We start from the raw sequence: 72,089 nt of genomic DNA on the forward strand, positions 1-72,089 counted from the left end.
CTCTCTTTTCTTTCTCTCTAAATGATAATTCAGAACATCACAGATTTGGCACTTGTAGCAGGTCTCGCGGAAAAATTAATTAATGCAAACTCCAAGTGCTATCAAAATTATACATTTGGAGCGAGTGCAGATACAGATACAGAGAGAGAGAGAGAGAGAGAGAGAGAGAGAGAGAGAGAGAGAGAGATGTGAGGATGTTCTGGTCTCATTAAGAGAGCAGGCAGAGTGGAATTAGTCTGAATATAATGACAGGCCACACTATCTCATGTAAAAACAGCCCTGTTTTCCTCTCTCATTCATTGGCACTAGTAATTAGTTTTGGCCCTAAAACTGTCACCCTTTACTCTAGAAAAGGCAGATGTGATTTGAGGTGCAATTTAATCTTGCTTTAATGAAGAACTAATGGACGCATTGCAAATTACTTTTTTTGCTCCAGCCCCCCCCCCCTCCCCAACCTACTGTGTGATTGAACAGGGGCTTGGGAAAAAAAATCTATTTCCTGCTTTTGAAAAGATCAAGAGTATCTTTGATAATGGTGAGAGCGTCACCGGCAGCTTCATTGCATCGAGCCAACAAGCTCTTTTACCCGAATCACAATTCAGTGGAGAGGAGGCCACAATTAGTGACAAAGCAGAGAAAGCGCTGCGGGGCCTGGGCGAGCAGAAAGCCTCTCGGTGCTCCAGGCTCCTTGTTAGAAACAGGCCCTGGAGGTGTCACACAGGAACAATGAAGCCTGATAAATTACCCCCTGAAAAAAAGAAAAAAAAACCCAGAAAAGATGTACTACTAATTTTCAATTACACCTATAATGCATTCCCGATTGGAGAGAGAAATTGGACATGTGTGGCGGAGAACAAACAGTCATAGGCTCAATAATGCACCCCTCTCTGTTTGTGAGCTCTCTAAGAGCCCATGATATCCACAGTGTATTAGCAATAAATTACATGGTGTTTAATATAGCAGCACACTGGTGATTTTTACTCCACAGAGATAGAAAATAGAAAGAAGGGGAATGAATATTGGTGCCAAATAATGTCTCCTCATTACATTTGATTTTTGTCAGAGGATAATCACAGACAAAAAGACAAAATTGCATTCTTATCTAATTTAGCCTAATTTGAAAAATAAAGATGTTTTTTTTTTTGGTTTGGAAAAAGGATATTTGTGCGTGTCTTTTTCAGAGATGCGAGTTTGAAGTGTGTGTGTGTTAGTGTGTGTGTGTGTGTGTGTGTGTGTGTAGGGTGGGGAGAACTGCCTGTCTGCAGCTCTCTAAACCACTTAAGGGACACTGTGTTTCAAACTGGCATCGCTAACGGATGATGTTGTAGAGAATATATCAAGGCCAAATAATAGTCCTTGAAGCGGGTGAAAGGGGATGTGAGAACTGAGGAGGGTCAGACATGTGGAACATGTGTATCTGTCTTCCTCTGTGTGTGTGTGTGCGTGTGTGTGTTAGTGTGTGTGTATTTGACTACAGCAGGAGCAAGGCAGAAAGCCTAATGGGAGTGGGCTTAACTCTTGCACACAGCCTCGCTACATATCTGATTACTGGGACCAGTAATTTTCTTTCCTTAAATAAGGAAGAAATTGGATAGGATGAATGAAATTTGGCTGTCATATTGCAATGATGGTGCAGCAGGGAGATTATGTGTTTCACATAATCGTTCATCATTTCCCAACCAGTGTTCGGGCTTAGCATAATGGAATTGGTAAACTGGTTTAAATCAGAACGTGAGAACAGACTATCAGGCAGACTGTGAGGGTCTGTGGTAATGTCTTCAGACCGAGCAGAATATTTTCACCACAGAGCTGCACGCACACACACACACACACACACACACACACTACACACAGTACAAACACCACAGGAACACGCTGTCTTCATCACATTGTCAGAAGACATCAAAAGATACCTTCAAGATATATATTTTTTTTATTTGTTCTTGCATAATCATCTTTATTTCACTGTGCAGCTGTTCTTTTACTGCCTGTTTTTAAGACTTAACATGTGTCGAATTTAATCATACTTAAATGATAAAAACAGGGATCTTCAGCCCCTGCTAGACAAATATACAGTTTTATATGTCAAAATATTATCAAAAATGTCCTTTCTGACATAAATAACAAAATTCTAAATCTACATGATTAAATGCTATACAGTGACAAAATGATTTTGTCTTTTACTTTTAGGTAGCTTCTGAGAGTGGTTGTTTACTCTGTGTGTCTTTATTTAGTTATTCATTTACTCATCACTTTCTCCTACATTGAATGCTATTTGCCCAGAGTTTGATTTCAGTTACAGTTACAGTTATTTCACTTTCTTTTGTTTTGGTACGTGTGAAACTGTGTAAAGCTCCTTACAGGGTCTTTGTTGAAAAAAACAAAAACATTTTCATGGATATTTTATTGTAAATGTTTGGCTCACATGTTTGACGTTAGGGATACCGCATATTTCCTTTGAAGCAAATCATTATTTTTGTTCTCATATTAACAAAAAGAACAAAATAGCGTAAGACGACACACTTATCTACTATTTTACCTGTTGAATGTAAGACATTCAGGGACTGAAGTTAACTTCCTGACAGACCCAGTCAGCAGTGTATAAATTGCATTACATTACTGTAGATTGTTTTACTATAGATGAAAAATATGTAGATTTTAAACTTGGTCATAACTGAAAATAAAGTATTTTATGGCTAAAACATTTTACAGCATCAGTAAGTGTAACTTATAATACACGGTCGGACATAAAGTTGGAATAATTTTTGTTTTCAGACACAATCCTCTGTTAATTGTGATTTAATTTTCATTGTAATATGTTTGGGAAAGATTGATTAATAAAGTTTTGAGAAGACATACACTTTATCTGTCCATAATAAATCACATTGTCACAATCATTTCATGAAAAGAGGTTAAAAAAAATCCAACTTTATGGGCAACTGTGTAGAATTAGTCCATTTATCTGTGTATTTATGTCTAATCTGGGAGTGTTACCTGCTTCCATTCAATTGTTTGGGGTTTTGGTGTTGAAAAATTCTCTCAGGTGTGTGATAATTCAGATTTTTTTTTTTTACTACACAGAGTGACTTTTCCCCAAAAAAGTATTTAAAAAGTAATGCCCAGGTCCAACATAACAAGTTACTTTAATGAGCCGAACACTGATCAAATCCAAAACCTGGTCCTAATCACAGTATATTTTCTGCATTTTCACTTGCTTTGACAATGATAGATCTCACTTAAGTTCATTTTACCATTGAGCCTCATAGTGTATCTCTGGTGCAGTCTCATGATGGAGCCACATGAGGATAAATATGTGCTGCGCAGTAGGAATAGTCCCCTGGAGGCTGTGTTGGCCACTAGGTGTCACAGTGGTTGTTTGTAAAAGAGTCTGCTCTCTGTTTCACTGACTGACTACTACACTCAATGTTATGTGTGTTTGTAATAAAGCAACACTGTCCAAGAATTTGTGAATGTGAATGAAAAATATACCTTTCCAAACAAACCTCCAACTATTCATGAGCTGCATTACTGAATGGAAGAATCCCTGAATGATGTTGGAATAACAAGGCATTAGCAGGAGACAGACATCACCTGCCCTCTGGGCGTAAAGGTATTTTATTGTCAAGTTTGTTCTTATTCTGGCAAATTTGAGTCTCTAAAATGGCTGATTTGTGTTTCAAAGCCATATTTTCTCTGTGCAGTACGAGTGAAGATCTGCTAAAATAGTAATAAATCAGAACTTTGTGCAGCATATCACATAGCCTGCACACTAAGAATCACCTGAAATGTTAAGACTTAGACTTAGAGAGACTTTGTTGTCATTCAGTTATACATAAACACATTGAATGGAATTTTGTTGCATTGGCTCACAGTGATTGTACTCTGGAATGTCAGATAAATAAAGTATAAATATGAATATAAAAAAAAAAACTGTAAAAAATATAAAATGTATATTGTACAGAAGTGTAGCAGCAGAACTGTTTTTGTACACAGAAAATAGACATAAATATAAAAATCAGTTCACAGTGCAGTGTAGTCATTTTATACAGTCTATAAGTGTAGCGCAAAAAGCACGAGGTGGTGGTGGGGGGGGGGGGGGTGTAAAGTCCAGGGGAGGTTGATTAAAAGAGTTTAAAAGTCAAGTACTTATCACTCTTCTGCAAAACAAAGAAAAAAATAGAAATACAGCTATTGTGAACTTCAGAAGACAATGTAAGTTGTGTGAATATGTGAAACATTTAATCTTCAGTTAGAAACGCAGATTTTAGGCTTGATGAAGTTTGGAAAATTTGATATGCTTTTTAAAACTTTCTGGAGGTTTATTATATACAAATGATGGATGAATGATGTAATGATCTGACTGCCAATAGGGCTGCTTTTTAATTGTATGATTGGTTGTAATATTATTTAATTTATGTATGTATTTTTATTTATAAATATATTCCCCTTATTCTCACCACTATAGTATGTGTAAAGACTTTGAAGGTAAACAACAGTTGTCAGGGCACAAAAAAGTAGCGAGTTAGCTTAGCCTCACGCACACACTGTAAACAGGCAGAACAGCTATCCTGGCTTTGTTCAAAGTTAACAAAAAAGGCTACATACCAGCAACTCTAAAGCTCATTGTTATACAGTAAGATGTAAATTAATTTACCAACATTAAAGGGATAGTTGGGTACTTGTTTAAGCTAGGGTAACCGCTAGCAGCTAGTTAGCTTAATTGCAATATCATAATGCAATTTTTACAATATGTTTCTTTTTCTTTCTTGTAAAAGACAATAAAGAGTTGTCTCAATAATAACACTAAAAAGAACCACATACTTTACTGGTTTTAACACACAACATTGTTATTTATTATTAGTGATTCATTACATGGTAGCCTATTAGTACATCCAGAGTTCTAGTCTGGATGCTACAAGTGTCTGAAACTGGACTGCAGAGATTTTATTTTGATTGTGGGAAAAATGCCCTGGTACTAGAAACATACAAAAAAGCATTTCAGTATTCTATATTTCTTAGTTGGTGCTTTCTTTTTTTGCTCAACAAAATGTGTATGTATGACATGTCTTCAGTTTTGTACCTGCAGATTTTAATGGGAAAATCTAAAAGGCAACCATAATCAAGATTGAACCCAATAATTCTTCATTATATTGCGTTAGTACGTCCAGATCTACAGTGGTGGAATGGAACTGAGTACATTGACTCAAGTGCTGTACTTAAGTACAATTTGGTGCTAAGTACAATACTTTACTTGAGTATTTTCATTTTATGTAACTCTATACTTCTATTGGACTACATTTTGAGGAGAATATTGTACTTTTTACTCCACTACATTTAGCTGCCAGCTTCAATTACTTTTTGGGTCAAGATTTAACATGAAACAAATGATAAATCTAATGTGATCAGACATTTGTTTTTAAATGACACCCCAGAACAGTATATTGGGAAGTTAAAATGCCCTGCCTTTACAAAATTAAAATGCTACTTACATAAATGCATCAATGCAAATAATGTAATATATTTAGAATATGTAAAACAATTTGAGTAGGTCCATTCTGCATTACGAGTACTTTTACTTTTGATACTTTAAGTACATTTTGATGCTGATACTTTTGTACTTTTACTTAAGTAAGTTTTGAAAGCAGGACTTTTACTCGTAGTGGAGTCATTTCACAGTGTGCCATTAGTACATTTACTTAAGTAGGGCTCTTTTCCACCACTGAGTATCTCAGTCACATAATAACAGAAACATTGAGAACAGCTCAGATATATCCTAGTGTAGTTCGGAAAACTGGACTGCATAGAAAACACAACTTGTTCTGATAAAGATTGTTGTCATGAAAAGTGCTTCAAAATATCTCATATTCACAAGAGTGAGCTCTTATCATGACAGAGCTGCTTCACCACTGGACAGATGTCATTACTGCATGAATTTGAACTGTTTATTTATTTATTTCCAGTGGCCATGCAGGGATTTACTGGATCTAATCCACAGCTGAGGACTCTTCACTGAGGTAAGATCTACAGGTGTGGTCCCTATTTTCTCTTAGGAAAACACAAAATGAAGATTGCTTCTTCAGAACAGGATGATTCCTTGAACTATTACCTGATTTTTCTCAGCTGCTCATTCTATTTTCTCTACCACATTACCTGCAAGGTGTCATTTTAAGAGGTAATGGGTGTAAGACTGGAGACAGACCACATAATCTGAATGTGATTCATCCAAATATGGCAAATTATTTAAACCAAATAAGTAATACACAATAGGTGGAGAAACCAAGGTTTTCTTGGGACAAAATGTGTTTTAAAATGGAACTAATAAAATTTTTGTTGTGACATTTTCTTATGGTCACCTTGTAGGATACGACATGTGATTTCAAGGAGTTCAAAACAAGTGGCAAAAAGGTAATCCTGCTATAGTCCACATAATATATACATATAATCAGTGGTAGAAAAGTATTCAGATCCTTACTTTAGTAAAAGTACCAATACAACACTGTGAAATTACTCCACTACAAGTAAAAGTCCTGCATTCAAAACTTAATGAAGTAAAAGTACAAAAGTATCAGCATCAAAATACTTAGTATCAAAAGTAAAAGTACTCTTATGCAGAATGGACACACACAGATTGTTATACATATTCTAAATACATTTTTTTCTTCCTGTAAGTGGCTTTTAAAGCGTCTGCTAAATGACTAAATATGAATGTAAATATATTATTAGATTATTTGTACTGATAAATGTATACATTTATGTAAGCAGCATTTTAATGAACAATGATCATTTAACTACTTAAAATACTGTTATGAGTTTTAATTAAAAAAATGTCTTAATACTTCAAATTGAAAAAAAGAAGAAGTATTTTTTATGTTAAATCTTGTCCTAATAAGTCACTAAAGCTGCCAGCTAAATGTAGTGGAGTACAAACTTACAATATTTACCTCAGAATATAGTGGTGTAGAAGTAACATAAAGTAGAAGTAAAGTTCAAGTCGCAAAAGTACTTGAGTAAATGTACTTTGTTAGATTACAGCACTGCAGATAAAATTTAACTCGGAGTGGAGGAGGTATTTCAGTCTTCATCCTAATACTACTACTGCAATACATACTGTAAAATCATTCCATCACAAGTACTTCATTGAAAATCTTACTAATTTAAACCATCAGTGAAAAGTACTTAAAGTATCACAAATATCAGTCATTATGCAGAGGAACTACCTCATGGTATATATTATGTAGTATGTTATTAGAACTTCGTTGTTGTTGCTGGTCCAGAGAGAACAGATTTTATTAACCGTTCTACATACTGTTGAATAGATTTAGATCATTACACTGTGCCTTTCAACCTCCTTCCTGTGTTTCTGAATGACAACCAGACTGATGCCATGGAATCATTTTGTTTTCAGACACAATCCTCTGTAATTGTGGTTTCATTTCCATTGTGATATGTTTGGAAGAGATTGATAAATAACATTTTGAGAAGATATACACTTTATATGTAAAGAATAAATCTCATTGTCACAATCATTCTATGGAAAGAGGTAAAAAATATTTGATTCCAACTTTATGGGCAACCGTGCATTTGTTTTTTGTTATTCATTTGATTACTTGCTTTTATTGCACAGTTTTTGTTTTCAATTCACATGTTTTATTTATCGATATTTGTAGTGTTTCTTACTGTATTGTGAAGTACTTTGAGCCAACAGCCTTTATTAGACTCTCTGAACCCTCTGAACCCCAAGCCGTTTCAGAGCGTATTTGCTCCTGTCACATTTTACTCACTGTGTCCTTGTATTTCTCTACAATATATAAGTCCTTCACCTTAGTGATATCAGCACAATCAAGGCTAGAAGTGGGAACAACTCAAAAATGTCTTTTGTTCAGTATAACACAGCTATAATGACAGAAATCCTAAAAAAGAGAAAGTGTCATAAGTGTCATGGATATTGGAAAAAAAACATTTGAGTCTCTACATATTATTCATATTGAACTGTTTGCATTGTTACAGCCTCTCCTGTCCTCTCCTCTCTGCTCTGTGTAAACAGCCTGATTTTCAGTGAATATTTGTCAAGTGAATGTTCATCTTAGAATAATCAATTATGACCTCCCAATTACAAGGAGGAGCTCAGAATTTAATGTTTTGTTTTTTTTACAGGATCTGGTTAGTCCGAATGGTGTATTATTGGAGACGTTTTGAATGAGACGTAGAATAAAGTAAATGTGACAGAAATATCACATTTTTAAGCTTCTTTTTAGTTACTTGAAACTTGATGATCCGATGATCTGTTTAAGGGCTGTCAGAAAGTATTGGCTGTTTTTACAGTTTCTTGTGTATTTTGGGCAATTTGTTAAAGAAAACATGCTTTCTAAGGAGTGGCGGTTCAGATGGTTAGAGGGCCATGATAACAAAAATACAACAGGGATATTACAAATCGTCGCACTGTTAAAATAATCGCCTAAGTCATTTTTTGTCAAAATTTTTTTTTTTGCCTAAATCATCTCCTCATGACGCCGGCCACCTATGGTAAAATCGCCTACCTACATCCTCAGTTGATCAGATCATGTGATTTTACCCCTTTAAGATAATGGCCTATGTCAAGTGTGTGACTTAAGTGGATTTATTATGCCTAAGTCAAAATAAAATGTGACTTAGGCAATTCTTTGAACATGCCTTTGTGACTTAAGCAAGATATGGTAACACTTTATTTTGAAGGTGTCTACATAAGAGTGACATGAGCGTGTCATAAACATGACATGGGATGTGTCATGAACATTAATGACACTTTGAAGTAACATTAATGCTCATTATACTTGTCATGTCATCTTTCTGACAGGCTTGTGTGTCTCTTATGTAGACACCTTCAAAATAAAGTGTTACCATATCTTGCTTAAAGGCATGTTAAAAAAAATGCCTAAGTCATTTATTTCTCTTAAGTTACATAATTTACACACAGTGTTATTACTATACCAATAGCCACCCTTTGTTACATCCTATTTGAGTGAAATGATAAATAAATGTCATATGTTACACATTTGGTGAAGTTTTTTTGTGTTTCCTGCAAAACTTGAAAAAATGAGTTGGGCGATTACTTTAACAGGGGGACGAAATGAGGCCTCAGTTTGTTGAATTATATTAGCTCAAGAAAACTCAAACAATCTTTTTCGGTGAGTTATATTTGTGAACATACCACACTAGCATGGAGCAGCTGGACCTCCAGCCTCCAAACTCCTGATGCTTCAAGGAGCACCTGTCGTCCCGGCATCCTTTGCGTGTCCAATATGGAAGAACTGGCGGTGGAGGTCCGTGGCTCCAACGGGGCTTATTACAAGGTAAATATTGGCTTATTAACTCAGTATCAAACACGATAGCCAGGTTACACGATACAATAATTAAGCTGAAGTCTCACGGACCACGGCAACAGTTTCAGACCTGCTCTGAAGCCACGATCTGCTTGCCATTAGCTTGACTAGCAAAGCTAGCCAACATTAGCTTGCTAAGCTAGCATCGCTCGCTGTTTTTCGCCAACTGTCACTTTTTTAGCTGCCTTTGTTTATACTTAGAGTGGACCAAACAAGATGTTATCCTTGACTGTTGGAGCCAATACATGTTATAATTATTATTGGTTGCATTTTAGTTGCAGCTTCCCCGAGCTAAAAGTGAGCTAACTTGCTAGTTTCCTAACTGTTGACGTCAAAAGATGTGGCTCAAGTAAATATGTTTAGACGCTGTGCTGTAAAATATGTGCTGACGATTGTAACTGTATATCATTTAATCGGTTTTAGAGCTGTTTAACTGTTTAAGCTGTTGATGGTGTGTTTTACTAAAATATGTTATGTTTACGAGGTACCGTGGCTTGTTATGACAGTGATTTTGTGCTCTCGTTGAACTGCATCTTCTCAGCGGCTTGTCTATTATTTGATACTTCATCACGCCGGAGCTATTTTTTGTTTGTGCATGTGTGAGCCAGCTGTTCCTTGTCAATCCTGACCAGCTGGCATGCCAGGAGAGGGGTCACTGATACCGTAGACTTAAAATCTATTTCTAGACCTGCTGTCTGCAACAGTCCCGTCTCCCTCTCTTCTTATTCTCTGTGTTTCCTCTCTCGTCTCCTCTGCTACACGGACTCCTTTCCTTTCTTTCATTTTCCTTTCTGGCCTCACCTCAATTCCTCACATGACTCCTACACTATTATTTGATACTATCCCCAGTGCCTTTCTCTGTGTGTACCCAGCCCTGGTTTCATGACTCATTTTGTCCACTTTCCTTGCTTGTCAGTTGTCCAAGCTGAATTGTGAACTTGAGTTTTATAGCTGTGATTAAATGCTTCCATAAAAATGTAATGTCATTGAAACTCCACATTCAAACGTTATAAGCAGATGACTTTTGTACATTTTTAGGCTGCTAAATACATTGATAATAACATTTTTTGTTGTGTGTTTATGGCCAGTCAATATGCTTCATTATCACTAGTCTTGAAGTGTTCATACACCCAGTTAATGCAGCTAACATGTTTTTTGGTATTTTTTTAAAATTTTAAAACCTTTTCCCCCAATGAAATAGTGTTGTAGCCCATTACAATATCTCAAACCTCAAAGCCAGTTCGTTCAAAACTCAAAAGATGTTCAGTTTCATATCATACATGACAAAGAATAGTGATAGTAATCCTCACATATCAGATGCTGAACCAGAGAATATTTGGCACATTGTCTTGACAAATGACCAGTAATTGATAACCAAAATAGTAACCAATCGTTTCGACTCTACACTCCACATCTATTGCACTCGAATTGAAAATACTGTTGTCATTATGTGATAAATTGACCTAATGGCTTTTGAATGCTTTATTTAAAAAAACAAAAACATCCTCCTTGTGGTCTCTAGTCCAGATGCTAATGTTATTTATTATTTATATTTATAGGATATTATTTATAGTTGTTATTTTTTCCTATTTTAAAACTGCTGCTGAGAGTCAAACTGACAACCCAAAGTAATGAGGTAATGGGGTTGATTAGTTAGTTATTAGTTGAAAAACACACACTGGAAAACAAATTGGATTGTAGGGCAATTATAGTGACCAATGTGCAGTTTTCATTGTAGTAGTTAAACTTGTAATTTAGGTACTTGTGCCTGTAATTCATGCCTTTTTAATATATATTTTATAATCACAAAGGGAAGAACTAACTTGAAAAACCAAAGTAAACTTAAGTGCAACTTAAATAGGTGCCACCTTATTTCAGTCAGCTGTTTTGTTCTTATGTGTTTGCCCATGTCCGTGTCTTTTTGTCTGCCCTGCAGGGCGTTGTCAAAGATATCCACGATGACTCTCTCTCCATTGCCTTTGAGAACAAGTGAGTCTCTTTCTCTTGTATTCCAGCTATGTTCATAACGCATGTCAAGTTCAAACATTTTAAGACAAATGTAGGACTATGCTTTAATTAACAAGGTAAAATAAATCTTTTCAGTTGGCAGCCAGAGCGCCAGGTGCCCTTCTGTGATGTCAGGCTGCCACCGCCCGCGGACGCCAAGAAGGAGATTGGAGAGGGCGAGGAGGTGGAGGTTAGGAGGACACACAAAAGTATTGTTTTCATACCTCATTTCCTTTTATATCCCTTTATGTTTAACTTTGTCTCTGTCTTGATCTCCTGTCAGATCCTCTCCAGAGCCAATGACCAGGAGCCCTGTGGTTGGTGGCTGGCTAAAGTCCGCATGATGAAGGGAGCTGTGAGTATTGTTCTTTATGAAGACGTATACATTCAATATTTACATCCAATTGATTGCTAAAGTGTTAAAATGTACTGATATTCTATTTAGTATTATCAGTATTATCAGTCAGTAGCATAGCATTGGGTAACAATTGTTATTGTTATAAAAATGCTAAAATGAATTAATCTTGGTGTCTTATTTTACACACTGAGTCTGTCTGTCTTTTCAGTTCTATGTGATAGAGTATGCAGCGTGTGACGCCACCTACAATGAGATTGTGACCTTTGAGCGTCTGCGTCCAGTCAACGCGAACAAGCCCATCACCAAGAACTCCTTTCACAAGTGCACTGTCCCTGTTCCTCAGGATCTACAAGAAGCGTACGTACAGCAGCTTTTTTCACTAACAACTCTAGGGAGGGAAAACTCTTAAATTTACATCTTCTATATGATTAATGATCAATCAATCAATCAATCAAGCAATCAAACTTTATTTATGTAGCGCTTTTCATACATATAAATGCAACTCAAAGTGCTTTCCAAAAGCCATCAGCCCGTCCAAACGTATAAAACACCCACAAACAGTATGACAGAGGTAAACAGGACAGGAAGACAGGGTATGAAGAGAGAGAAATACAGCACATGTGAGGAGAGGAAAGGAGGGGAAAAAAATAACCTCAGCAACATAGGCAAAATACACTTCACAACATGAACAGACTTATGACATGCCACAGGGGAGGGGGGGGGCCAGCATAACCAGGCAGCCATCCAGACCTGCAGCCATTTACGGCGCTGTTCACAGACTCGCCTGTCTTGCTGGGGGTACGAAGCATCGAAGGCGTGGGTTGGGGGGATGGGTGGGGGGGGGATGTATGTAGGGGTGGGCGATATGGCCCTAAAAGATTATCACGATATTTCAGAGTATTATCGCGATAACGATATTCTTGACGATATCAAAAATACTGAAAAATATATAGAAAATTATTTTGTAGTCCATATAAATAAATAAAAATTGTACAACAAAATAAAAATCAATCATAAATCTAAATGTAGTGTAAATTGCAAATCTCAACAGTTGCCAAATACAAAAAAATTACTTACTTGAGTATTAGCGAATAATAATAAAAAATAACCTTCTAGGGGGTCTGGGGGCCCCCTGGTAGAAAATTGTGTACATTTTATAGTACAATGTGATCAATCTCGTCCACTTTGAGAGCTAAATGTGAGCAAACACCTCACAAATACATCATTGCCTATTTTAATTAATTATTGTAAAGGAGAATAACGGTTCTTCTGTGTTTTATTTAAGGCATCTTATTTTGACAGTCTTCTTGTAATTTCTGTGGTGGATTCTGTGCTCTTATTTTGAAAGCTGCATTTGTGAAGCGACAGGAACTAATAGTAGCTTTTTGTGATTAAAACAACTTTAATTGTTAGCTAATGTTAGCTCGCGGCTAACGAAGGGCACAATGCAATAGTGTGTTTGGACCGTTTGGACCTCTGACAAGACATGTTGACAGTATTTAGATCGGCTCACGCAGACGCACAGAGAGAGAGAGGGGACGGGACTGATACATTACAGACAGGTAGGTGCTTGTTTTGAAGCGCAGTGGGAGGGCAGCTCGGTATATTCAGTGCGTGTGTGTGAATGCGTGCGCATGTCTTGGAGGAGGACAGAGAGGTGGGTCGGGGTTTAGACTGACTGACGGGTGACAGACACTCTGCTGAGCAGAGACACAACGCAAAATAACTTTATGTTATGAATAGTGTAGATATACTTTCAGTAGCTTGAAATGTGACGTTAGAGCAGCACAAGAGACTGGCGGGCCGCCAAGGTCTAGGTAATTAATAGGAAATCCTTACGCCACTTTGTCAAGAAGTAGGGCATGTTGCCAATATCGTGATATGCATTTTTTTTACCCATAAAAAAAATATACCGGTATTATCGTGAACGATACGATATGGCACACCCCTAGATGTATGCATATCTGTATATGTGGAAGTTCTGAGGCCCAAAGATAAAATAAAATAAGGGGCGACTTCTAAGGCCCAATAGTAAGTAAAATGTTTAGGCTGGGCCCCAGTAATGAACTAAAATAAAATATTTAGGCCCAACGATAAAATAAAATAGAATAACATAACAACATTTATACAGCAGTAGGGCTGTGCATCTTCACTGGTCTCACGATTCGATTTGATTGCGATTATCTAGTCCATGATTCGATTCAATACCCCGATGTATCACAATGCGTTACATCTTCGATTTTTTTATATTGCAACACATGGTTACTTTTTCTTTAATAAATTATTTTGATCTGATAATTGTGGGTTTACTTTTTTATTATTTAGTTCTTAAGTGCTTTACAAAACGTATAGCTGATTTTTGGAGTTAAGTTGTAACTTCCTACTGCTCTAAGGACATTCCTCATAACCAAAATTTCTGTAAACCAAAATAAATGGTATAGGCCTAGCCTACTACCCACATTATCTGTCTGATTATCGATTATGGACTGTCACTACATCGATGCAGAATCACATCTGGATTTCGATGCATTGATTATACAATTATTTTCAACTCCCCTATATAGCAGATTGCTAATTGTCGGTGTAACAAATGGTCTGTACTTTCTCTTAAGAGTTTTCCAATCCCCTATTAGCTGTATGTCAGATGTAGGGGTAAACCATTTATTTACATTAGGGAGTGGGGAATTTATAGTCATGTATTTTTCTCATATTACAGGTGCCAGAATGAGAACGCCCATAAGGACTTTAAGAAAGCTGTGGGAGCCTGTCGCATCACCTACTGCCCTGAGACCAGCCAACTAATGATTGTGGTAACTGGCTTGCTGTCATCCCTTGTTTACAATTGGATATTTAGTATTTAGTATTATTTAGTTTCTGCTACATGATTTGTCGCAACTTTTTCCTGCTCGTGTTTGTACAGTGTACAGGTGCATCTCAGTAAATTAGACTATCATGGAAAAGTCCATTTCCAATAGTTCAAGTCAAATAGCCCCAACTAACATACTTTTCAGAGGCCAACATTTCCATATTAATCATACTTCTTAAAATTGGTCTTTTGTAATATTCAACATTTTTGAGACACTGAATTTTAGGACTTCATTAAATCATTAATTTTTAATTGATTTATTTAATTAAATAATCATTACAATTAGAAGAAATTAAATAAATTAAGACATTAAATGTTTCATTCTGTGTCATGGATCTATATAATGTGTTTTTTCCACTTTTTGAATTGAATTACTGACATAAATAAACTTTCTATGTAATTCTAATTTATTGAAATGCACCTGTACAAGCCACCTATTCCTTTCTTTCTAGTCGTCATCAAAAAGGGAGCAGCTCAACATGTGTTAATTATTTATTTTATTTTCATCTTTGCGTCTGTGTGTAGTCCACCAATGAGACGACAGTGAAACGTGTGTCCTTGCTGAGCGATATGCACCTGCGCAGCATCAGAACCAAGCTGCTGTTGATGTCACGCAACCATGAGGCCACAAAACACCTGGAGGTCAGTTAATAACATCAGAGTTAACGCTATGAACACCAACACGTCAATATAAACGATCGCACCTTTAAGAAAATCACACAATCAGGGCTAGAAGTAGGGAAAACACAATTATAATGCCATTAATCATAAAGAAAAAATGTGGGCTCCGAATGCTATACATATTAAACTATTCTAAATGTTATTGAACTAACTGTTGTCCTCCCCTCTCAACTTTATGTAAACAGCCTGCAGATCAGTTACAGTTTTGCTGAATATTTGTCAAGTGACTATCTGGCTAGCACAAATGGTTTACCTTAAAATAGATGAAATATTTTGTTTTCAGCTCAGATTTGGTTACTTTTTGTGATGGAAGTGTGGAACTGATACTTAGTTATCCAATGATAATTTATATTTTTACAGTTTCTGGCTATGATAAGTGCTGTAATATTGGTGTACAAAATAGAAATAAAATAAACATATCTTTTCACACCTAACGGCAGGTTTCCAGGTTCAGAGGAATAATATCCAGGTTCAGAAATAAAATTTCCGACACTTTTAATAATTATTTAAATTTTTTGACAACTTAATTTCTGTCAGCCTTGGCTATAAAAATTAAGTTCAAGGATTGTGAATAAAAAAACAAAACCTAAAGATGAACTGATAACAAGTTTGCTCCTGTGTTTGGTTTGTGCAGAGCTCCAGGCAGCTGGTGTCGTCCTTCCAGGAAGAGTTTACGGTGAGAACAGATCTGATGGGCCTGGCCATCGGCAGCCATGGCAGCAACATCCAGCAAGCACGGAAAGTTCCAGGTGTCACTGCCATTGACCTTGATGAAGAGACTGGCACTTTCAGGATTTATGGAGAGGTAGGGCGAGTTTTGGTGGAGGCGACCTTTAAAAAAAAAATTATTCTAGTAATTGTTCTAGTTTTTGTTTGTAAAATGAAAAAGCAGAAGAAGCAAGCAAACAAGATTGAAATCACTACAGTATTACTGTATGTTATCTGCATGCTAAATAAAGACACCTTAGGTGAGGTGTCTTTGTTTTCAAAGTTAAAATGTTCAGTTTAAATATCGTCCTAAACCATACATTTGAGCAGTTAATAAAATCGATTTATCATCTAGCTTTAGTGTTGACATATTTGACCTCGTGTATATACTGAAACAAGTATGTGGGAGAGTGTGTACATTTTGCCTTCTTGTCATTTTCACTTTTGTTGTGTTGATATTTTCAATGGATTTGACCAATATCTTGTTATGATTAAGTGGTTGTATTTGGCATGTACAGATGCTTACTTATGACTGTGTGCATGTGTGTTAGTTCAACGTATAACATAAACCTGTTTTGCCTTTCAGACAGCAGAGGCAGTGAAGAAGGCCAGGAACTTCCTGGAGTTTTTGGAGGACTCTGTCCAGGTGCCCAGGGCCCTTGTTGGTGTGTAGACACACATTTACTCTCCCCAAATTTGTGTTAGCCAGGGGCATCCACAAGGCAGCTGAAAATGAGATGTTCCATACATTGACCACTATAGTCGTGCCACTTTACAGTCAATTGTGTGTGACACCTTGCAAGTCAGTCATGAAATAATAATCACATTCATTATTTACTCCACTCTGAAGTGAAATCAGTTTAATTTATTTAAATTTATCTGACTTGCAAATGTGTTTCTTCATTACTAGTTAGGCCTCTCATCTTTTCCCCGTTCTGTGTCCCCAGGCAAAGTGATCGGTAAGAACGGAAAGGTCATCCAGGAGATTGTGGACAAGTCCGGTGTGGTGAGGGTCAGGATAGAAGGAGACAATGACAACAAGCAGCCCCGACAGGAAGTAAGCCTGCTACTGCCACGTTTTTACTGCTACTGATAAAGCTGCTTGTAGAGAACTGATAAATGTCACCAGTTTTTATCTATGCAAATGATTTCCACACCTTCTCTCTGTGTGATTAATGCAGTCCCATACTAACATGTGTGTTGTGTTTTTTGTGTTTTGTTGACACAGGGAATGGTCCCCTTCACCTTTGTCGGTACAAAGGAGAGTATTGGCAATGTTCAGGTCTTGCTGGAGTACCACATCTCTTATCTCAATGTAAGGATACCTCTGTGTGTTTGTGTAAATGTGTGTGTGTGTTCGCTTGCTTAACAGGGGATAAAGGGCTTGTTTTTGGATGCTTGTTTGTGTATGTGTTTGCCAATTCTGGGCTTTCGCTCAATGCCACAGATTCAATTAATGTGTTTTATCAGTTGGCAGAATAAAGTGGACACATGTTGGAATAATTTCCACTAGGGCTGCACGATACAGGAAAAAAAATGACTTTCTAATCTTTTTTCTGCAATATATCTAGTGTGATATGGAAAAAAAGCCTGCAGGTATTTTCACATTTTACAGTTAAATGGATCAATCTGGTGCAGAATTAAGATCTATGGATACATTTTGTTCTCTAGTAAACATGTTTTAGTCATTTCGCTCTTCTATTGAGCATGTGTATATTGCGATGTCGATGCTGAAGCGATATATATCGTGCAGCCCTAATTTCCATATAAAGCCTAACTGGCATTTACTTGGCCATCAGCATGTGTAGAGCGCTTCATAAGCTTTGTCTGTACAGCAACTCTTAGATCTTCTGCTCTGCATGTCTGTTAAACCAATCAGTAAATATAGATTATTTATGAATGAATAATAAACACTCAAGTCTCACAAGTTTAATAATACTTTATTAAAACTATACATTTGCATGCAGTATATACAAGGATGATCAATATTCCCGAAACAGTTGTATTTTATGGTATAAAGCCGGCCTCCACTAACATAATGCAGATTTTACAAATTTTCTGAATCAATACTACATTGCTGCAGCATGTTGCAGCATCAGCAAAACAACAAACCCTTTTTCCATTTTGAGGCTAACAGCTCAGTTAATCAGACACAGTTAGATGAAGATCTGAGGGGAAAAACCCCACACAAACAAAGCTGAAGTGAGTTTAAAGAAAACAACAACTGCACACTAACTTGGAGTTTTAAATATCAACCAGCTGGACATATAGTTACCACCTCTAGTAAACTATTTCCTGCCAGCATTACCTGATTACTATTTTTATATATGCAGTCTACAGTGTTGATTGTGAATGCCACTTTGCTGTGCTGCAGTGTGAATTTCACTGTATGTGTGTTTTGCACTTTGTATGTATGCACGTATGTGTGTCCTGTTTTGTGCCGTGTTGGTGGTTTGTTTGTTTGTTTTGCACGGTGTGTGTGTAGGAGATGATGGAGCTTCATGCGGAGAGCCAGCAGCTTGAGGAAGAGCTGAGGCAGATTGTGGATTATACACAGGGATGCAGCCTAGCAAGACTCAGAATAAGCAACAGAAGGCAGCACACTGATTGTGATGTAGATGTGTGTATGGTGATTATGCATTGAGATGTAGCGGTGACCCTTCATAAATAGAAATGCATTGCTCAGAGATTTGCTTAATTTTCTGAAACAAAAGAAATACAATCATTAATGTTATCTGCTTCTTGCTTTTCCTTTTGTCAATTTTCTATTCCTCTTCCATTCTCATCATTTCCCCTACTTCTTTTCCCCCCTCTAGGAAGTTGAGCAGCTTCGTCTTGAGAGGATGCAGATTGATGAACAGTTGCGTCAGATCACCCAGGGTCACCGCCCAGGAGAAAGAGGAGAGAGAGGAGAGAGAGGAGAGAGAGGAGAGAGAGGGGAAAGAGGGGAAAGAGGGGGGTATAACACTGATAGCAGTGCCAATGCCTCCTCGTCCTCTGTACATGGCAGTCGCTCCTACAACGGTCGAGGGCGTGGCCGCAGAGGACACGGCTACAGCACTGGATATGGTAGGCACCTTTAAAATCAAATTAAAAGTAATCATCTTATTTGCTGCAAGATACTGTGGTGTTAAAAATGATCTGTGAATGTGCCATTTGTGCAAGAAATCAGAAACAAAACAGTGATGTAGGGATGGGAACAATTAATCGATGATCTATTAATGGTTGTTAGGCATTTGGTTGATCACGTGAAGTTGTTAATCAATCTGTGTATTTTTTAAATTTTATCTATGACTGCGTATCAGTACTCACTGAACTGAAACATGGCTGAGCGGACGTGAATAAGCCAATGTGCTGAGAATTAAGTTGGGTAAAGCTACAGTTTGAAAACTGAAAGTTGCAATAACAATTATAAAACACAGAGAAATACAAGAGTATTAATTTGAGCTTCCTGTATCAAAACCTTGCTAGCATGAGTTTAATTTGAACAAAAAACACACTGAAATATGGAAGATTACTGTGAAAACTAACCTCATGCCTCGTCGAGGTCTAAAACATTGAACTCCTTGACGTTATCTTTACAGTTTACTCTCACTTGAGTTATTTTTACAATAGACAGGATCAACTCTCTTTTCGTCCTTTCAAAATAAAAGCATCCTTTATCAGAACAGACTTTTGCATAGTATTGTATATATATTTTTATTTTGCCCATGTATGCATGGTTTTATACATACTGGAGTATGTATTTCTTTTCCTTTCCACCAAACGACCCCACAGTCTCAGCCCGCATCTCCGCTTGTCTTGTGGACATCTCCACATGGATGGCAGAACACCACCTTCAGCTTAACCTTTCAAAGACGGAGTTCCTTGTCATCCCACCCCGTCCCACTTTATATCAGCCTATCAATCTTTAGCTTGGATCCATGCAACTTGTACCCACAAGCTCTGCATGAAACTTGGGTGTCATGATTGATGACCAACCAAGGTTCATGTATCCTCAATTGCCCGATCTTGTTGATTCCCCCTTTACAACATCAGGAAAATCAGACCCTACCTGACCGAGCAATCGCCACAACTCCTGGTTCAGGCCCTTGTGTTATCCCGTTTAGACTACTGCAACTTGCTACTGGTGGGTCTTCCTGCTGCACCACCAAGCCTCTGCAGATGATCCAGAACGCGGCTGTGTGTCTGGTCTTCAACCAGCCCAGGAGAGCACATGTCACTCTGCTCCTCATCTCTCTGCACTGGCACCCGGTCGCAGAGCGCATCAAATTCAAAATAGCAATTAATTGATTAATTGATCGCTAACTTTATAGATAATCGAGTTGGCAGGTTACTTCTAAAACACCCATCCCTACAGTGAAGGGAGTCAAATGTCTGTACAAGAAGAGGGATCCAATGGTGCTCCTAATCTGTCCTAATCTCTCTGTTGTGTTTTCTTGACTCCTCCAGGCACAAACTCAGAACAGTCAAACGCCTCTGAGACAGATTCAGAGCGCAGGGATGAGCTCAGTGACTGGTCCCTTGCGGCAGAGGAGCAGGACAGGTGAGTTTTACTTTTAAACCAAACCCAGAGATGTGCAAAATGTGTTTTCATTGGAAGCTGTGTTATCACAACAAAAATGCACATGCACATTTTTATTTGATCTATTGGCCGGCTGTGCAGGGAGAGGGAGAGAGGCTCACGACCACAAAGAGATGGTCGCAGGAGGCCTGGACCCGGCAGAGGCCGAGGAGGGCCCGGAGGTCGTGGGAGAGGAGGAAGAGGAGGATACAACAACAGCTCTGGTAAAATTCACTGCCACGAGAATGTAAAGAGAAGGGGCACAAAAATACCTTTCTCCTTTAAAAGTCATGTGGTAGTTTACTCTCTATATAACCTATTTTCTCTGAATCTGACTCTGCAGCAGTGCCCCGGGACTATGAGGATAACAATGCATATGGTGCTGCGGAGACAAACACCGAGACAGACCAGACAGCTGATACAGATGCTAGCGAGTCCAACCTGCCTGCGAACCGCCGCAGAAGATCTCGACGGCGCAGAACAGATGAGGACACCACAGTGATTGATGGCATGAGCGAGTCAGACAACGCTTCAATGAGTGAAAATGGAATAGGTAGGGAAGTCAAATTAACTAGAAAGACTTCTTCATGCACACAAAGAGTCAGAGTGCATCAGAGACATTAGTCACTAAAATACAGAAGCTCATTTCCGTTATTGTGATTACATTAAAAAGATCCTCTAAGTCATTAAAGTGAAGAACTTTACTAATGTCTTACTATCTTAAAAAAATGAAAAACTATCAAAGTACTATTTTGAGAAAGTTTCTCATTATTTTGCAATACTAAGTTGTGACTAGGTCCAGTGCTAATATTTTAAATTATTTTGCAATATTTAAACATTTGATTTGATTTATTTGCATACAATCATTCAAATTACAAACAATAAACACAACAAATAAATCTTTCACGTGGAAGGAAAAAAAAGTGTGTGCTGGAGAAGTCAGAAACCCGGGGTGGGCTTATAGAGAAAAGGTTACTCACCAGGTTACTATAACTCAAAAAATACAAGCAAAATAATTACAAGCTGAAATTCAAACATTATTTTCTTTTAATCATAAGTTTCTCATTGTAATGACTAACAGGTTTTTTTTTCTTGTCACAAATGGGCTCCCATACAAAACAGTGATTGTTTTTGCAGAGTATCTTAGTAAGAAAGTCTCTTATACATTTCTACTAGTTGTGTTTTTAGCCGTCGGAGCTGTGCAGAATGTGCAGCAGTGCATCATTTTCCATTTCAAGTGTTAAAGGAGCCTGTGCAGTTCAAAGACAGGTCTCTGGTTTAAAGGCAATTTAAGCCCCAAATCCCTCTCTTTGTGACGACCTAACACCCTTAGATGACTCAGAAGCTAAACCTCAGCGACGCAACCGCAGTCGACGTCGCCGCGTCCGCCTGCCTGAGGAGAGGCAGCCAGGTAACCATGGCAACTGCCAGTATCCCCTCCCCTGAAAAGTGCTCCTAATGCCTTGGCAAAAAAGGTTGTGCACCAGGCCTGTTTTTTGTGTGTGACACCAAAAACATACTAAACCACAAAGTTGTTGAAATCATTCAGACAGTAACTGAGTGTTGCTTGCTTTTTCACTAACAGCTAGGCTACAGTTTGTCTGTTTGTTTTCATGTTGTCAGGCTCTCAATTACACCAAAGTCAGCCCTAGATTATGTGGTGTGTCATAGCAAGCCTGACCTCTAACTTACTTTCTGTGGTGTTGTTTGGGATATCAAGTACGTGTTGCCTCCAGACAAAGTATTCTCATAGAAGACATTTGGAGAGTCCAAAGGTGCTGAAAAGCTCCTTTCAGACTGTCAGACAGGATCTATTGTAATGGTTATTTTTAAAGCTGTCAAACATGCAGTTGATCAACAATAGGGCACATGTGAAAAGTTATTTTCTCCACATTCCCACATGTGCAATTTCAGTTAGTGTCCATGTTTACTACTAAACCACAGGGTGAAGTGTGAAATCAATATTGTGAACAAGCTCTGAATGTGATATACTCAGTTTCACAGAACTGAGAGCACTTTTTGACTGATTTTAAAATGGATGGTTTGGATTTTTTGAAAAGGAGTTGTATGAGGTACTTAACAATAAGTGTTGTATTACCTGGAGTAGAGTAGATGGTGTTCCACACACCTCAGTTTGGAGAAACAGGCAGGATATACAGGGCTGTAACTTCAGATACTGGAACCATGTAGGCATTTTGGGGTAAAAGTGTTTTCTTGGTTGTTCCAAGTATTTTTTATGCTGAATCCATTTCTGCCGGATGGAAGCTGTAAAAGTTACGGTTTAGTCATAATTGATTAATTAGCATTATGATTTATTAATCGCCCAATATTAGAAATCGCTATAATTTTCCAATTTGTGAATATATTATATATGGTTGTTTGCTATCATTGTAAAGGGGGCATCCATGGCTTTCATCTAAGCCCAACGTTGTATCTTTCTGACAAACACAGTCACATCACATGACCTCTTTAAACCATAAATTGCACACAATTTTCCCACAATTTTCACCTAAACTATAAGTTTATTTGATCCCTAGGATCAAGGGACATCAGGGACCCAAAAACCAACAACTGCAATACTTAATAGACTCTGTCAATTAAGGAAAAGTATAATATACCTGTACTATTTCTCTGTGAGAGGTTATTGTGAGCCTTAAATTAGAAGTCACCGGCTCAGTAGAAATGGATTCAGCACAAAAATACTTTAGGAACAACCAAGAAAACACTTTTACCCCAAAATGCCTACCACCTCATTTTCTGAAGGGTTTTTCCCAAATTCGGTCCTGTCTAGGAGTACCAGGATGGAAGCTAAGCAATCTACTACCGTGGGTGGATGGATTTTAGCCACTTAAATAAAAGCTGTACATAAATGTGTTTGCTATATTTAGAATATTTTCACCGCTTTAACTTGTTGTCAAACAGTCCTATCCAAGGGAAAAACTGAAGCCATTATTCAAGCTCTCCTTTTACAAAACAAGAATTTGACCTTGCAGAACACAGGAGTTTCTGGTCTACTGCTGCCTCAATCAGTTAACTAGTTTGTATATATATATAAGTACCTCTTTCAATCCTACCACTAAAAATCAGAGCTATCCCTTCAAAGAAAACATACAAAGCCATCAACATCAGCATTCTTCTCTCTGTTGTCTCATCTGCACAGTGACGGTGGCTGACTACATATCCCGAGCTGAGTCTCAGAGCAGACAGACGACGAACACCAAGGACACCAAGAAAAACAAAGATGTGGTAAGTACCTTAATGTCACGTGTGAATAAATTGTAAGCAGAATCACGGATATACTCGCTTAACCTGGATTTTTTTTCTACCTTTTAATGTACAGTCAGGGAAAAAAAAGTATTAGACCGTTGTTTTCTTCAGTTTCTTGTTCATTTTAATGCCTGATACAACTAAAGGTACATTTGTTTGGACAAATATAATAGCTCATAAGAGTTTAACTTAAGAGCTGATTTTCCAGCTGCTTTCCATGGTTTTCTTGATAACCAAAATCATTATCAAGAAAACCATGGAAAATGGCTAGATTTTGTTTGTACCAGGCATTAAAATGAACAAGAAACTGAAGAAAACAACAGTGGTCTAATCTTTTTTTCCATGACTGTATATGCTACTTTATGAAATGTTTTTCTTCTGTCTACTTCATGGTGAATTTCTTATATTTAAAGTACATTATTTGTCCGTCACACATTTCTGTTCAGGGTCAGGTGGATGCCATTGCCGAGGACAGCCCGCCGTCTGCCCCGGCAACCACCAACGGTTCTAACAACGATGCTGCCGACAGCGAGAGCAGCAACACCACCGGAGCTCCCGCTAAAGTCTCCTACCAGGGAGACTCTAACCCGCAACCTGTTGTTAACGGCCTCTCCTAGTCAGACCTGAGCAAAGGAAATGGTTTCAAATATTTGAAATTCTTTGGCTGCGCTTGATTTAATCTCCCTGTCTCTGGAGCAGCCTTAAAAGTGAAACATTTAAACACAATAAGCACTGTTGTTTTTTTACTTTACAAGTATTTGAAACCTGTTTCACTGCACAGGTTTTAGAGGTCTGAATTTTAACCTCCCCTTTACACGTGTTCTGTCCAACTATCCATTTTACTACAGTTATTTTTTTTTTTTACAATAGTTCTTCCAGTTTGAGCTTGCCAAAGATAGTCCAACATACACACAGACTTACAGACATCTACTTAACTGTACTGGTCAGCCCACTCTTCTTTGAGAGCTCAGGGGGAGGTCGGACTGAATGCAGTATTTATAAAATGCGGACAGGGATTCCACTCAAACCCAAACTATGGTATGAATGCAGCAGTTAAAAAGAATATCATAGCAGGATTTTAGAACAGACACATGTCTGCCTTTTACCAGGTGGACTCAGAAAGATGCTTCCACAATCTTTTTCAGGATGTTTTGTGCATCTGAAGTAGTTTGTAAATTAAATATTCTGCATGAGCACTACCACAGTGCAGATAGGTTTGTTGGAAACTCAAGTATGTCTGACATACATACATGTGATCATCTGTTGTGCCTTGAGAGTAGATTCAACATGTTGTTGCCTGGCTCTGCACACCATCTGAAATCTTTTCACTAATTTCTGTGTTTACTCCGTCAACCTCACCTGCTACAGTTGAAGCAGATCCCCCTTATGGCACTGTAGGCAGGTAGAGAGAAACGCTGAAAGGCCACTGAAAGGATTTCAGAGGCTTTTTTTCAAATCAGGTGTGTCTATTCTTAATGTTTGTGGGGAAAATGAGTCCAGTTATCCTTTATATCTATATCTGTTGAGGAGTTTGACATTAGCTGCTTTCTGTTTTTCAATATGCAACCACGTTGGTCGTACAAGAAATGTTATTACAGCGTGTCTGGAAAAGAAACAAATGATAGAGTTGTTTCCTTTGCACTGAAACATAACCTTTTTCTGTTAAAAAGTTGATTGTAGTTGAGTCTGGAAACTGGCCTGTTGCTGTTAAGTGCTGGACAGAGATGTAGCCATCAGTGCTGGGTTTCCTGGAAACATGTTTTCACTAAACATCGGGCGTTTTTATTAAATATTACAGGAAGGATGAGTGCTGTTTTCTCACAGAACTCCAATCAAGTCAAGAGAAACTCAAAGTGTGCTTGTTTGCAGAATCCTTGAGATGAATATCTTTTAAATATCCAATTTTGCAAAAGTCCTGTTTGGACTTCCCTGGTGTTAAGATGTTTCTAGAAAACCAAGCCGAGGTGAAATTGTCATTTTCATGGTTCTTCCACAGGCTGGCTGGAAACTGGTGACGACTGTTCCACTAAGGAAGGAGATTTATTTGGTTTATTTATTTACAAATGTACAGTATTTAAAAAAAAAAGAGAAAAAAAGCAAAAACAAGAGAAGCTCTTCTTTTTCTTGACACTAAAATATGCGTTACCCGGGTTTTCTTTTGAGACAAATGACAATTTGGACTACTGACAGTTGTGACATCCCAAGTGTTTTTGTTGGGTCAACTACAGTACGTTTTGTTTTTTTAAAGGATCATTCTGGTTGGTTGATGTGCAATATGTTTTGTATGCAGGTAGTTCTTAAATAAACTCGATCTTCCATGTAGATCTAAAACTTAACTGTGTCTGGTTTTCTTATAAAAGTAATATTAGATGTACAGATACAATACAAAATGGTGCTTTTTTGCTGTCTGATGTTAAAAAAAACATTACAGGAAGGCCTTGAAGAAGTTTCTTTAAATTTGGACTCAAGATGAACTGAGATTTACAAGTGCATCTCAATAAATTAGAATATGATGGAAAAGTCCATTTCCAGTAGTTGAAGTCAAATAGCCTCAACCAAGTATTGAGTGCATGTAGATGGACATACTTTTCAGAGGCCAACATTTCCATATTAAACATACTTTCTAAAATTGGTCTTGTAATATTCACATTTTTTTTGAGACACTGAATTTAAGGTCTTATTTAAATGTAAGCCATAGTTATTATAAAAATAAATTAAATAAAGACATGAAATGTTTCATTATGTGTGTAATGGATCTATATAATGTGTTATTTCCACTTTTTGAATTGAATTACTGACATAAATAAACTTTTCTCTGATATTCTAATTTATTGAGATGCACCTGTAGGTGGTCAAAGGTCATGGTGACCTTACAAAACACATTCCTGGCCATAACTTGTGAAATCACTAAAAATGACTTCACACAAATGTGGAATAGCTAAAAACTAGGGATCACCAGAAGACTTATATAGCTATAGTAGTATAGCTATTAGCTAGTTTAGATAGAAAACCCCCAAATTATACCAAGAATAACAAAGGAGAATTTAATTAACAATCCTTACAGTGTGATTTTATTTGAGAATCAGTTAAAAAAAGTCAGTCAGTGCAACAACATGAATAAGTGCAGTGTGGAATCGCATTTATGTCATCGCCAGCATCTTCACTTCTATTTCTTTGTCTGGGCGTCCAGGAAATCCTTTGCTTCGTTTATCTTTGCTGCAAGGTAGGGAGAGCCACCTGTGACACACATGCACATGGTTACATTTCAGGAAAGAAATTAAACTATGAATCAGAATTTTTTCCAATTATGATTCATGCATTATTTCCATTTAGAACTGACTAAAACCTGTTAAAAGGGTGTCACCATTACATTTGCCCTTCTTTATAAAGATGGTACACCTGAAGTTTGCATTTACTTAAGGAAACTAAAGTGATTTCAGCAGTAAGACTTCTCTAACCAGCAAAGTAACACTTTCCTTTAAAGAGGGTTTTCACGACGCATCATCAGACCAGCAGTCGGTAGATCCCGAATGGCGTCAAGGAAAAATAGTTAATTATTGCCTTGTTTTAGGTTGTACTAATAGGTCAGACTGAGAAAAACATTTGGAATATTATTGACTTCCAAAATGTATTAAAAACCAGGTAGAGGAATGCCATAAGCTATCAGAGGAAAGGAGGCAAAGCTCACTTACTCTTGTCAGGTCAGTGAAATGTTGATTGCAGTGGCTCAATTTTTTTTTTCTAGTGTAATGATAATATTTTTAATAGTACATTTTAAAAACAATTATTGCTTTTATTGTTTTTACCGTTTGCTTATTTAACTCTAAGCTAAGGCAGGTAGAGCTAAAATGTGCTGTATTTCATGGATCTAATAAGAAGGAGCAAACTCATAGGGATCTGCACCGCCAATATACCATAATTTCTTGAAATATCGCACCTTTTCTTGTGTTCCAAGTCCTTCCCTATGTGCGTTAATATCTTGGATGTGTTTTGATGAGCTTTTATGTTGTTTAGACCTGGCTAAATTCACTTAAAGTATCCAAAGCGCACAATTCTCCATTGTACTCCCTTCAGTTGTTAACACCGAGTGCCCCCAACATGGCCGCACAGCTGGGTTACCGTCCAGAATGTGACGTCAGTGAAAATCCTCTATTGTAACCTACAGTGTCTATAGGACAGCCTCACTCACCTCTGTCTGGATGGTTCAAGATCATCAGTTTTCTATGTGCCTCTCTGATCTTATTCTTGTTGGCTGTAGGACTGAAAGACAGAACAGTTGTACAACAGTGAATTGTTATTCTAATAACTAGTGTGAATGGTGCTACTGAGCAAATTCTCTGCTGTAATTGAAAATTTACAATGACAATGAAAAGCAACACACAGGTAAACATGGAGCAGCCCTGAACCTACATGATGTGGAGGAAAGAGTGCCCACATACCTGACACCTAAAACCAGGGAAGCTTCTCTCTTGTTCATCTTTGGCTCAAATCCACCTTTATAGTACCCTCCACCAAACGCCTGCAACAACATGTAACGTTCACAGCTCAATATGATGGTTCTGCCAATTAATCTGTAGTAGCACGTAATAGCAAGTAAAGTGAATGATCAAGAGGTACATCCAGCACATATCACATTTCTATTTGGGGGTATACTAATATATATATATATATATATATGATATGTGTGTGTGTGTGTGTGTGTGCGCATGTTTACCGATTTGGGGAAGCTCTGAAGAGCCTGCTTCATCTGTGGCTCCATCTGCCTCATGGCCTTCATGGCATAGCGACCTGAGAGACAAGGGAGAGGGGAAGCATGCAGCACATTTATATCCTCTGAAATAAATATTTGTGGAATTGTTTTTTACCATTTTTTTCTAAGTAATCAATGGAAAATAGGGTAATAAAATTTAAATTATCTTTATTATTATTATGTGTATATGTTTATGTGTATGTATAAGTATGTATATGGGTGTGTTTATAAGAATATATGTATGTACATGTTTAGATATGCATACATGTGCAATGCATGCATGTGTATGTATGTGTGCTGTATGTATACATATATAATTTCGTGCAAATCTACCTGGTGTGTGTGTGTTTGTATGAAGGTTTGGGCTCTACTCTGCATTCTTTATGTATGTTATCATTTACTTTTGTTAGTTCGAATTTTATTGTAAAACTTGAAAACTAATAAAAATATTGTTAAAAAAAACTTTTAACTAATAGTTGTGTCAAAGTGACTGGTCACAACACTGAAGGACTACTGCTCACTGTAACTTTTCTACATTCTCTCAGGGCGAGTGAAACATTTATCATCATGACAGAAACATAAACTCACCTGCAAATCCAGCTGCTGCCAGAGCCAGTCCCACCGCCACCATGGAACTGGCCTGGAGACAGAAAGACAGATAGAGGAGAGACATCAGACAAGGACAAGCTACCACCAGCCTGTCCTCTGGCGCAATGTAAACAAACGCCACATGACACAAATTTAGGCATATTGTTAGCTACCGCTACCTACTGTTAAGCTTTTAGCTACAATTTGCTAAAACCACTAAACATCTAGTTTAAAATATCTGTTATCATGTTAAAGTAGGATAGCTGTCTATTCAAAGCAGTAAATCAAACGTTAGGTTTAGTCGTGTTCGGTCATGCATTAGGCTAACGTTAGCTTAGCCGTCTAGAAACAACGTTACAGGACATTTCGGCTCCTCATCCTGCAACCGTTTCCACACTGTTGTTCAAAGTCAGTGAATAACAAGTGCAACTTACCATGTCTGTGTGTTACGTTACGTTTCCGATAAAGATTAGGATCATAACTTTTGACCTCTCATGTTTTCCTTGCCTGTGTGTGTGTGCCGGAAATGGCAGAGAGATGTCGTAAAGCGTTGGTTGATATCCGCTGTTCCATCCACTCTGTCACTTCTCCCCCGGCCAAACTGTCAAGCTGTCTAATTGGCAGATTTGACCAAAAAAAGAAAAAAATGCCTTTAGCTCAATTTAAGCTTTAAGAAAGACATATACTTAAACTGCTCTTTCTGAGATTCACACCCTGAAGATGTTTTTAATTTATGTTGGTCTTGCCCTTTCTCAACTAAATTATGGAAAGATATTTGTAACCTTATTTCTTTTTCGATTAAACCTCATTTGTCTCTTTGCTTTGTTTTGTTTCACTGACTTTCCTTTGGCAAAAGAAAAACAATACTATATCATCAATCTCATGATACAGTGAGCTAAATGGCATATCCATAAAAGTCGTTACGTTGATCAAAAACATCTGTTTTTTCTCTTTGAAAATGAAACCAAACAATATATTAAGTTTATTAAGAAATCTACCCCCCTGACGGCGTTTTGTTCTTGTATTGTCATGTATTGCACATGTTGCTTTAATAAAGTTTTTTTTTTTTAAAAGAAGCTCAATTTAAGTCCCCTGACCTGCCCACAGCAGTTTGATTGCCAGTGCACACTTGTTCCTCATGGATGTTGCTGTAAGTTTGACTTTTGGCTCCAATTAAAACCACATTTTAATTATGAATTATTCATTTTACTTGGCTATGTAACTTTTGTTAAACACAAGTGACTTACCACTGAATATAAATGAATATATTTTATGTAGCGTGTTGAATAGATTTAGCCATGTTATTTACAGAGTAAGATCTATCTGACATTGCTAACATTAGCCACTGTAAGCTACTGGTTATACCCACATAGACTATAAAAGCCAGTCAATGTAAAATCACCCATTGGTTTATGGATTATCATTTTGAAATCCAGAGTTTGATATTTTGGTCATCTTGTTTTTGTGACGTTATTATGAAAATGGTGTGAAGCTGGTGAGTGCCCATGCACCGTTAGCATAGCAAAAGCTAAGTTTCAAGCTAAGGCTAGTGCTAATTAGCTAGCTAGGTGCATCCTCAATGCACATTAACAATATAACATTATAATATTGTAACCTTTCTTAATGAATATAATATATTTTGGGGTTATTTCAATTATTTAAGTTACTATTATATACAATAATTATTTAATTATTATTTATGACACTTAAATAATAACACTATTATTTATTTATTCATTTTCATGTGCAATATGTAAGTTGATATTACTTATCCCCATGGCCTAAAGTTAATTAGTTCCTACCTGCCCTTGTTTTTGAGGACAATTGTATGCGAGGGGTAGTCAAGTGGATACAATAGTCGTTCGTTGGGTTTCTCTTTAGCTGTGACCAGTTAAGTTGGTTGTTGTATGCTGTCTTGCCGATGTTGGTTTATTAAAGAAGGTTAAGGAATAAGTGTCCATTTATATTGTAGCCTGCTAATCATTCATCAGCCCGAGAGACTTGAGAACGCTACCATGACAAGAAATAAGGGTTACAATATATAGATATAAATGCATATAGATATTAATTGGGAACTGCTTTAAAAAAGGTACTTACCAAAACAAATAACTGCAGATTCCTTAGTGTAACCAAGTGCTTAACATTTTAAGGCAATTACCTTTCATGAACTGAAAACCATGTATGAAATGGTCATAGTTCTAAGACAAAATCATGAATAGCACCCTAAAACAAGTTCACGGCTGTGTACAGACAGTTCTGTGTAACAAAAGCCATCTTGTGCGGTAGGTTATTCCCTTTGTTCATACCAGACCAACAACAACTGTAGCAAAACACCTAAGTGTACTGAATTGAGTCAAAGTATTCTCATCAATGGGATTGTATGACTACGAAATAAGACAAAATAAAATTATTATTTGATGTTATGGAATGGTTGCCTGATTTCTGTTTTAAGCATATGACAGTCATTGCTTTAAAAACATTTATGTTGTGAAACAGAACTACTTGGTTAGGTTTTGGCAAAAAATGAATTGTTTAAGGTTAGGAAAGAGAACAGTTTGGTTTGTAATAACTCCTTCCTTACATAACTTCTGGATGCAGTGATGTAGGTGATGTTGACGATAATGTATTGAAGTAAAGCGACAAGGAATGATCTACGTACAGAAGTTAATTTAAAGGGTTAATTTAAATTAACAATGTAGAGTTTTTTTTTTTTTTTTACAGGGGACACAACATTGGTCCCTGGGGTAAAATTTTCCATCGGTATAAAAAAAACGTACTTTTCATTTCAAAGTGTTTTGATCTTGCTTTAAGTCAACAAAATTTAAAAATAACTCAGTGTTAATTTAACTGTTATGTTTTTCTTTTTAACCCACAGGAAGAAGGGAGCAGCAGGGAATACACTGATTCCCATCCATGTTTCTGCAGTCAATTTCCGACTGAAATGGTGAGTAATTGCCTGATTTAGGGGATTACATACTTTTTAAAATAACATTAAACATATCAGTGGGTCTTGATTTGCTCACACTTTATACAAACGGAAAATATTGTGTTGTGTGGTAATAGTGTGCGTTAATAAAGACGTGTCCGTCACAAAACAAACTGCATACAATATGAGTTGTGACATAATGTGTGTGATCGAATCAAAGGTAGAGAAGAGTTTCTGACTGTTTATCCCACTCCCTAAAAGTTGTGTAATGTTACTTACAGTAGTCCCACATGGTTTCAAAATGACAACTTTCATTTTACCCAGTGACCCACCTCCACTGCATTGTTTTTGAGTAAGTTTGTATTTTGCACAGCACAATGTATGGTGCTTTCTACAGTGGTGTATTAGGGCCAAGAATGAAAAAAAAAAAAAAAATACGGACCCGGGGGAGTGGGGTAATATGTCGAGAAAAAAGTCACAAATTTACAAGATTAAAGCAATCAAATTACTCATGAACAGTCACTCTGATAAAACACCCGACACAGAGTGAGTCATGGAAAAGCGGGAGACATCCTGCGGGTAGAAGCAAATGAAATGTTGTGATGTAGTACGTTGAAAAACAAATCACTAGCCTATTTTTTCCAACTTTTTTCTCATAAATCTGCTACTTTTTTCACATAAATCTTTTTTTTGTCATAGATTTGCCACTTTAATCTCATAAATGTGTTACTTTTTTCTCGCAATATTACCCCCCCGGGTACTTACTTGGCCTAATACGCTGTTGTAGCTTTCATATGGTAGGCGGGTCTATGAGGCGGGTCCCCCTTGCCGAAATGCCCCTAATTTGAATGTGAGCCGCCCCTAGTGGCCGTTTGACTGGCCGTTTTTTGGCCCTGTAGAAGAGCAGGGCCGCTTTTCTCCCCTGAAAAAAGCCTGGTTGCTGATTGGATAGACTGCTAAGCAGGATGTGACATGCTCAGTGGGATGTTTCATTCCTATCAAGCTGCTCTTCGAGGATTCATCTCCTCTCGTCCATAATCATTGCTGCCATGTGCATGAACACAGCGACAAGAAACAGCAAGCTCTGCTCCTTCCATCTTGGCGTCTCCTTCCTTATTGTTTACGTTTGGCGTGCCTCCCGTGATAAATCCACGAGTATGTGATGTCACGGACGAAACTGTCGCTAAGTGAATGCGCTACGATTGGAAACCATTCGTCACCTCCAGAGTCTCATAAATCCCTCTGGGGCCTTTTTTTGTAACGGAGAAACGCCAAGTGAGCGGCCATTTGAGAGGGCGTGGCCTGAAACTGTCCCAGTGGCCACTTTTTACACAAATGGAAACGTGCCTCATGATATCAAGTGTGATATCATTGCCATATTTCTGGAATGTACCACACTAAGGCCATATGGTCAAATTATTTTTTATCTCACCGATCCTGTTCTGGACTATCACTGTTTCTCAGAACTCAAGGATGCATCTTCAGACTGCTTTCTTTTCTTACTGAAAGCCAAAAACCCATGCATATTTAACTTAAAGTGATGTAAAACCATCCCATCTGTGAATCAGGAGCCAGTGAATGCCTGATATTTTTGCTTGACAAAGTCATAAAAAACTTGAGCAAAATAAATGAGCAAACTTGTTTAAAACCCGACACCTACAGTAGAGGCAGGTCGTTTTGCCAGTTGAGCTGCTCACTACGGGCATCACATACAGCTAGGGTCCACAGGTGAAACTGAATATTACAGTGGAGTGCATCACATGCCAACAGGCCTCCGGATGAAACGACAGCGGTACGCAGCAGTGACATCCAGCTCTAGGCAGCAGCCAGGCTCCCTGGCTCTGGGAGATGGCTAGTTATAGGACAGAAGATGCTGTGAACATCTGCAGGCTGTCTGTAAGGAGCAATTTAAACCCGAACGTGCCCTGCTGCGTCTCTCCTACCATTGGACCGAAACACGACGGCAGCTAACACAATGGGACAGTGAAGGGCCTAATTATTGCCCCTATCATTTGCATAATTACAATGTTTTTCTGAGGCAGGGGCAGTATAGAAATTGTAAATTGTAGTGGACCCGCTGTCTCTCCTTGGTGGAAGTCATATTTGAATGGAGAGAGCCTGTTCTGCTAGCCAGGCAGCCAGGCAGCCAGGCTCAGGCAAGAGGTCCCAATCAGCCAGCCTCACAGACTGCTCATTCAATAGGATTTAAAAAGCCAACTGTGTGGAGAAATGAGAGTTTTGCCCCCCAAATCATATGGAATTACAGTGCTGGTTGCATATGGGGGGAGCCAGTGGCAAGCACAAAAGCCCACAGGAAGCAGCTATTTCTGTGTGTTTTATTAACCCAACCAAGCAATTTAATTCTTTTGTTCGGGGGAGTTCTACTTCATTGATTAACAAAAGCGGGGATATAATTTTTTCAGCCCCTTTTGAAAAGCCTGAAATGTCAAGCCTTTTAAAGGAGATTATTCTGCCTGTGTGCGATGAATAGAGCCCAGAGTAACCTTTTGTCTACAATTAAATATTCCAGCATAAATATAAAAGAAAATCAGAGATGGGGAAGATTGAGTCAGGAGAGATTGGAGAGGTAGATCCTCTGCCCGATAGTGGCAACAGCCTGGCTCTAATTAGATATGCCAGGCGGGCTGTGAGCAGTCACTCTCCACAGCACGCCGAGAGAGGAGGCAGCCTGAGAAAGGAGGACAGAGGAAACCTATCTGCTCATCTGTCTGTCCAGCGCCTTCCTCTGGGCATCCACAAGGTATTTCAGGAGACTTTGTTTTGTTTTGTTTCCCGCCGTTATTTGTTTTCCTGACATATTTGCCGCCGCAGAGGTAGAGTGGAAAAGGCAATGCCTTCTGGGAACTGCATAAACAGAGAGGGCTGAATAAGAAAAAAAAAAGTTGTGAGATTGTTTATGATACTGAAGAGTGATTAGGAATGACAATAACATACATTAGGGAAAGAGAGGGTTTTTCCCCACTGTGAGGCTGCCTAGAGGAGATGAAGAGGGATGATATGAAGTTTTGATCCATGCAGGGCTGCATTTGATTGTTTTGTGAATTGCAGTTGGACTTTGCATTTGCATTGTGCACTGAAGAGGCTGAACTGAATGTGGACCGAGGTGACGTGCATGCTCTCGTATGAAAGTCAGCTTTGCACTGTTATCTTCCTTATTATGGAAACATTTATCTGATGATAAAAGTTTTGTCATTAGTTGATCAGAAGTTTTTAAAAAGCTCAGTGTGTGCGGTTTACTGAAGCTGTCATCCCCTCTTATGAAACGCTTTCTCTTTAATTACCCTTAATTTGAAGAAAACGAGTTAAGGAAGTAATGAGAGTATTTAACTCTGTCCTGCTAGTTAGTTTGAACTGCGTGCTAGTTTGCTCATGCCAGGTTTTAATGGATGGTGCTGTGACCTCTTGTCAGTGGATTATTTCCCCGACCAATCATTTTCTGAAGTGACTTCATGAGAACCACTCATTTCTGCCAATAGGCGTGGTGCTCCTGTTGGCTTTTTGACACATTATATTCATACATGCATGTGTGTTAATACTTTTTTCCTACCACCTTTAACATGGTACATGGATACTTCTTTTTATACTGGAGCTTGTTTATACGGCTTTTATGGCTTAATATGATTAGTTAACATAATCTTTTCGTTCTGCTCTGGATCCTTAAGATGCTTATTGATTGAGTTACATCAGTTTAGCAGTTCTTGTTATTTAGTTAAACAACTCACAATTGTTTCACAGTTTCTATTGATTAATTAAAGAGAAAGTTTCACTAAATACTGGTTTGATTTTTTGATTACAAGGAAAATGTATTTTCACATCAGTAAGGAAGAAAAGAATAGCCTGTTATATTAACATTTACATCAGTATAAAATACAGTCTTGCATAACTGGTGGGCTGTCTGTAAGAATTTAAGAGGTTACAAATATGGTTGCAAATTGTTCGATTGGCTGGGGTTTGAAAATGAAAATAATGTTGATGTATTGTTGATGAGAAGGGATGACATCGTCTTTTACTCTACTTTTCTTCATACAATGACGAAGGAATAACAATATTTGCTTATTTTATTTCTGTAACTACTCATGGTCTCCTATTTATTTTGTTGCTGACACCAGTGTTAATCAACTTAGTCAAATATTTTCCCCCTTGAATTTATTCAACTTATAATAATTTTTTTATTTACGTATGCAGGCAAGTATAAAATATCATCCTAACCCTCCTGTTATGTTTGTTTCTCAGGAACAGCAATAATGGGCCAATTTGAGTGTCAGAAACCCAAAAAATCCCAATAAACATTGTTTATATTTCATTAATAACTCCATTACTAACCATTAAAATAAATACTAAGTGCAATGGTGTTCTTTACCTCTCACAGATCATAGTTCAATGAGGATAAGTCACTCGTTTTATATAAAAAAATGCATGTTAAAACTTTTTTTAAATGTACATTGGAAAGACCTACATATAAAATACAATGGGTTTACATGACATTGATTTTTTTATGTTTTTAATTTTACATTTTTACATTATTTCTTTTTATGAAAAAATACTATTAACTTTATTTTTTTTAGAGTTTTAAACTTTGAAATGGGTTAATTTGACCCGCAACATAAGGGGAGGGTTGAGAGAACTTCCCTGCTATTCAAATCATTAAACATTATAATAATAATAATTTAAAAAACAACAACTAAAACATTAGTGTTTTGCTTACTCCATACAAAGAATACCTAACTAAAAATGTTTGCTTTTCCTTTTTGTGACAATTGTCACTGACTGAAGTTTTGCTCTTAAAGTTGTAGTATTCTGTGACTACGGGACCATATGTGGTTGCATTTTCTTTTTGCATTATGAATAAAACAAATGACATAACTAGCAGACTCTGTACTAATGCAACAGGCCCTCCAAACAAGCTAAACTACTTCACTTGCCCTCTTCAGTCTTGTTTTACCCAAACTGTCTAAAATTCTGGATCAATGATCTCCAAATTATTCTTGAAAACTGGTTCTGAAGCTACATTGAGTCTTTGTTAATCTGCAGTTCAAGAAAGGATGAATAGATAAAAATAACCCAGTTACAAAAAGAGAGAAATGTAGTAGCAAAACCATGACATGAATGTAAGAATTTGTTGTGGCAAATGTTGTTTCTACATCTGTCAGTCACACTAATGGTTGCTGGTAACCTTCAGCTTTTGTCCCTTTAAACTCTGCCTTTTGTCTTCTGTTTTACCTGTCAGGGTCCCAAAAAGACATTTAGTGTTTTGCCTTGGGACTGAGCATTACAGAGAAGCACTCTTACCACTAAAGGACCCCTTGCATTGACTTTAAAGTGTTTACAGTCCGTCAGTTTTAAACAAGCACAAATTCAGTAGAGTGTCACTGCACTCTGAATTTTAGTTTGAAACGCAGTAGAATTTCAAATATCAGATTCAATCCTTGTTAGACTGTCAGTTCAACTGCAATAAAGTTTTTTGTTTTTTTTAGTAGATGATTGAGCCAGGTGTGGAAGTATTCAGATCCTTTACTTAAGTAGAAATAGCAATACCACACTGTAAAGTAAAAGTAATCCGCTGACAATAATTAAGTACAAGATTGCAAGTATTATTCATAAATAAAAATAAATAAATGTAAGTACTCTATACATTACTTACTTTTGGACCCAAGGAGTGTCACAGTATATTATTATTATTATTATTATTATTATTATTATTATTAGCATCATCATTATCATTATTATCCTTCTTCTTCTTCTTCTTCTTCTTCTTCTTGTTATTATTATTATTATTATTATTATTATTATTATTCTTATTTCAACAGATGCATTAATGCAAGTTGCATTTACTGTCATAGTTAGTCAAACCAGAGCTGATTTAAACTATTTTCTATACTGTTACAGTGCAGATCTTCATATGTTTTGTATGCAAAGTCTTAATCTGCAAATTAACTAAAATCTAAACATAAACTCTAATGGAGTTAAAAGTAAAACCTTCCCCTCTGAAATGTAGAGCAGCAAATGTACTGTATAAAGAAGCATCCAAGTACAGTTTTACTTGAATACATTAGTTGACACTTAATTAAATTCCACCACTGGATTTTTAAAGCCTAAAACCAAAATGAAGTAAATGTTTCTTTTTTTTAAGGATACAATTGAGGATATTCAATTATTTTAATGAAATGCTGCAATAATAATGTTGCACAACAATTGTCTTATTTGAGGCTTGTTATTTAATCAAGCCTTCTGTAATTCTTTCTGTTGATTTCTTTGGATTTCATCTAATCTTGTAGCTCTATTACACAATTCTACTTAAAGATGAACTAAATCAGAGCCTGCAGCACTTTCTTAGTTCAAGTGGTGTTTGATTTAACACCTCTGTGTGCTGATAAATAGGAGGAGAAATGAGACCCTGATCTCCCTTCTGAGGGAGCCACTTGAGTTATGTGAAGTTATGTTTTGAATTATGCGTGAATGTGACCTATTGAAAGAATAAGGTTATGTAATGCCATTCTCCTTGTCTCTATACAAAACAAATATGCTTAATGTGATAAAGCAGTTCCCCTTAAAAATGGGATTTATTTGAAATAAAAACAATCATTCAGAAATGGAAATACATGTCATGTTGTTATGTTCTGCTGCATTCAGTTTAATGTGTTCAAGATCTAACGTATTGATATACGTTAGCGTATTATGCAACACATCCTCACTCCCAACGAATCAGATACTGCAGCATGGTCAGTGCATCTTGGCGTCATATACAGATGATCTGGGTACATGCAATTTTTTGCCCGTTACATGCATAGATGCTTTCAAAATAAAAGAGACTGGTCTCCGCTCAAAAACGACGATATACAGTCATGGAAAAATGATAAGACCATTGATTTCTTCAATTTCTTGTTCATTTTAATGCCTGGTCTAACTAAAGGTACATTTGTTTGGACAAATATAATGAAAACTACAAAAATAGCTCATAAGAGTTTCATGGTTTTCTTGATAATAACCAAAATCATTATCAAGAAAACCATGGAAAATGGCTAGATATCAGCTCTTAAATTAAACTCTTATGAGCTATTTTTGTTACAAATTGTAAAACAATATCAAATCAATAAATTGAAGAAAACAAGGGTGGTCTTATAATTTTTTCCCTGACTGTAGGGCGTTTTTGTTTTGTTTTGTTTTTTCATTTTCTTATTTCAGTTCAGAATGGACATCTTGAACATTTCTGGAACATTTTTACAAAAAATTATGTAACTTCACATAAAGCAAAAGTACAAAAGACAAACAAAAAACGTCACATTTAAAGGGAAGGGGTGACCACTGATTAAAAGCTTTCTATACCTTTACTTTAACTTATATCAACTCATCACAAGAAATATGCCGTGAAGTACGTCTCTACTTATTTTAAGGGAAGTGTGATATGTGCCTCAACATAATCCATAAAATGTCCCCATATTTTTGTGCTGATCCTTTTCACTGTCTTTCTCAAGTTTGAGAAAGTAAAGTGCATCCTTGACCCAGTGCGTAAATGTTGGGGGTTTACAGTCCTTTTATTTGATCAAAATCAGCCGCCTGGCCAGAAGCGTGGGAATTGCAATGCTATTTGATTGTGCCCTATTTAGACCAAGATGATCAGTAGCTTGGCATTGTGCCAAAGATGGATGACCAATAAAGGTCTGGCTTTGGGCATGACCAGAACATGGGAGTATGCGATGCTGGGTTGCAATATCGGGCATTTGTACAGGCAAAATACAACTCATATTTACGCTTCAGACTGTCCTCCGCCGTGTTGTGACATCAATCAATCATCAATGTTTGACATCAATGAAGAGTTTAAATGTCGTATGTCACACTGAGGGCTGGAGCGAGGGGAGGTAGATGGGTCAAACAAATGGTGGACTTTCACCCAGGAGAACGGGGTTCCTGTCCCGTGTGAAGACAAAAGAAAACAACTTTTTCCGGAACTTACGCTTTTTCCGGAACTTCCATGGCTCACGCACCCTCTTAACTATTTCAATTCCGCAGTTTACATACATTTATTTACAGTTTAAACTGTATTCTATAACTCTTTACCAGGAAGTTTTTTTGCCTTAAACCTATAGGTCAGTGGTTTTGTAGCCTAAATTCACAGAAACTGCAGTTTTTTTTTTACAACCGCGAACCATACGTGTATGTATAATGACGTGTGCTATTTTAACAACGCTACGCGGTATCGTGAGTTGTGAAATGCTCATTTTGCCAAACGTGCATATGTATCTTTATGGGTGGTATTGACAAGCGGTTTATTGTGTCGTTTAGGTTGGAGGTCTTGTTGAAATAAACTTCTGTGTTCAAGCAAATGATTAGGTTTAGGCAATAAAACGAGTTTAGGACAGGATGGGGGATCAAAACGACTACTTCCATTCTTGTAGATACGCAAGCAGCCAAGTCACCAGCAAAACAATGTTGACATTTTTCTGTTTTTGCAAACCAAAGATATGTTAATCAACGTTTTTGTCCAGAGGTAGTGCTTTTATGCCCCTTGACTGATAGTCACATGTTTGCAGCGTGTTTAAAGCAGCAGTCATCACATTGACAACAGGTTGCAGCAGTTCAGAAATGTTCATATTCACCATATTTGTGGTTCAATAATGTAAACATGAAATAAAATTGTGGTTTACAGAAATGTATAATCAACAGTCAACATTTATTCTGGCAACTGGGTTGATGCAAGTGACTTCGGTGGACCGGTTGTAATAATAACGTGCAAAAACTGATACAACTTTATAATGTTACAGCAAGCAATATCATTTCTTTGATTTTGAGCAGACCTCCTTTTGTAGAACAGAATGACTAGAGGTGTGACTCAGCAGAGGCCCCACGATGCGATTTCATCCCGATACTTGAGTCACAATACAATATTATTATGATTTTAAGCATTGTGTGGTATGGTGAGTATTGCGATGCAATATGTTGCAGTTTAACTGCATTTTGTGTCCACAAAATTGAATTCAATCAAGAATTGTTGTGTCAAATAAGAGTAAATTCTCAGTCTATTCATCTCACTTCAGTCTTTTTATTTCTCCATAATGAGAGTCAACCCCACAGACTGACCAACACAGTATTCAGTCAAACTGATCTGAACTGAACTAAACTGATATCAAGCATGTGTGGACGACAACAACTGCCGCATTTTCTCAAACTTTCCTCAACTTTAAGCTTCAGTGCTTTTTGAATGAAACATAAAAAAGCCTAACTTTACTGCGTTGTTTTGTCAATGTCCCGACACGATGTCCTGACACATGGTGCCTATAGATTCCTTAGATCTTCTAGTTTCATATGATACCAGTATCTCCTCTTTATTCCTAAAAGTGGGCCCTTTGCGACCTCGGGAAGAAAAAAAAACGGCGAAAATACTGAGTGCCTGCCGACCATCGGAACGCTAAATATCGATACTTGGCGGCCGTGAATCAATATAATCTTGCCACGCAAAGTATCGCAATACTATGCTGTATTGTTTTTTTCCCCCCACCTCTAATGACTATATGGTTAATGTTGAAACCCTCTCTGATGGTCTGACACGCCTGCTGTTTAGACAAAGTCCCTGGTTAGAGTCCAGACAGGAATGTTTGTTTCATGTTATCCCCTCTGAACCTTCCCCTCATTCTTTTTTTATCAAATTTGACAGGATGTTTTCAATTAAAGGGGGAAAAAATGCCCCAAAAGTAGCTTATTTAAATCTCTAAAAGATTCATGTTTGGGCTTGACATTTTGACATTTTGAGCCTGTTAGAGTGAGGAGAGAATTGATCTTGATTTGACATTAAATCCATTTGAATATAAATATGTTTATTGCTTTGACCCTGCTACTCATGTCTGTCTGTTACTGTAGTAACCGTTTAACCTAAACTCAAGTTCTAACACCAAACTATGCTCATTTTTAACCCCATTCCTCACCTGCACTTCATCTTAATTCTAATCTTAACCCTAAACCCAAGTACTAATCCTAAACACACACACACACACGCACACACACACACACACACACACACAAATCTAATGTCACCTCTATTCCAGCAGCCTGTTTTTCCCTAGAGGGCTTTATGGGAGCCGTGGCGGACTGATTGGAGGAGGCAGCAGTAATGACTGCGGGTCGTGAGGTCACCACCCTGTTATGATAACTAAACTCTGAGGTCAAACGCCTAAACGGCAGCATGCTTCGCCTGCTGATGATGCCTGATAACAGCAGATGAACATTTCTTTGTTATTTTAACAGTTTAAATCAAAATTCATCTTTTAATGGAATCAGATTTTTGCTCAGTTTTCGATGCCAAACACCAGATGACCAATCCCAACAATGACTGACAAAAAATATGTTTTTTTGGATGGTTTTGCCTTTATCTTTAGTTTAAATCGTATTCTTATAATTTTAAAGTATATGTATATAAATATACAGGACCTATTTTATTCAACTTGCACTATACTTAAAATTACAGGTATTTGTTCATAATCCATTCCTTTTTTAGTGTTTTGGTTTTATCAAAGTATGTTTAAACCCTTTCTGCCTTGTTTTTAATATGGTTTATACCAACACTGTGGTCCTTTCAACCAGTTATATATCCTGTAGATATGGCAGAAGTTGACTTTGACTTTACTGGTACCAAAATAATATTTTATTTTAAAATGGTAAATATGTCTGTTTAATGCAAGTGTTTTATAGATCAAATCATGTTTCATGTTTCAAAAGTATTTCATGTGCCTCAAAAAGTAATCAATAGTTGTATTTTAAGTATATTCGTAATAATACCCTGCATATAAACAAAACGATACAAAATAACACGACATTTCGCATTTTTTCTGTTTTACAAAGACAACTTAAGAGAAAGCTCACTTTTTTTGGGTGAATTTTAATTTTTTTTTTTGTTTTCAACGTCTCATCTCTCATCTTCAAGGTTAGGATAATTACCTTTATAGCCATGGGAGAAGTGGATTTGAAGTGGATGAACAAGGTTAATTAACATTAAAAGACACTTGACAAAATTGGAAAATGAACCCCCACCTAGAGGTAAATGTTTACATATTTTTCCCATAAAGTTGGACTGACTGTAGAGTGAAGCTTGTTCTTAAAGCGACACTGTTTATTGGTAAAGAACTTCCTCTGTGTTTTTTATCCGTTTGACTGAAGGTTTCCTCCGGGTTCTTTTGAGCCCCCCAAGTCCTGCATGACATAAATAACAAGTGCGAGTTACAAGTAAGAGAAATAATGTATCATTTGCTCTCAGGTGTTTGTTCACTTGAAGCTACCTGGTTAGATGAAGATGAGAAATGAAGGTTCTTTTCTAAAGAAGTATTCATTTCAACATTTGCAGGCTTGTCCAGTGTGACATTATGTAACGGAGCTTGTAAAAAATGAAGTCAGCAACCAGAAATACAGAATGAATGTTTATTTTGTGAGGCTGATTGTCCTCTAGGAGCCAGTCTAACCTGCAGACAGGCAGACAGACAGACAGACAGGCATTCAGTCGAGGCAGACTGACTTTCACACAGTCAGAGCACATGTATAAATCTGGCATAATGCTGATTTTTTACTTTTCCCAAAGAGGACTGCTAGCCTGGCAGAAAGGAAACAAGAATTATTCAATCAAACGGCTCTCCTTCCATATCCAGATTTGACTCCAGCCGCATAAAGCTTGCCGCATAATCCTTTTATCAAACCCTCCGATGGAATACTCTTATTGGAAATACCCAGACAGAGAAATAATATTAAGGTCATTTCTATCTCTAGTTTATTTTCTTCTTTAAAAAAAAAATCAGCCCTGCTTTCCGTTTTTATCTTGAGACAATAATTGCTTCAGGTTTGCGGATAGAGACCTAACTGCTGATTATGAATGTTCTCTGACCACTGAGGGAATCTCTGCCCTCATCAGTAATAACCGAATCAAATTGTCCTCATTTAAAAAAAAAAAAAAAAAAAAAAAAAAGCATCTCTGGGAAAGTGTTTCCATACTGTGCTGTGGTGAGCCTCTGTCCAGCAGGTTGGAGGGGAAATGTAATGTGGGTCGGCTGGTGGCGATGGCTGGAAGTACTAATATCTCTGAAGTGGTAGATATGGAAGCTGTGAGAGCTGCTGTTCTGTCCTGTCAGCATTTTACAGCTTCATATCTCTGCCCTCCGAAGCTCTGTCTGTGTGTGTGTGTGTGTGTGTGTGTGTGTGTGTGTGTGTGTGTGTGTGTGTGTGTGTAGGTTGGTGTGTGCAGGCCAGGGTTATTGTTGCATTAAAACAATATTTCTCAGTGGATTATTTAAACTATTCAAGCTGTTTTACACCCAGAGACACCTCAGGTTCATTCTCACATATCTGTTTTAATAACTGCCATAACTTCAGGTGTGTTTCATAACATTTAACTTATCCTTTATTTATATCTCAAGGAATCATTGAGGGCAAGACCTCATTTACAATGTAGAGAGCACAGAAGAAAACATAATAAAACAACAAACAACAACAGACAGAACACTTGAGAACATTAACAGTTACAGTCAAAAGCAGTGTTATTGGTCACCATAGTTTTTCATAACTAACTGTTGGATGTTCACATTCAATGTGTACACAGAAAAGGTTTTCAATTATAAAAAGGGGGGTTTGAGAACTAAAGTTGTATATAATGTGTGTGCAATCAAGCTTTTTAAATCAGAACAAATCTGGCACTTTTAATTGTACAGTTACAAAAATGCTAAAAACTCCCTTGATATACACACTCATGTGGCTATCAGTGTTAGTATAGTTAACAAAATAATGAAAACTTGAATTGAAAAAACATTTTTGTTAACTGAAATAAACAAATAAAAACGAGAGGTTTTGAAAAAAACAAAAACATAACTAATTGAAACTGTATTAATGGGGTGGCATAGCTCAATATATAATAACAATTGTTCTTTTTGTGATAAAAGCACCAAATTTGGCAGATGTGTGGATAAATATATTGGGAACAAAACTGGATATTGGCCATCACAAACTCAGACCCTATTTGCCGTGGCAGCCATTTTTTCTAAATGAACTTTCCTTTCCCATTGGAGGTGCAAAGGAAATAAAGGCAAAATTTATTGTGATCTTTTTGAATCTTGCACCCAACAAATACCCCATTACAAAAAAAACTAAAACTAATAAAAATTAAACTAAAACATAAGCATTTTCAATAATATTAAAATTAGGAAACTCACTCTAAAAACGAATTAAACTAATTGAATTTGAAAACAAAAATTCACAACAAAATTAAAAATAAAACTAATGAAAAATCCAAAACTATTATAACCTTGGTGGCGATGTAAAACATTTACAGGAAGAAACAATTTCACACGTTTTTTCCACGTAGGAGTGTAAAATAGGAACTTTTTGAAAATGCTGATGACAGTTGGTGGATACATGTAATTAGGTTACTATTCAATCACTATCTTTGGAATAAAATGAGCACTTTCTGGACATTTTTTCCCCACCTTCTCAAATCAATGCTGAACAATTTTTATTGCACCAGATTATGTGGGAAAACTCATGAATCATGGTGTCCTGCCATTGGTCCAACATCCCAATAGTCTGGAAGTGACCTTTCTCTAATAAGTGTTTTTGTGCCTAAACCTAACAATTCCTTAACCACAGTGATGTAACAATTATTTGAAAGAAAGAAGTCAGCAGTCACTGGTATGAACAGACTATTTGCCCAACAGACCAATATTTCTATGCACCGGACCAATGGGATGTCTTACCAATGAGCAGTTGCCATACCTTTCCCAGCAAGAGGATGGGATGTCCGGACCAATCCTTCTCAATATAGTGATGCATTATTTTTGTCATATCGTAAATTGTAGTGAAAAATTTGTCGAGCAAATGTAAAGCTCTTTTCATGCATTATTGATAGTTTTGGACAACGATGGAGCACTATGGCACAGAGTAATACAATATATATGAGGCTCTAGTAACACAGACACCACTTATCATACTGGAATGGTTAATTGTTGGGTTTGTGCTGCATCCAATAATGCATACTTAGTCCACTTAATTAGTGAGCATGGTGTACCTAATAAAGTGGCGGTGTGGTCTTGTTGTGCATTCAGAGATGGTCTTCTGCAATCACCTTTTTTCCCCGTTCTGATGCTCGCTTTGAACTTCAGCAGCTCGTCTTCACCATGTCTACATGCCTAAATGCATTGAGTTGCTGCCATGTGATCGGCTCATTAGTTATCTGTGTTAATCTGCGTGGCCACACCCACTAGTTAGTTCCCCTTGGCCTCTGTTCCCATACAGGTACTTTTATTGCGGCTAACCAGAGTTTGAATCCGACGTAAATAGTTCTGCGACACTTCTGGGATTATTCAGAAAAGTACCTACCTGAGGCAGGTATTATCTGAGCCGCTACCTGAGGATCTTGGGCGGATCCTGTCTCCCAAACCACACCCATAGTGGGTCATTAGAGGGAAAAGTACCTAATGGAAATGCGCCTAATGAGCTGTTGAACAGGTGTACCTAATAAAGTGGCAGATGAGTGTAGTTAACATGCTATCTGTTAAATGCTATGTACTATTTTTTTCCAATATAATACAACACTTTACAATCAAAGCGTATATTTGATCCAAAATACAATGTATGATGAGATCAAAAGTCTTTCTTGGTTTGAGCAGTTTCCCAGTAAATATAGCATGGAATTAGTATAATTCATCTTCATGACAAATACAGCATACATGGTCTGTTAGTCAGCATTGATGTAGACTCGCTGTTTGAGTCACTTACACTCTCCACTCATTGGATTGGCATTTAATGTGATGGATCCCCCACCAAATGAATGGAAGGGTGTAGGCCCGCAGGATCACATTCTTTCACCCGGAGCACTGCAAATTGCTTGTTGGTACAATCTGAGCTGCTCATTCATTCCTGAGTCATAGAGAAGTTCAGAAGCTTGTCAGTGTGTGAATCAGATCTTCTTTATATCAGAAAGAAGGAAAAACAAAGACTGCAGTACAAGTTAACGATTTACAATGATTGAATTTCTGCTTGTAAAAGATGTCGTTTTGGCCGCTTGACCTCAGCAATGGTTACCCTTTTCCTCACACTGATAGAATGACACTGCCTGCGACCTGGATGTCTTGGATCCAGGAATTACTGGACTCCTGTCTATTAGTCTCTCTGACCCAGAGTGGCCATGCCGGGTCTCAGACCATCAGACCATCACTCCATCCCACATTCTGTAGTGTGTGATGATCTTGTAATGGGATAACAAGTCATAGTTCACACTGCACTGGCTTCCCCTTTGCTGCAAATGAGTGTGTGTTAGTGAGAAAGCAAGAGAGCTCTAAAGCTGTGTGTGTGTGACTACAGACCTATAATTATCCTCCTGAGGAAAACAAGTGCAGAGTGAGTGGTCCATTGTGGAAACAGGATTATAGCCTGTGAGAGAACACTCGCTTGGCGCTTTGTGTTGCCTAATGTTTTCGAGTTGAGATGAGCTTTTTGATTTGAGCTGGATGTTTGTGTGTGTGTGTTATCAAATCTCAGCCGTTTGATTTGATTTGAGCTGGACATGTGTGTATTATCAAATCCAGTGGTCAGAGTGTGTTTCATTTTCTGAATTTCCTTCCCGTCCATTCTGCTGAATATGCGACTGTGTCTTCTTGGAATGTGGCCTGGTGTAGAGCCAGGGCAGGTGGTTATTAATATGACAACACGCGCACATACACCAGCGGGCAAACACACTCTTTCTCTCAAAGTCAAACACCTCATTTAGTTTGTTTTGATTAAGGTGTACGACCCAGCGAGAGTGCGAGGTGCAGAGACAAGGAGAGCGGAAGAAAGAGAGAGAAAGAGAAGGCAGGCTTTTCTTTCTCAGAGTTCCCCGTGTCAGTCGTGTAAGAAAGCCGCCAAACCAATAATTTTGTCAAGTTCTTTTTTTAGCGGAGCGGCTGAAGCGTCTTTGGATTGCCACATGTATAAAGGCAGCCCATATAAAGCCATTCACAGCACTGAATGAACACGCCATCTGTGGGGCTTTCTTATTTCCTCTTCTCTTTTCTTCCCCTCCTTTTTCAAGCCTTGTAATCAAATTTGAGCAAAATCAAATGGCGGGAGGATAGAGGGAGAGCAGTGGGGGGGGAGGAGGGTTCAATGAAAGTACCTTTTGTTGGTCTGAAACGAGCAAGTAATTTACAAAATGCCCTCCCTTTGTGCAGGGGGCTAAGGGAAGAAAGAAATCAGTAGCTTTTAGAAGCTAGGCCTTGCGCTGCGACGGGCAAGATAATGAAAGCCGTCTTGTGTTTGTGGGCTAGAGAGCATCTCAAAGGCAGACCGGGCCCCGGCTCAGGGTTAGCTCGGCTGCTGAAAAAAAACAAAACACAACACTCTCTTCTGTGTATGTGCGTGTATGTGTGTGTGTTTGTGTGTTTGGCAAAGAGCGGCAAAAACAGGACGGCTGTGCCCGGCTACTCTTGGCAGAGACACTCCGAGGAACAGACAGAGTTGTCGATGCTGAGGAGAGAAGAGGGATGAAAGAATGGTTTCACCGGTACTGAAGCCTGCTGATCTCCTCTTACCTGTTGTCCTGTTGCAGGTGCGTCTGGCTGGCCCCTGCATTCAAGAGGTGCATTCTCCGGAGGAGAGATGAAGATGCAGAGGAGGAGATGAAACATCCCGCAGGGATCATTGTGCTGAAGGATTACGAGGGGCAGGAAGCTGACTGTTTTTATCCTCTGTTCCTTTGCGTGGACGTCTCGGAGTTGAGCACCTGGCTGCTGAAGGACAGTCAGCGTTCACCTGCTGGATCTGCTGGATTATTACCTGAGTGACACCTGGTGCCGACTGCTGTCGCGGATTATTACAGGTCCGACCATTTGGAGTAACAGCAAATTTCTACTTGTGCAAACCTTAACTTGTTGACTCAGAAAAAGAAAAAGAAAATGAGAAACAACTGCTGCCTGATGCAGGTCATTCACTCACCTGAGAGGTAATCAAAGCTATGACAATTGGTTATCTGCTTGACACCCTAAAGCGGCAGGGTGTAGACATGCTGGGTGTAATTGTGATGTTTTAATTAGTGGCACTCCTGGAAGTTAAAATGGTTAAATTATCAATGATTGCATGTCATTACAGTGCATTTAAATGTCCACTGTCTCTGGCCTACAGATTAGTTCCTGCTGTACAGTGAATGGGCTGCTACCTGATGTCTCTTCCTGCGACTGGTGAGTTATGATAAATTATATGACAGATAATGTTTTTTTTTCTCATCTCTTCCCCACCCTCTGTAGGTCTATCTCACTCTTTATGTAGTTGTTGGTGTATCTCTTAGACCCCTCTCCTCCTTTCCTTACTTGTGCCTGAATTGAATTAGGGGTTGCATCCTGTTGTCTTTATAGCTGAAAGCATGAATGAATATTAAGTTTTTCGTCTCATATTTATACATGTCTATGTACACATGTCTGTGTGTGTTTACACTTTTGATGCCTCTCTTGCTTGCTTACTTTAAACCTATTCCTGCACTGCAAGACAATCTCTTCATACCCGTCTTTTAAATGCTCTTTTGGTCTATTTCGTAGTGCAACAGGAGAACTGCTGCCTTTGAGATTGTCTTGAGTTACAGCTTGAGCTGGAAATAATTTTCACCACAGTCGAACAGCCAAAGGCAATACAATTATTTCAAACTTGATAAATGATGATCAATATCAAGATGTTTCGTGATCGTGGTGGTTGAATAGAAAATATCTTCAAAAACAAAATAATACAAACTTCTTGTTGCTTTTCGTGCCAAATGTTCCCATGATGAAACAAAATGCTATTACACTACTTTTTGTACTCATGTACTATTTGTCAGATAATTTAAAATGATATAAATAGTTTGATAAAAGTTGTCAAATTAAAGCCACTTATTGCAAACTAAAGTGAAAAGAAGTTAAGAAAAAGAACCACAAAAAGTCTGAAAAAGAAATACCATTCAGTTATTGAGGAAGTTGTTGTTCTTTTTAGTGAAATGTAGTCATAAGATGCCACTTTGATACATTTTCTGTGAAGCTTCAGTGGATTGTGGTGGCTGAACAATTGTTTTAGTACACAGGAAGTCAACGCAGCCAGGTAGAATACAGCAGGCACCTTGTTTTGGGGCTGCTGGGAACATCCAAAAAGTACATTTTATCGCAAAGTCACTCATCCTTGTATTGACTGACATGTTCACTGTATTGGAAACTGAATTACTTTGTTTATAGTGATACTGCATCAAAATCTTGTACTTTCAGTCATTTCTTATCATTGTTGATATGTAACAGAACTTTGGCGTTCCGATGGACCGCCCTCGGTACAATGGGCGCCATCAGAACACGAGGCAATTTTCAAATCGGTCCTCTGACCTCTCCTTATGCCAAAAATACAGAAATCTTTCTACCATTTTTGAAACCAAATCACAGCATGGATTTTTCTATGTTGTTCCAAAGGTCCTGGTGTATTGATGTAGTATTCTGGAGGGATTTCTGACCATTTTTATCCAACCTCGATATAAAACAAACAAAAAAAATCCTAATTCGGCACCAAATGTGTGTAACAAATGGTATCAACTCAAAAACAAGTTAGGGGACATAGTTGAGCCTGGGCATGGACTTCAGAAAGCTATAATTTAATGTTCTGAACCCACATACACCTTAAAACGTGTATTAATTAATAAATTAATTAAGTATGTTTTATAAGAGATGTATAACCAGAACAATTTGACATAGTGTTGAAATTGCTGCATTTTAATCTTCAGATTATATACACCACTTCTATATGGCATTTATTGTTGACCTACTATCTCCCCCTAAAAATCCACTGCCCCCCAACTCTCAATAAAAGGGGGCAGAATGATAAGGGGTTAATAGTAATATCAATATTTTTTAACACAAACAATTTTTATATGATGTAATCAGGGCAACAGACCTGGTGAGAAGTGAGACTGTGTTTGTATAGAGGGTTAATTTTTTTAAATCAGATATTGCATCTTAATGTCTATTTTATTGTGAATGTAGAATTTCAAGATAATATCAGATATTTAAGCACTTTTGTACTCGAGAACAATTTTGAGTTCCTTGTATTTTACTTGAGTATTTCCACTTTCTGCTTCTTTAAAAATTCGAATCACTACAATTCAATGGAAATATTGTACTCTTTACCCCACTTCATTCTTCATTACTGCATTTGACAACTTTAGTAACTTTGCAGATTCAGAGTTATAATACAAAATAAAATCAACAAATAAATGTATTATTTATTAATATGGATTAAGATAACATTATATTGATCACCAGGAATTAGGGGTGGGCAATATGGGCAAAAAAAAAAAAATCTTGATTATTTAAAAAAATAAATAATTTGATAGCAATAATCTGAGGATATTGTTCGAAATGTGATTTCTTTACAAAAAAAAAGCTGTTACAATGCTTCTTGCTTACCAGGACATCTATGGATGGACACAATGTTTCAGAACAACAGCTCTTTATTTTCTTTCAACCTAAGCATTCAAGAGAGTCCCAGTTAAACTTCATTGTAGAGACATTAAATTGGTAATCATCCGTTTGTTTTCTTTTTGAGATATTATGAATACTTGATAATGTAAAATTGCATATCATCAAAACAACGTTAACGATATTTTCGTAGACGATATATTTCGCCCACCTCTACCAGGGATACAGGCACAAGCTGCCCAGCATTATAAAAAGTAGTTGAGAGTTTGCTCCACCTGTAATTGATGCATCAAAAATTATATCAGATAATATGATACAATATGTTAAAATCTATAAATTACTACTTTTATTTTCAGTATTTTTGTGGCTTTTTCTACACTGTGGTGTTGTTACTTTTGCACATGTTAAAAATCTGAAATCCTCCCACTGCTTACTTTTCTAGCAGCTTTCCATTATTACATTATTTACATATGGAGCAGCTCCATGATTTGTCTTTAGGAAGAGAGGGTGTGGATTATTACGTTCATACCACGGCTGTATATAAAAGAAAAAAGAGAGTTTCTAATTGGCTTTTATGTTTCTGTGTTTCTGTAAGATCCCTGAAATCACTTCCTGTTGGTTGCTGCATTTTTTTTATATCACTGTGCAAAACATGTTAAACTGTAAGTCACCATAGCTTGTTGCTACCCCAAAATTTTACCAAAACTTACTTTATCATGAGTTAAGCTAAACATACAAACTTTAACCCTCCTCTTATGTTGCAGGTCAAACTGACCCACATCAAAGTTTAAAAATTAAAAAAATAAATAGTTAAAAGTATTTTTTCATTAAAAAAAATACAATTTACATTTTAAAAATACAAACATTAAAAATCAACGTCATGTAAAACTATTGTATTTTATATGTAGGTCTTTCTAATGTACATTAAAAGTCTTAACATGCAGTATTTAAATGAAAAAACGAGTAAATCATCCTCATTGAGCCATGATCTTTGAGAGGTAAAGGACACCATTGCACTAAATACTGATAAAAAATGGTTAGTAATTGAATTATTAATGAAATATAAATAATGTTTATTGAGATTTTTTAGTTTCTTGACCTTTAGGTAATTAAAAATGCCTCGGGTTATTGCTGTTCCTAAAAAAACGAACATAACAGGAGGGTAAAAGACAGATTATGATTTAAACACAGCCATGTTGCTTTCCTAAAGTTTCTGACCATTAAATAAATATGTCGATACACTCATAGCATTTTTCCACTTAACCAGCTCCCTGCAAAGGAAAAACTGGTTCTGCAGCGGCTCAAACACTTGACCGGTCAAGAACTGCAAACTGCGTACGTCACAGGCTTTGAGAGGGCTCAGCCATGACTTTGTGACCCCCATATTTAAAACCCATAGCTTCATTATTGATTTTAAATGACACTGGTGATTTGTGGAAGCGATGAACTGCCTACCTGCACTTTGGACCTCTACAGAAATTCAAAGTAAACTCAAGGGAGCATAATGGACAAAACCTGCTCACAAACACTCACACAAAGTGACGCCATTGTTGTTGTTGTTGTTGTTGTTGTGAATGAAGTTGCTGTTAGCATTGCTAGGAACCGAAGTACAGAGTGACGTGATGACTTAACTCTCTAGCCTGTAAAAAAGCAAGCTGGTTCTAAGAAATGTTGCTAGTTCAACCACCTGCAAACTGGCTGGAACCAGGACTAGATTCTACAGAAAGAAAAATACAGAGATAAACTACACTATGCCTTTCATCACTGTTCTCTTCACATCCATCTTTCCCATTGTTCTGAAAGCTGAGACTCTTGTGGATTAAATTAAACCAATTTTATTCATGTGTAATGATGCTAGTTCCCATAGTAGCCATTACATTGCAGTTTTGAAACGTAACCTCACTATATAAAATGACCTGCAGTCATCTCAAGGATAATCACAGATGTACAGCTTTCCTAGGTGTTTTGACAATAAGTGGGTTTCTCAGCCAGAGAACAGAAGCTCGGCATCCAATCGCCGAAAATACAGAAATCTCCAAAATGTCTAAAGTTCTTGAAACCAAATCACAGCAAGTTTTTTTCTGTCTTGTTCCTAAGTTTTTTTGATTATTTTTTAATGATTCAATTTTATTAGACAGAGTTGTCCATGGAAAAGGACTTCAGAAAGCAAAACATTAATGTTCTGAACTCCTATACACCTTAATATATTAACTTAATTGACTATTATGACAAGAACAACTTGACACACAGTGCTGAGCTGCATCTCCAGTTAATCTTCAGATTCCAAGCATTCAGATGATGTAAACTTCTACACGTCTATGTGGCATTTATTGTTGACCTGCTATCTTCCTCTAAAAAGCCACCACCCACAATTCTCAATAATAAGGGGCCAAATGATTAGGAGTTTTATTACCACATAGAATGTGATTTAATATGGTTTTCACTGGCATATCAAACACCACAGAAACCTTGTTAAAGTAGATCTTGCTCTACCTGAGAGTCCTCTGTCACTGTATCAGTAAAGTTTCACACTTTTCCTCCTCCCCCTGTTTGTTCTTCAGGGAACAATAAACAAGCAAGCCACATTCAAATGAGCTGATTTCTCTGTTGGCATATTGAAATGTCAGAATTTGCACTGGAACAAATACGCTGGTTAAAATTCAATTGGAACAGAATGGGTAATGAGCTATCTTGGTGTTGCCACACACTAACAGGCTGAGTCCCAGTCTGTCTAGAGGGTTACAGTCACTTAGTCACACGGCATGCATCACTGCTTTGATTGTTACCAACAAACCGTTGAACCCCTCGCTCCCCAGCCAAGGTGTGGGTGTGCATTGATGTGTGTGTGGGAGAGGGGAAAGATAGAAAAAACAAATTTACTTTCTTGTTTTAAGTCTTGCATTAAATCGCATACAGTAACATGTAGTATTTCCACTATCACAGTATTTTAACTCTTTTTCACATTTTAATAAAAACATTTTCATCTGTTTATTTTAATAGATCAACAAAGGTACACCCTTTATTATTGAAAGGAAATGTAAAAACAGGCGTTGTCCTGGAAATTTGAACTCAGATGGTCCTTAAACAGATCACAACAAAACCAAATTGTGATATTTCTGTCAAAATCACTTTATTCTACATGTCTCATTTAAAACATCGCCACAAATAAACCATTTGAAATGTTATAAATCATTAAATTCTGGGCTCCTCAGTGCAACTGGGAAACCACGATTGATTTCACTGAGATACTATAAGCAGGCTGTTTACACAGAGCAGAGAAGAGAGGACAGGAGAGGTTGTAAGTCGAGGTTGTAAAAATGCAAATACATCATTTATATCTGGAGACCCATTTTTTTTCCAATATTCATGTCACATTGTGGGCACTCGAGAAAGTGTTGTGAATTCCATTTAATTCCAATTTAAAAAAAATAGTTTATCAGACAATTTCAACTTGCATGTTTTCTTTTTTAAAAATGTATTTTTATGTATGTTATTCTGCACAAAATTCATATTTGAGTTGTTCCCTTCTCGCTATGATTGTGCTGATTCTATAGAGATGCAGGACTTGCAGTATGTATTGCAGTGAAATACAAGGCAACAGTGAGTAAAATGAGAGAAAAAAGGATTTTTTTTTGTAAATGAAAGAATAATGCAAACCTCAAAAAGTCAACACTCTTCAAGATGAAAAGTCTTGTAAATCTTTAACTAAAACTACTCTATTCCAAGTGAATGGTACATCATATACCTAAAACTATAATACTAGGTATGAATGAAAGTATAAGCTATGCATTATCATAAATTTTGAACAGTTTCATCTGTTCACTATTAAATAAAAAAGGAGATTCCCATAAACTGCTCTCGCCTTCAAGTAACTGAAGTCCTTTGGTTTCTTGAAAGGGGCTATATAAATTTATAAAGTTATTATTTAGTGAGTCAGTACATCAAACTTCTGTTTTGTTCCCAGCCAATGCATTCTCATCCCAACCCATCAGATGCTGACGCTTTGTCCCAGCCCTCGGTATGCGATACTGACACACAAGGCAACTCTTTGCTGCAGTTTTGGACGTGACAGTGTGTCACTTTCCACTAGTTACATGCTGGTGGCTTTTAAAAAATAATCTTTTGTGTTCACACAAATGGTCAACTTTCGGTAGTAAAACCACCTGACTTAAGTTAGAGTAAAAGAACAGGATTTGGCTTCAAAAACGACTTCTTCTGCACTTAAAAACCAGACACAGTAATGCAGGTTGATCCCAAATAACAACTCTGACTTTTGGTTTCACAAGTGACATGAACACTGGTCTCCCAGGGCAACGTAAGGAGTTTGTTTGAATATGTCTTGAAGACAAGAGCAATGTGTTTTCCTAACCAGTGTTTCATCAATAAAATAAGTATTTAATATTAATTTCCAGCTGCTGCTTATCATCCCTGCACTCTCTTCAGTATCACACATTATTTAGAATTTGACCGTAACAGCATCTTCTTTATTAAATCTCATGGGTTATTAATCTCTGTTAGGTTAGCAATGTGTTGTGACCCGTACAGCTCCCTGAGGACCCTCTAATAACTGCTAATGGGCTGTTAAAGCAGTGAGCGGGGCCTCCGACTGGATGGTCTGGGTCTCACCACCAATTACGGCTCATCGAACAGGAGAGGCCGAGGGCTGATTTCATCTGTAAGTGTGTGTGAGACTGCACCTGCGTGTGTGTGTGTGTGTGTGTGTGTGTGTGTGTGTGTGTGTGTGTGCGCGTGTGCGTGTGCGTGTGCGTGTGTGTGCATCTGTCAGTCAGACTCCTCTTCCACCCAGCTAGCTGTGCATAGGCAGTCATTAGCAGCAGCAGCAGCCAGTCATTAAGCCTGTCATTTCCTCTGTCTGCCAGCTGACCTACTGATTTGGACAGCTTCTGTACTTAACCTGTGAACTCTGATTCCCCTGCTTACTACACATGAGGAGTGTGTGTGAGTGGAGGGGTTTGTAGGAGCAATGGAGAGCTGTGATTTTTATAAAATACAATATAAAGAAGTGGAATATGTAAAGTGTTGTGATAAATGGAGATATGTATATTTTTAGTTAGTTTATGTGTTGTCAGTGGATGCCACTACACTAATGCAGATACATTTGAAATTAGTGTTAACTCTGAATGTTAAACAGGTTCTGCACACAGTCGTGTCTTCAGCTTGTTGGTGTTGCCAAACTGAAAAAAACGTTCGTATTGTTTTGGTGTTTTTAGTCTTGGGAAACAGACTTCTGAAGACGCCAATAGCTGTTTCCATTAAAGTCCAATCGAGTTTTGAAGCAAAATTGTGTTGTTAAGTGCTTCATTAAAGAAAATGCAAATTAGGGACGTTTCCATCAGCTGGTTAAGAGCAAATAAACAAAGCTGCATGAACGTACTTTCATCAGAAGATGGCAGTGTGATGTATTGCTGAAGGCTAATCCGTCAGTAAGCAGTAGAAGAAGAACAGATTATGCGAGAAATTAAACAGTAGAAGAAGAAGAGATTGAGCAAGAGAGAAAAAGTAAGAAAAAATAGATTGCTAAACTTTGGCCACCCATGAGAGAAAATATGGCTTCAGGAATTGGATTTAATGGGGTAACTTATATAATTGTTCTTTCATGTCAGCTCGTCTTGACTGGCACAAAAACCTCCTCAAGCGAGTGGAAAGACTTTTATCCACATTTAAAGGAACACTCCACCGTTTTTTCATATTAAAACATGTTATTCGGGTAAGTAAGACGAGTTGATACAGACCTCTTGCGTCTCAATGCGTGCACTCAATCGCCCTGGCGCGCGGAGCTAATTGGCTAGCACTTAGCTTAGCCCAGTTCATTCATTGCGGTCCAAACAGATGGACAGTTAGAAGCGACCAAACTCCTCCACGTTTTCCCTATTTAAATACAGCTACACGAGTAGTTAAACGACCAAGTATGGCGACACAAAATAAAACGTGGCGCTTTTCGAAGCGGATAAAAAGGAGAACTATAATGTATGGCAGAATAGCACTTGGGAGCACTTCGACTCGGCGCAGTAATATCATCACTCCTGAGGGGAGAAGATTTTTCAGCAGTGATGATATTACTGCGCCGAGTCGAAGTGCTCCCAAGTGCTATTCCGCCATACATTATAGTTCTCCTTTTTATCCGCTTCGAAAAGCGCCACGTTTTATTTTGTGTCGCCATACTTGGTCGTTTAACTACTCGTGTAGCTGTATTTAAATAGGGAAAACGTGGAGGAGTTTGGTCGCTTCTAACTGTCCATCTGTTTGGACCGCAATGAATGAACTGGGCTAAGCTAAGTGCTAGCCAAGTGGCGCCGCACGCCAGGGCGATTGAGTGCACGCATTGAGACGCAAGAGGTCTGTATCAACTCGTCTTACTTACCCGAATAACATGTTTTAATATGAAAAAACGGTGGAGTGTTCCTTTAAAGTTTTTTTTTTTTAATTTTGGTGCTTCCATTAACAAATTTTGATGCACATTTTACAGATTCGCATGAGAAAAGCTTGATGGAAACACCAAAATTTGAAAAAACTTTCACAGCTACTGTGTGCTGAACCATAATTGATACCTTCTCATTGTAGACATCACAGATCCGTTTCTGAAAGTGCTGCTATGTGAGGTACTTTATCATATGTGAAGGCTCACTTAGGATTTTCCAACATTAGAAAGTGTTCAATTTTTGGGTGGAAAATGTCGACTTTGTGTATATGGAACGCCGAAAAAATTTGACTTGAACGGCCTGATTGTGAGTTTATACATGGATGGAACACCATGAAATAGGTTTTGTGAGCCACTGACTCCAATACACAGAGAATATTTATTTAATTTCACAATTTTTATTAATTCTCTCTCTTTCTCCCTGTTTTCTTCTTTTTGTATCAAGTCCTGAATTTGAGAATTGCCAATCAAAAAACTGAGTAACATCACAACAGATTGGAAAAACAAAACAAAATACATAACCAGAAGGGAACTCATATCAGTTTAAAAATGGTAGTTCAAATTAATTCTTTGCCGTTGTGTGTGAATGATGCGCGCATCCGACTAAATGCACCAACAAACATGCAGCATGCTCTGGTTCCAGTTCTGACTGTAATGGCAATATTTTAACATCACTAATGCCACAAATATTTATAAAAAAAAATGTGTTATTTGGGGATGCACGTTTGTTTTTTGCCTCCCATTTGTTAAAAAGTGGTTTCCACCAATGGAAAACAAAAAATGGTTACCAATTTATCAAAATGGTTGCAAATGCGAACCTGCCAACTCTTACTGTCGAGACCTGAATACAATAGAATCACAGTGAAAATGGGAGAATTGGCAGGTGTGCCTTACGTGCAGTCCATTCGTTTTGTTACAACCAAAACTACACTGCAATGTAGAGGCAAAGCACCATTAAAATGTCACTTTGTCAGCACTTGTTTCTCCTCTGTCATGTTCCAACTACTATCCTGATTTAATCGAACATATACTGTGCTGCGCAGTTACTTTGCTACTTTGCAATATTAGTATTTAAAAACCTGCTGTAGAAATAATGTATGTTCACCCTCATGGAGGTTTTAAACAGGTGTGTACTGGTCCCTTCATTTAAATATCCACTAATACCTTCTGACTTCTCCACAGCTGGGATTAACCTCACGCTACTTTGTCTTAGCTGCCGCTCACTGTGGCTCTCAGGAAGCCTTGAAGCCCTGCTAGAAGCGATAGAAGCTGAAATTAGTCAGCTTTCTGCCCCAAAGCTGCTGCATTAAGACAGCCCTCACCTTGGCCTGCGGGAGCTGTGTTAGCCGTACAGCTAATCCAAAAGCTAGCAAAGTCAATCAGTCAGACCTTAAGCTAACTAAAGCTACCTCTGCTGGTCCTTGTCTTCTCAAGATAAGGTAATGAGGATACGGAGGGGTTAAGGTGAAGTTTGGTGGTCGTGTATTTGAGTTTCAGGTGCCACATGTAATGGATGACCAGCGAATATCTCGGTAAATACGCCGACTCCGGAGTAGAAAGGTAGGAATCAAAGGGGTATTGTCTTAAGATGATAAGGCAATGAGAGGCTTACAGAGTTGTATCAGTGGACGAGGATGTGGAGACTCGCACAGTAATACCTGCTATCTAGATGTGACACCACAGCTTGGCCCCCGAGCGGGCTAGGCGGTGTTAATATTCCTCTTTTGTCTTGTCCTGATAAGCTAATGAGGGTTATAGCACGGGGTGATGAGAGTGTTAAGAGCTGCATTAGTGGACGGAGAGGAACAAGGGACAGTGGAGCTGTTAAACCTCCTGGTTAGACGTGTAGGGCAGCTCTCAGCTCCAGGTGTTTATCACAAATCAGGAGTTGTCTTGTGCTGATAAGGAAAGGTGAGAGAAGAGGGCAGGGTTAAAGTTAGGGAATAAATCATTTCTTAAACACCACTAAGGACTGTCTGTATTTTGATTCCAGGGGTCTCTTGATCTTGTTGTTTCAGCCATAATATAACCTTATCGTCTCTAGACATGCAGTTATTATCTTTTAATACAATAATGTAATAATAAGTATAGATCAAAACACACCTGCTTGCTGTTAATAATAATATAAACGTGTTGATGCACCAACAAGAATGGTCATACAATCCCAACCAACTATTGTTTCAACATGCATCTTTGCTTCTTTTTCTTGTTTATAACCAGGCTTTAGCTAGCTGGATCCATCTTGTGAATGGGATTTAGGTATGAGGAGTGAGTTTGGTTAAGGTCAGCGTGAGAATATGCGGGTAAGCCAATCGGAGGCGGAGTAAGGCCAAAAAATGTTACTCTTTGTTATTTGTTTCCTCACAGAGGAACTGAGTGAATGATCCCTGACGCTTAAGCTCTATTATACACTAAAATAAGACATATTGCACATGGAAACTGAGTGTGTAAGTAGCCTATTGAAGATGTGCATACAACACTCAGGAGAAGTTGGTAACATCACTTGAAAACTTGTTACAAAGACCTAGAGCTGTACAACATCTTCCTAAATAAGTAATGGTAACAGGAAAACCCCACAGCGAGGTAAACACTTGTCTATACAAAATAAAATGGTGTTCTCAAGTTCATGGCTACAAATGTGCCACCTAAAACAGTTGATCTTCTAAAGAAAAAAAACCCAGAACCTTTACAACCCTGCATCACAGATTTTTTGTAGATTTTTACTACTAATTTTCAACAGCAAATACCTTGTTATAAGAAATGTAAAGATTCAGAGGACGTGGGTGATAAGTAGGGGGATCATCAATTAGATCTGCAACTCTCTTCGGCTTTATGGAGCTCAATAATGAGTTTCACAACTTTACTGTTTTGATTAACTCTCATCGTTCTCTGTGTCCTTGTTTTTTGCCACAGCAGGCAGCCGTTTTTGTGAAAACCCTCTAAAAACCCAGTGTACACTACCTGCTGTTGTAGACAATCAACATACTGTATGTTTGCCAGTAACATCACTCCAAATGAATGATGATGATGCTTTGCAACTGCTGGATTTGTTAATATGCAATTAAGATTTAATAATAAATTATAATTTGCTGTTTAGATAAATTTGTTTTTTGTTAAAATTCACATTATGTTTTTAACCTTGACCAATGTATCACACTAACCTGAACCTGTCATCACATGGTGACTCTTAGTGAATTTGTCTTGATTATAGCAAAAGAAACACGTCATCCATGCATTCATAGGCTGTTTTTCTTTTAGCTTTTATTCAAATGAAATTGGTTTGAAAGTGCTCAACATTACCTTGACCCTGCAGTCACTTTCTGTTCAGCTAACAGTATCTCCTGACTCTTTCACGGTCTTAAATCATGACACCTTCGTTATGAATTTATCCTCAAGAGACTTGTTTGGCCAATATATGTTTCTATTAAGAACACTAGCAAACTTGATGAGGATAACTGCAAAAAAGCAGTTATCCTCATCTTCTTTGCTCAAATAAGTTCATGCTCAAATGCAGCCAGATGGAGTTGTTGATCGAACAAAGGACTGGAGAACCCCTCACGCCTCCAATCTGCCAAGTCCCCCATTTAAATACATGTGCACAAGTGCACAAGGTGCAGGCGCACCTGGCTTTGAAAGGGAACAGGAGAAGACACTCTGATTGATTTGATTCATGCTGCACTGAAAACAAACCTATGATTCATTAAGAAAGTAAATACAAACCATTGTGCTTTACTTTGTGCCCAGATTATACGCCGTTGTACTGGCAAAAGTGGAGTTGGACACGCCCAGAATGCAGTTTAGACCGCTTGTTTAATGTAAACATTTTGAGAAATATTGAAAACAGTCATGGAAAAAAATAATTAGACCACCCATTTTCTTCAATTTCTTCTTCATTTTAATACCTGTTACAACTAAAGGTACATTTGTTTGGACAAATATAATGATAACAACAAAAATAGATCATAAGACTTTAATTAAAGAGCTGATATCTAGCCATTTTCCATGATTTTCTTGATAATAACCAAAGTCATTATCAAGAAAACCATGGAAAATGGCTGGATATATGTGCTTTAATTAAACTCTTATTTTTTTATTGTTATCATTATATTCGTCCAAACAAATGTACCTTTAGTTGTACCAGGCATTAAAATGAACAATAAATTAAAGAAAACAAGGGTGTTCTAAGTGACATATCATTTTATAACTCGAAAGATCAGCCAGTTAAGAACATCAACATTTTATCAAATCTCTTTTTCTGTTGTTCACATTTGCATTTTGAAATCTTAATTTCTAAAGAGTAAATTATAGCTAGAAAAAAATGGGGAATATGTTCCTTGCCTTCATCAAGTTTTTTTTATCTTATTCATCCGTGGTGTACTTTTCTGCTCACACACTCTGCTTACCTCCACCATCGTAGCTTTAGAAGCCTGTTATCTAAAATGAAATCACTTTGGTCAGCAGAGAGGAAGGTGTCGCACCTCTCAATTTACTCTTCTTTAAATGCACACACGCGCAACGGCATTGTCTCTCATATTCTCTCTCTTTCATAGTTTACTGTTGCATGTTATTGAAACCACATTCTGGGAAACGGAGTGCTGCACCACTCGACACTCCAACAACAATGTGGATAGTGAATTACCCATAATGGACATGCATTTAATCTGAGAGAGCGGTGAAGTGGATGGAAAATAGTGAAAGGGGGAGGACAGGAAAGCCTTCTACATTTTATTTTACTATTTTTGCTCCACTTTTCCTCTTTTCATGTTTTACCATTTTATATTTCCAATTTTGTATGTTTTGTGCTGTTTTAAAGTAGGATATCTTGTTTTTTGTGTCTTGGAGAACCATTTTAGCACTGTAGAAATTGAATCTGATTTTATTTTGAAGGCTGAACTGTCCATAGAGACAATATGTAAGTGTGTAGGAGATTAGCAGTGTAACAGCAGCGGCAAGGGAGCATCGCTGACCGCAACACACAAGGAAAGACATGTAGAGAAGTCAAACGAGTACATCACTGCATGTCTTTGTATGTGTGCTGCCTTAAAGATGCAACAGTAGTGTGTGTGTGTGTGCGTGTGTGTGCGCGTGTGTGCGCGTGTGTGCGCGTGTGTGCGCGTGTGTGTGTGTGTGGATCTATAACTAATGGTGCAGATGATGAGCCAGAGGATGAGGCTTCGTGTAATCGCCTTCCATCCATCAAACAGCAAGCTGACAGCATCACAATACACAGCCTGGGGAGGGGAGGGACAAATGACTGGGAGGGAACACACACACACACACACACACACACACACACACACACACGCAAGAATGCAGACACATGCATACATAAAAGGATGTAAACATATTTTATGCCTCTCTAATGGAGGGTTTCTGATGTAAGTGTTAGGTTGGTTTGACACAGAAATTCATAACTATCGAGAGCTTTGACTTACTCTGTTGGGTAACTTTACTTTGAAAAGTAACTAGTAATGCTACAGCTCTACTTTCTGAGAAGAAGTAACTATGTTTGCATTACCATAAAATGAAATCCCCCTTGCACATGTTGGTAGTATTATCCAGAGAGCATGCAGCCTATCACCTCTGAATCTACTGACTGACTGTCATTGCAGAGCTCGTCTACAGCCTACAAGTAACTCTGCAGACTAATGACAGCATGACAGATGCAGCGACAGCTCAATTATGTTTGATATCATGTAAACACATGATTGAAGAGGGTACTGGGGCTCATGCGTGTACCCTTCTGAGTTCATGCAACATGTCATTTCTTTTGCAATTCAACTACAATGAAAAGAGTAGAATTATTTGAAGTGCATGAAAGTTAACAGAAACCGAGGGAACGTGAAGGCACCTGTGCAGTCTTTGGCTGCTGACAGTGTAACAGTGAATTGGCAAATTAGGCTCAGCTGCCTCTATAGCTCACAGTATATCATGTTACAACGTACAACCAGTTAACTAAATTAATGCTTACTTACTTTCTTAGATGACTTAAAAAAAAATATCTTCTCTCTCATCTCAATAGCTGGGCTACGAACGACACACCAGTAATCAGTGGTGGAATGCAACTTTACTCAAGAACTGTACTTCAGTAAAGAAATAATAATAAAATTTCCATTTTTAAATCACTTTATACTTTTAAACAACTACATTTTTAAATGCAATATTGTACGTTATGATACACTACATTTAACTGACAGCTTCATTTACTTTTCTAGTTGAGATTTAACATGAACAAAATGTTTAAATGTATAAATATCAAAGATTCTTACATTAATCCAGGATTAAACACCTGAAATGCAGACCTTTGTTATCTGGACTTTCATTCTGTGTCATGTTTTTATCATTGAGAATTTTAGTAAATTTTAGTGTGTTGATTTGTGTTTGGTTTGCTGTATTTTAATCTTACCATATATATATTTGAACTCTGTCACTACTAACCTCTGTAACTTCAGTTACTTTGAGATAAGTTTGCCACGTCAGCAGTGTTTGCATTACTGCTGTGAAACATGTCTATAATAATAATAATAATCAATAGCTGGGCTACACATGACACAACCATAGGATGGATACCTTCCACCACAATGTAACTAAATAACTGATCACTTAAAATAAGATAAGATATGACTTAATTTATCCTGTCGTGGGGAAATTTAGTTGTCACAGCAGCTCAAGATACAGACAAATAGATATAGAAGACAGAATGTAAAAAATAAGACATATACATACATTCTATACACATAATCTACATACATTTCTGCTATTTGGCATTTATTATTAATATATATTTTTTGTGTTTGTTTGTTTTCCTGAAAGTATTTTGCATTTTACAGATATTGCAGATTGGAGAAAATGTATTTTATCGTGTTAAATAAGTTTAGATAAGTTGTTGCATGTAGTAGTATGAACATCAATGAATAAATATATTTAAATATATGCAGAATCAAAAGCATTACGTTACTTTATACAACAAAAAGTGAGAGAGTGTACTAATGTATACTTCCCCCAAGAGTGATGCCTTGTGTACATATGCCCTCTATTTACCAAAATCGACTTGTGTACACACACACACACACACACACACACACACACACACTTCAGTTTCTCAGTCCTTCATCTGAGTGCAATTTCGCCAAAACTTTTATATATGAGAGCGCATTTTTCATGATTTTCACTAAGAAATAGTACTTGCAGTGACATGCCAGCTGTGAGGTTGAATGGACGTACAGCTAATATTGATTGGAACGTGTGTGTGCGCGAGCCTCTTGACGCCTCAAGGCCTCTCGGCTATCTTATTCAAGCACACATGCAAAGACACACACAACCGCACGCACATCGACTGGCACCCTGCTCTGCTTTTAGAGCCATTACTGTCAAACAGCTGTTAGCACGTCAAGAGAAGTGCTGTTGATGGGATAGAGCGAAGGAGGGAGAGAGGCTGAGGGATAAATGGTCAGGGCCAATAGATAGATAGATAGATGGACGGATAATTGGGTGTAGAGGAAAGAGGGAGGGGTGCGAGCGATGAAGTGGTGGATGGATGAATGGCAGGGTGGAGGGAGGGGGGAAGAGGGGGGGAGGGCTGGGCCAGGCCTTCTCTAAGTGAAGACAGATTGATGTGGGTGTCAGAGAGGACTCCAGAGAGGAACAGCCCTTTATTTGACAGTCAATTATCAGATAGACCCAGTGGCCTCGCAGTCCATGGCCGTCACCCTTATACAGTACGTAAGTGGGTTTCAAACACTGGCTCGCCAACCAAAGGTGGACAAATGGGGGATTAAATGAGGCCCGGAGAGAAAAATAGGGGTTTCAATTGTTGGAGGAAGTTTTTGTCCGTACGCTCCCTATCATGTTGTTTCGTCTTCGGCCTCTTTATGTCCTTTTATCAAAAGATAGACAAGGTAAGATAGAAATATACAGTTCCACTAAATGGACACATAAGTTATTGTACCTCTGTAGATTAGGTCGAATGATGGAAAGAACAAGAAGAAGTTGAGTTAACTGTTGCCAGTGCAAAAGAACTTGCCTTAGTGTGAGACAGACAGGACAACATTCAGCATAATGAAACTTTCATATGAATAAAAACATGCATTTAAAAGCTAAAACAATAATATACTTGAACTTAAGAACCAAGTGCTTACAACTGTAAACAAAAAACAAAATGTACAGAAAACACAATGCTTTTGTCCTCCTTTCTTTAAAGTTTTGTTAGGTTTAACTTAGCCTTTTACATCTCAGTCATATTGAGACAGTGTATTGTGTTGAGCTTGAACTAATTCACTAAAGCCCTTGAGCATATTTGCTTGGCTGCCAACACATTTGCCATTACAGCAAAAACACTGGCCCGTGTGAATGTGTTTCCCAGATCTTTATACAGTTCGTTATTGTTCCTTAAATCCTTCTGTTTCACCCGTTGGCATTAGTGTTATTGTTCAGTGATAATCAAGTCAAAGGCAGCTTTAACGTCAGCGAGGTGCATCTTTTCCAGCACCACTTAAGCATGAGTCCTCAACTCGAGTGTCTATCCCAGTCTTTTGATTATTTGTTTTATTTATTTTTTATGTAGGTATGTTGATTTTACAATTTATTTTGATATCTTATAAAACTGTCTGAAGTGTTTTGCTTGTCAGGTTTACTGTTGGATTTCATTCAAGTTTGAAGTTGAGCTTTAAAGAGTGGAATCCAGTTTAATGTTCTCAATTGTCTTGAATGCTACACATGAGCACATTTTTCAAAGGTTAATTGCTGAGTGACTCCTGGCTCCAAATGACACTGGTCATCTAGAACATTACTTTTCGTAGGTAATATACATAGACAACAGCCTGCTGTTTGACACAACCAACATTAGAGAAACACAACGTCCGTATCCGCTTTTACCAATAGCCCCAATAACTAAATCTACACTAACACAGCTTTGTTTTCAAATCACTTTGTGTTAACTTCAGATGGTAACATAATCATACTAATTATTATTGCTTTTAAATAGTTAGCAGCTGCTTAGGAATAGAATCCACTGGCACCATTCATTATGTACATATAGGTACACTGTGTATTAGTACTCACTGAACTGAAACATGGCCGATCGTTCAGTTCTGCGGCCGTACGTGAATAAGCCAATGAGCTGAGAATTAAGTTGGATAAAGCTACAGTTTGCAAACTGAAAGTTGCAATAACAATTATAAAACACAGAGAAATACAAGAGTATTAATTCGGGCAAAACTAGCTTACTTTATCAAACCTTGCTAGCATGAATTACTAGGTTTAATTTTATCCAACAAAAAACACAAAAAACAAACTTAAATATGCACGATTACTGTGAAAACTAACCTCATGAACTCCTTGACGTTATCTTTACAGTTTTAATCTCACTTGAGTTAGTTTAACGATCGTCAGGAAGTCTCTTTTCTTCCTTTCAAAATTAAAGCATCCATTATCTTTTATTTTGCCTATGTACGCATGTTTTTATACATACTGGAGTATGTATAAAAACGGTGATTAATCAATTAATTGATTGTTAATGATATTGATGCTTGAGTTGGCAGGTTTCTTCCAAACACTCATCCCTACACATGACTGTATGAGCTTCTACCAAATCATGTTCCTATGTAACTATTGCATTAGAGAAACAATGTGTTATTTTGACTAATAAGTAATCTGCTGCATTAGGGTCTAAGGAGGGTGAGAAATGCTGTACAGATTGTAAAACCCTCTTTGGCAAATTTGTCATTTATGGTATATGGCTATATCAGTAAAATGGACTTGACTGACTTAATGTTTGGGAATGCAAGAAGTATTTTAATATAAGTGTCACACAGTTAGGCCTGTCATGATGATTACAGTATTGACTTATTGTGAAATATATGGACATGACCTCATAACAGCTTGTTATGTCACCAACACTTTAGCCAAAATGATGTCTGACAGACAGCAGGTTTTAATGACTATTATAAGACCTGGTTGCAGCGCCTGAGCCCAAAGAACATAAATAAAAAATACAGAGACATGTTTTACTCAAAATTTTGATCTGCTGTTTCATTTATTGAGGATATTTTTGATATATTTTTCACATTAATGTGTGAATATAAAGAATTACAAGTTAATTGCTCTCTGAAATGGTGTACTTGCATTGTAATCCTATTATATTATTATTATTATTATTATTATTATTATATCAGTGCCATACATTGGTCTTAAAATGACAATAATATTGTTTAGTGCAATAATTTCTGGGGCAATATATTGTTAAACCACGTCCACAATGTTTAATCCTCACCAGTGGTTGTAGATACGTTAAATTAGAAATAATTTAAATGCACTTTTGTTGCCAGCTGTGTGTGTTGTATGAATTAACATTTTGCAGATATGTGCAGTATGATGCTGAAAAGTTTAATTTCACATTTAAATAAGGCAGTTTTGCAAAAAAATAAAGACTAAAATCCGTATTTTTTTCACCTCATTTGATAAACCCACACTAATACAGAAACCAAGATTTCCTTTTTTTTATTATCTCCAAAAATGATGTAGCAGGTCCTTTTAGTGAAGCAGATTATAAGGCATACTTGATGGGGATGGGGAAGTTTTTGAAGGGGCCTCAGAGAGAGCAGCAGCCTTGCAGACAAGGTCAGTGGAGTTGTGTTGCTATTGGCTAGCTGCGGTGCTCAACAATGAAGCCTCATGTGTGCTATTCAGTGTTTAGCCTTGAGCTGGGATGCCTGAGGGAAGTGCTGTGAAAAAAACACACACATGTACACCCATAGCGACAGATGCATGAATAGATAGATATACTGTACAACTCTTTAATTTCTCTATAAGTGACTGTTGTGGTTGTAGCTCATTGAAGAAGTTTGAAGACTGTGGTGGAATACAACAAACCCCTTCACATTACATTTTAAAGTACAAGATGAGTTTGGACAACAGATTTATTCAATATCAGCCACCAGAGCCCTTTCTGGTTGGACTCAAGTCTTTGAATTTCACTGGAGGGTCGAAATACTTTTTTTTTTTTACAAAAATACATGTCCTCTGTTGGTGTTTTGAGACCAAAATCTCCTGTGAGTATGTAGTTGGTTTGAGATCTAGTGCCATGAAGAACATGTGATTCACATAATTTCAATACTCTTCAATACAATACTGACCCCTAATGCGTTGTGTGGAAGCTTCTGTATTTGTTTCTCCACTTATTTATTTATTTGCCACCTGTATGTAGACATACTGTCTATCTTCCTCACATAAGTTTTCTACGCTGTAAAAAAATAAATCTGTTTAATTTACGGTAAAATTCCGGCAGCTGTGGTTGCCAGAATTTCACTGAAAAAAAGTGGGTTTTCTACTGTGAATTTAAATGTTAATATCAGCAAAAATGTAATTTAGACTGAGTATTCCCTTGATTTTTCATGTAATTGTGTCCTTGTGACATTATGGTATTTCTCCTTTACTTTGACATGAAAAAATGTGTGTTTTCTACAGTTTAAAAGTTTTGTACTATTCCTTGATTTGCAATAATTAAAAGCTTCTACTACGGTGATATTAAATTTTTAATTTTGACGCCCTATTTCAGATGCAGTTTGACAGTGTTTTACTGTAATTTCTACAAACATGTTTTACAGTGTAGGTTCCCCATTAGTGAACGCCATGGCAGCAGCTGAAACAGGAATTATATGGTTTATCAAGCAAACATATTCATTCAAACATCACATTTCCTACAAAAAATCATCAAACCATTAGATGCTATGGAAAAAAACAAAAGACAAGCAAAATACCTGTAAAACATTAATTAAAAGCAGAGCCCCAATTAGATGCCAAGTTCCTTTTCCTAGCCGGATGTGACATGTTTTGACGAATAAACGCAGGTCTCTATTAGAAGCTGTCTGGTTGCCCTTGATGCTGTAGAACAGTTTGTTTTTATAGAAGTTTTTTGAATGTAACGTTTTAAAACCTCTTAAAACGTGTCACCAGCGACATTAGTCTCAAGCTGCTGAGATCACACAAACAAATCTTAATGTTTGAACCTTTACCACAGTTCAATCGCTCATTCAGTTCATTTTAGGGAAACCATGAGCACTGAAGTTTAATTTGAGATTTATACTTTATAAATCCCACAATGGGAAAATTCAACCTCTGCATTTAACTCATCCTGTTCTTTCCACACAAGTGAACACACCATGCAAGGAGCAATGGGCTGCACATAGCTGCACCCGGGGAGCTGCGTGGGGGTTCAGTGCCTTGCTCAAGGGCTCTTCTGTCTGTCAGTCCTGGGATTCAAACTGGCGACTAATCGGTTACAAGTCCGATTCCTAACCTGTAGGCCAAAGACTGCCGTAATGTTTATTCATTCAGATTCACCAGTATGGTTAACAATCAAGATGAGAAAATAAGTGGCGACATTCTACCTTTGAAGTGGTCATAAGGTCTATTTCTTGATTGTTTATATTCCTTCAGCCTGTAGGTCTCCAATGATCAAAAGAATCAAATCTGTGTTGTTAACTGTCACGAGTGTTCACCATGCTCAAGTTAAAATGTCAAATTCAGCCTCTCTTAATTGATATGATTGAATAGCCCCTTTTTTATACAAGTAATATTCATAATTGTTTAAATAAACAACATGATAGTATTTTCCATCTATTCTGAGCATAGGTTTGTGTGAAAGGAATTGAAGGCCCAAGTCTTGGTTTGCTGTTTATACATACAGAAATGTACTACTCTTAAATAGACACAAATGACAACGATAAGTATCACACTGACTGACTTGACTTCATCTTTGCTTGTGTTGTATTAACTCTTGTTTGTACGTCGCTTTGGATAAAAGCGTCTGCTAAATGACATTGTAGAATTGTAAACAGACATGTGTGGAACCATTCAACATTGGTTACTTTAAATTAACATAAAAATGTATAAAAATATTAATACATTCATTCTATACATATATTTTTGTTACAAAGACACTGCAGGCGATTTTACTAAATATATATTATAGAACTACTTCACCCATATATGTCAGCTCAGTCTCTTAGGTCAAACACAGTACATCTTCTGTCTGTTCCACGTACCCGTTTGAAAACATGTGGTGATCGATCATGTGAATATGTGGCACCCAAACTTTGGAAATTTCTGCCTCTCCCCCTACGGTCTGCTATTTCTGTGGACTCTTTTAAACATTACCTTAAGACCTATCTTTTTAGACAGGCATTTGGATGACCACCATGCATTGTACATATTATTTTATAATTTTGTATGTTTCATTGTGTTTTAATTGTGTTTTAACTATGTTTTAATTGTCTTATGTTCCCCTACCTTATTTCTTTCTTTTTATCTTCTGTAAAGCACTTTGTGATTTTATCTGTGAAAAGTGCTATATAAATAAACTTTACTTACTTACTTACTTACTGCAGGTGATTTCACTAAAGACATATTAGGGTTTAATCCCAACAGCTCTGGTTGGCTCTGTCCATGGTGCTGAACACAACTATATACAGACAAACCATGACAGCAGTATAACCTCCGTACATAACTTCTACACCTGCACTAACTTCACCATCAGTAACTCCACGAGGAGAAAGGAGAATATCGTTCTTCTGTACTTCATGGATGCAAAGTTGTCAACTTCCCACTGTACTTGATTATGTAATGTCAATTTAATTAGCTAAACTTAAAAAGCCGCAGCTCTCCTTCTCTATCACAACATGATCTGACAAATGTAGCTTGTACCATGAGCTGACTTTTTATTGTTTAATTTAACTACTCTCTATTGTATGTTTGGTGTGAGGTAGATGGTCTCTTTTTAATTGAGTTTCACAGTTGCATCACACAGTCCACATCAGACTTGTAAATTAAAGCATTTTGTTTAAATTTAAAATCTGATAGCTTGATTGTCTTTTTCCCCCCATTGACACACTTGACATGAAGTATATTGTCTTTGAGCTGTTTAATAGTGTTGAATGTATGTTTTTGTATTAAAAAGAAGAAGTTAAAAATGATTTTAATTAAGTCACTACAAAATGTGGAAGAGATGGTCATGCCATGTTATCAGCGGTGGAATATAACAAAGTATATTACTGTACCTAAGTACAATTTTGTGGTACTTGTACTTTACTATGTATTTCCATTTTATGTATCGTTATACTTCTACTCCACTACATTT

The 72,089-nt window shown here is 37.4% G+C and overlaps 2 protein-coding genes across 8 annotated transcripts; one reads left to right on the plus strand and one right to left on the minus strand.

The window, feature by feature from the left end:
- Nucleotides 1-9,224: 9,224 nt before the first annotated feature.
- On the plus strand, nt 9,225-26,146 carry fxr1 (FMR1 autosomal homolog 1). Of its 7 annotated transcripts, none has more exons than XM_059340885.1 (18): nt 9,225-9,329; nt 11,296-11,348; nt 11,463-11,556; nt 11,650-11,721; nt 11,933-12,081; nt 14,441-14,534; nt 15,116-15,232; nt 15,906-16,076; nt 16,566-16,644; nt 16,927-17,036; nt 17,199-17,294; nt 18,465-18,608; nt 18,796-19,048; nt 20,432-20,525; nt 20,646-20,767; nt 20,887-21,096; nt 23,704-23,789; nt 24,257-26,146. In XM_059340885.1, exons 1-18 carry the CDS (start codon nt 9,279-9,281, stop codon nt 24,425-24,427), a joined length of 2,166 nt encoding a protein of 721 aa, XP_059196868.1. In that variant the 5' UTR covers nt 9,225-9,278; the 3' UTR covers nt 24,428-26,146. The 7 variants fall into 7 exon arrangements, with proteins under 7 accessions (XP_059196868.1, XP_059196867.1, XP_059196865.1 ...); XM_059340884.1 differs by having other exon boundaries at nt 9,229-9,329; nt 18,465-18,599; XM_059340882.1 differs by having other exon boundaries at nt 9,229-9,329; nt 17,202-17,294.
- Nucleotides 26,147-26,853: 707 nt separating this feature from the next.
- dnajc19 (DnaJ (Hsp40) homolog, subfamily C, member 19) lies at nt 26,854-29,689 on the minus strand. Its single transcript, XM_059340890.1, has 6 exons — nt 29,583-29,689; nt 29,149-29,200; nt 28,525-28,598; nt 28,250-28,329; nt 28,000-28,070; nt 26,854-27,047 (listed from the first exon to the last, which is right to left on the minus strand). The coding sequence occupies exons 1-6, from the start codon at nt 29,583-29,585 to the stop codon at nt 26,977-26,979; spliced, it is 351 nt and encodes a 116-aa protein (XP_059196873.1). The 5' UTR covers nt 29,586-29,689; the 3' UTR covers nt 26,854-26,976.
- Nucleotides 29,690-72,089: the final 42,400 nt, after the last annotated feature.

This window comes from Centropristis striata, chromosome 9, assembly GCF_030273125.1.
Source record: "Centropristis striata isolate RG_2023a ecotype Rhode Island chromosome 9, C.striata_1.0, whole genome shotgun sequence".
Classification (NCBI taxonomy): Eukaryota; Metazoa; Chordata; class Actinopteri; order Perciformes; family Serranidae; genus Centropristis; species Centropristis striata.

Coding starts and splice junctions, on each gene's coding strand:
- fxr1 (XM_059340885.1), top strand. CDS start 9,279: ATGGAAGAACTGGCGGTGGAGGTCCGTGGCTCCAACGGGGCTTATTAC. Junction 14,535..15,115: donor CCAGCCAACTAATGATTGTG/GTAACTGGCTTG, acceptor GTCTGTGTGTAG/TCCACCAATGAGACGACAGT. Junction 18,609..18,795: donor GTGATGTAGATGTGTGTATG/GTGATTATGCAT, acceptor TCCCCCCTCTAG/GAAGTTGAGCAGCTTCGTCT.
- dnajc19 (XM_059340890.1), bottom strand. Junction 28,599..29,148: donor GGCAGCAGCTGGATTTGCAG/GTGAGTTTATGT, acceptor CTTGTCTCTCAG/GTCGCTATGCCATGAAGGCC. Junction 28,071..28,249: donor TCCCTGGTTTTAGGTGTCAG/GTATGTGGGCAC, acceptor TCTGTCTTTCAG/TCCTACAGCCAACAAGAATA.